The 72,089-nt window shown below is 42.5% G+C and overlaps 1 protein-coding gene across 1 annotated transcript; it reads right to left on the reverse strand.

Moving 5' to 3' along the window:
- Nucleotides 1–13,358: 13,358 nt before the first annotated feature.
- On the reverse strand, nt 13,359–50,479 carry LOC126281671 (myrosinase 1-like). The gene is made up of 11 exons (XM_049980822.1): nt 50,320–50,479; nt 50,042–50,172; nt 44,746–44,880; nt 34,814–34,936; nt 34,549–34,729; nt 32,245–32,339; nt 31,933–32,080; nt 27,879–27,994; nt 18,379–18,513; nt 18,184–18,290; nt 13,359–13,671 (listed from the first exon to the last, which is right to left on the reverse strand). Exons 1-11 carry the CDS (start codon nt 50,453–50,455, stop codon nt 13,545–13,547), a joined length of 1,434 nt encoding a protein of 477 aa, XP_049836779.1. The 5' UTR covers nt 50,456–50,479; the 3' UTR covers nt 13,359–13,544.
- Between the last annotated feature and the right edge of the window lie 21,610 nt (nt 50,480–72,089).

A 72,089-nucleotide genomic window follows, 5' to 3' on the forward strand; every position in this document is an offset into this window, starting at 1 on the left:
GCTCTCTTTACCTTGACAGTGCGTTGAGGAGCATGTTTATCATACAGTGCAATAATTTTGCTACATAATTGCCGAATTTTTCCGTCTAAAGTCGGTTCATTGCTTATATCATGCCAAGGGATGTCTGAGCAATCCTTTTGAAGAGCGTCATGGTTAACATTTTTTAAGTTTCTGTAGGTTACCAAGTGAGATTTTTCTTTGGTAGTATGCACTGAGTAATTTAAGAATATCACGTCATGAGCAGAGAGTCCCGGAGCGGATGTCTGATTGGCGCGGATTATTTTATCTGGTCGCTTTGTTGCTATTATATCTATGAGTGTGTGGCTGTGTGACGTGTGATGAGTTGGGTCCAGCGGTGTTAAACTCATATCATTGGAGTGGAACAGTCGCCTTAGTTTTTCGGCAGAGGGAGATTTTAACTGTAAGTCGATGTTTGTGTCGCCCATAATGATTATGTGTTCATACTGTGTCACGAGTGAGGACAGGGCAGACTGAAAGGAGGACATGGCACCGACGTTTGGAGGTTTATAGATTACTCCAATTAGCAGTTTCTGATTTGATGTATTTATTTCGAAAAATAAGAACTCTGCTTCTCCTTCGCCCTTTGCATCCGATGTGCATAGTACAGTAGGTGTCAGATCAGAGCGAACATAGGCACCCACACCACCCCCGCGTCGTGTTTCACGATCTGCCCTTAGGAGAGAGTAACCAGCGATTCGGATAGCGTCGGAAGAAATGTTTGGTTTCAACCAAGTTTCAGAGACGAGGATAATGTGGAACAGCGATTGGCAGAACAGGTCACAGAACTCGTCGAAGTGAGCCGTTAGCGACTGCGCGTTCGCGTGGGCAACAAAGAGCCCGCCGCCGGAACTGGTCCGTCCCATTGTGGCCGCCTGTAGGACCGAGCGCGCTCCGTTTACCTGCTGGCCGGAAGAGGGACAAAAGCTGGATTTTGTGGGGGAAAACATGTTTACAGGTGTCCAAGGTCGTGACTGACTCAAGCGTCTGTGAACTAAAGGTGAAAAACACGCTGGAAGTATCGGAGAAGGGAGCGAAAAGAAAGATGGAAAGTGGCAGTAGTGGTTACGAAAAAGATAATAGTAGTAGTAGTGGTAGTGGCGAAGATGAAAATAACAGATATAGAAAGGCGGTTGTAAAGAGATTCCTGTTAATGGAGAATGTTAATTCCCATTTAACTGACAATATGAGTATACATGAGCACTTATGATAGACAAATAAAGAAACAATATTTTTGTGAAATAATTGACTGATTTTAAATAGAGTACTTATGGTACTTATAGAAATAACGGAGCTATATTTAAGCTAAAACATGAAAAGAAAGAATAAAAATTAACTTATATTAGACAGATTACAATATGAGACTTTGTGTCTCGCGAGATTTCGCTCAGTCTTTCAGTTCGAACATGTTCGTCACCGTTTTCCTCCCTCCTTCCGTCTTGACTACGATCCTGCCGTCCTGGGTCCATACGTTTTGAAGGCCGAACTGTGTGATCGCAGCGTTCAAAACTTTTAGTCTTTCGCGCGTCAGATCTTCCCTCAGGGTAACCCCACTCTTGGCGAGTTTTCTTTTCTGAGCAAACACTTCAGCTCTTTTCCGGTACGACACAAATTTAATTATTATAGGCCTGGGTTTCGTGGCGCCTGGTATCCTGCGCCCAACACGATGGCTTCTGTCAATATCGGCCACGTCGATCTGCACACCAAGTTTCTCACGCACGAGGCTAATGGCCAGGTCGTCGGTGTTTTCGCGATCGTTTTCAGCTACCCCGAACAAGCGCAAGCTGTTCCTTCGCTGATACTGCTCAATTTCATCGGTGGCAGCAGACAGTTTAGCTTCTAGCTCGGCGGCTTTTTTCTCTTGTGCGGCCAGGGACTTTCTAAGAGACTGGATTTCGGTGCTGTTGCGCCCGACAGACTCTTGTAGTTTGTCCATGACCGCGGCCGTCACGGAGTCCGTGATGGATTGGACGATTACGTCTAGCGTGTCTTTGCTGTGCAGCGCCGCACTCACCTGGGACCGGACGAGCTCCCCGATGTCGGGAAGCGGGGCCTCACCTGCCGCCGGAGACCGGGCGCCCGCGCTGCCTGCGCCCCTGTAGCCTCGCCTGCTGCCGCTTACTCGTGCTCTTCCCATTTTTCACTCACTTATCACTTATCACTTGTGTTAATCGACGGAGAACAATACACCACGGCAAGTAACACTTGTTTAGTCAGATGCACACGTTGTGGACTGTCGCACTTCTCTGTAACACCTTCAATGAGCGGAAAAACTCGCGAGCCGAAGAAACGCGCGTCTCTCAGTGGCCGCCATGTGCAAAATGATATTGATATATTATAGCTAAAATATGACAGCAAATACTCTCACTCATTGTCAAGGAGTGTAGCGTAAGTTGTTGCAAAAGTCACTGTCACAAAATTATTTTTTTTTTTTTTACAGTTCACCTTTCCTATCGCACTCTGTGCTCCTTACAACTACGACTAACTGTCACTGTGCATCCCAGCATTGACAGTGACTTGCGGATTTCTACTGTCATATATTCACTATCCTTTTAAATTATTCACTTTAACAGCCTAAATCTATTCCTTTCGCTGCAGTGGCTGGTGCGGTGCTGTAATCTCCGTAACTGGAGGAAATTCTTAACGACTTGGCTGGCAGAAGGGATGTCATTTATTGATATCTGCGTTTTTAATCACATCAAAGCTCACTCTCTACCTAATATGTTGCACATGTTAACCATTCAAATCAGGAACTGTAGACAGATTACATTTGCATAACTTCCAGCACACACATCCGCCGGCACCATAGAGCGGCCCGTGTCTGTGCAACCAAGAACAACATTTTACTTGCTAATTATCAACGACCGATGAGAGCCACTACTCATCCGACCGTCCGCCATGGCCTGCACTACCAGACTCTCTGCCACCCTCTTGACCTTCACCACTGCGTAGACAAGAGAGCCTCCGTGTGGCTCAAATGGTTGGTTCAAATGGCTCTGAGCCCTATGGGACTTAACTTCTGAGGTCATCAGTCCCCTAGAACTACTTAAACCTAACTAACCTAAGGACATCACACACACCCATGCCCGAGGCAGGATTCGAACCTACGACCGTAGCGGTCGCGCGGTTCCAGACTGTAGCGCCTAGAACCGCTCGGCCACCCGCCCGGCGTGTGGCTGTGGCTCGTTTCAGCCAATCATAGCCATGGAAACTTTGCGTTACTATATATTCTGGAGCACTGGTCAGCCAATGGGAAGCATCTGTCGTGGGTAATGTCATGACGCCTTGCTACGTCAACTCTGTGATACACTGTAGCTTCCATGGCATTTCAATGCACTATTGTCCCTCTACGCTGACTGTATGCTTTGTACAGCATTGCCACGACTTATGACGTGTTGCATAATTCTAATATGATTGTTGTTATTATAACGCAAAATTTTCCAGGAAGCTGTCATAGCAGCATTGCTACAGTAACATACAAAATTTTAGGAAGAGTTCGATTTTGGAGATTTTCCACAGGGAAGATAGAAGATTCCAAGAAAGGAGGGCAAAGAAAGAAGGTTTTAGAACTAAAAATTCAACAAAAACCTGACATACGAAAACAGATGAATGAAGATATCAAAAGCAATAGCAGGGACAATTCGTCATTACAAAATATGACTATACCCTGCACCGACAGAGGCTGGATACGGAATAATTAAAGGCTTTGTTTCGTCTGAGAGACGGAGTAAATTACTAACCACTAAGTTCATACAAATTGTAATAAAAATGAGTGGTTCCAAGTGTTCTTGTAGGTAAAAGGACTGTGAACAAACTGATCGATTAGTGTTCAAATGTATTCCATACAAGGAACAAAACACTATTTACACTTGAAAGTGAGTGGTTAATAATTAACTGACGCTGTTTTTACGGAACACTCAGTGCTTTTTATTTGAATGAAATTACGGACGTTGAATGGAGTAATGCAACCGTAGATGAAGTATTTAACCTTGTTTACGATTAATTTTGTTTACCTGCGGCAACTTATCGTCATCTGTTAGTTGTTACGATTCGTCGACACCATCTGGCTCACTTCGGCTCGAGGGACAGGAGGGGCATTCGGCCACCCTGCACCAGTGATATTACCATATAATGATTATCATACCAACCCTGTGAAGATAAGCGACAAGACCAGGAAAAAGATGGAGTGCTGGTTATTTGATTTTCGTTTTTGTAGGAGAACTAACAATGCCGTACTTTCTCCAATGAAGTCAATACAGTTTTTTGCATATATTCTCAGCAGATCACGTGTTTCTTCTAACGTTTGCTGTTTACCTGTTACCATTTCTTTATTTATTTGTTTCGCTGTTCCATCTATATGTCAGCTCCATCTGTTCACTAGTAGGTGATCATATCAGCTCACTTTTGCCGTTGTTAAATAAAATCAGTTGTCTGGCAGGTAGGAAGGGAACACTAAACCACGCATTTGCTCACTGATTAAGGAAAACCATCGAAGCACATGGTCCATCCTTTCCACGATTCCTTTCATCGACTACAGCTAATAATAACCCTGTTTGTCTTCTTCGGTCTGTGGCTCCCTCACTGATCCTGGAGCCTTGCCATCCGTAGACAGTGCTTTTACCTCCTGAGAATCCTATAATGGTACTCCTTCGGTTTTACTTTCATCATTAAATTCTTCTTCAGAATTTTTTATTTTTTTTTTTACCTCTATTATATTTCACGAAGTTCAGTTGACAGTAATTACTAGAAGTGAAATAGGTGAGCTTAAGCAGAGTTTCACGGGATCAATGGAACCTGTGAACTAATTTGTGGACAAACATTTATGTAACGTTTGAAACAACAGACATTGAAATGACACAATACATGTGTGACTTCATATGATCCAATTTGTTGCTGTTGTGGTCTTCATTCCGAAGACTGGTCTGATGCAGTTGTGCCAGCCACTCTATTTTTTTTTGCAAGACTCTTAATCTCTGAATAACTACTGCGACCTACACCCATTTGAACTTGCCTACTGTAATTATCTCTTGGCCTTCCTCTACAATTTTTGCCCCCAATCTTTCATCCAAAACTAAACTGTTACGCTCTTGAGATCACAGTGTTTTAAGCAAAGCTCAAAGTTTTTATTTCTTCTCCCTGAATATTAATCCCTTCGTAATTTTTTTCTTATGTTTACTTTACTACTAGCCCAGTATTCTGATTGGAGAACATCGGGCATACGCAAAAACTCTCTTTCACTCCCTTCTCAAGCACATCTTGCCTTTCGTGCCCCTCGAATCTAATAACTGATGTCTGGTTTCTATATAAATTGTGAATAGCTTTCCGCTCTCTTCGTTCCCTCCGACCTTCAGAAATTCAAAGAGTGTATTCAAGTAGTCAGTTCTCAAAATCTTTCTTAAAGACAGCAAATGCTTTAAACGTAGGTTTTTTTTCCTAATCTATCTTCTAAGAGCAGTAGTAGGTTGTTTCTGCATTTCTCCGTAATCTAAAGTGATCTTCCTCCTAGTCGGCTTACACCACTTCTTTTCCCTCTTCTATAAATAATTCGTGTAAGTTTTTTACAACTACGATTTGTTACACTGACAGTTCTAAAATAATCATACCTGGCAGCAAGTTCTTACTTTAGTATTGTAATTATTACATTATTCTAGAAATCTGAGGATATGTAGCCTGCTTCGTACATATTGCAACACCAGGTGGGTTAGTTTAATCATTGCTGGCTATTCCAAGAATATCAGTAATTCTGACGGAATGTCGGCTACGCCAGCGGTCTCGTTACCGTTTAAGTATTTCAGTGCTTTTCAAATTCAGCTTGCAGCATCATATCTCACATCTCATCTTCACCTTCGCCTTGTTCCCTTTGTATAATACTGCCTTCAAGATAATTTCCATTAAACAAACCCTGTATATACTGGTTCAACCTTTCAACTATCTCTTCATTCCGTAGTATACGTATTACATTTAAGCCATTCCTGTTTAGCAATTTTTCGCTTCCTGCCAATTTCATTTTTTGGGCGCTTATATTCTCTTCCGCGAGTGTCATTTACTGCTTTTCTGTCTTGTCTCCTTTCATCTACTACATTCAATCTCTTGTGTGGTATCCAAGAACTTTTGCCAATCCTTGTTTTTTTACGTTCTTGATTCTATGCTGTAATCACTATTTCATTTTCTCAATGTCACTGAAAGCTACTCAAAGCTACACACGTAAGATCTGTAGGAAATTAAAAATCCCAAGCATCACTACTAAGCCTAAGGATGTGTTTGATACGGATAATGAATGTGCCTGTTTCATGACGATACAATATTCTCGCCCATCTACTGAGATAAATTAATGTTGGCAGCCATTTGACTTGTAAGTGCCTTAGTTTTTCTGGTACCTGTTGAACGAGTACGACGAGCGACCAGCGGTGCCACTTGCAGATCAAGGACACGACAGGTTCGAGAAATTACCACCCTGAAGCCCATAGCTTTGGTGCAGATAGATTTCTGCCGACAGAAATGACGCCTGGGAGGCTACAGATCGCTGCTCGCCAAATACTGCCACAGCAAATCAAGGACAGAGTTAACTAGAGTAACACACTAATAATTAAATTTATCTTTGAGTTAATTTTAGTTAATAAGTAACACGCTATAGAGACACATCTGACTTAGGCGATCAAACCTGAATTTAACATAAGCAAATATTTAAAAGAAATGGCGAACGTAGACAGTGTCGGGGTTGATGCAGGCCTTGTGACTGGCTGCTGCTTCTTAAGAAGTGCTGACATAGAAGAACTTGCCGTCTACGCAGGATTCTCTCTACTTCCCCTAGAGTCGTGATAAGAGTATGGTGGGACCTTTTCATGTTAATTTGGTGGAGTGAAGAAGACGGAATGGTATAGCAGTGTTGCAATTCGTTACTGCCTGCTAAACTTGACACATTTGAGCTCTTATTAGAGTTGCGACATTTTCTGTGAACTGAATTAGTATGAGTCACGTGTTAAAACCAGGAGCATATCAGATGTACTGTTGTTAGCAACGATTCACTAATGTCTTCCTAAAGGCGTTGATAATGTAGAAGCAGTGATCATCAATGTACGCAATCAAGTTTATTATTCGATTGCGACCCAGTAATAAACGAATTTCAATGTAGGTGTCATATTTCCGCTGGTTGCCCCTACACATCTACATCTACACGACTACTCTGCAATTCACATTTAAGTGCTTGGCAGAGGGTTCATCGAATCACAATCATACTATCTCTCTACTATTCCACGCCCGAACAGCGAGCGGGAAAAACGAGCACCTAAACCTTTCTGTTCGAGCTCTGATTTCTCTTATTTTATTTTGATGATCATTCCTACCTATGTAGGTTGGGCTCAACAAAATATTTTCGCATTCGGAAGAGAAAGTTGGTGACTGAAATTTCGTAAAAAGGTCTCGCCGCGACGAAAAACGTCTATGCTGCAATGACTTCCATCCCAACTCGTGTATCATATCTGCCACACTCTCTCCCCTATAACGTGGTAATACAAAACGAGCTGCCCTTTTTTGCACCCTTTCGATGTCCTCCGTCAATCCCACCTGGTAAGGACCCCACACCACGCAGCAATATTCTAACAGAGGACGAACGAGTGTAGTGTAAGCTGTCTCTTTAGTGGACTTGTTGCATCTTCTAAGTGTCCTGCCAATGAAACGCAACCTTTGGCTCGCCTTCCCGACAATATTATCTATGTGGTCCTTCCAACTGAAATTGTTCGTAATTTTAACACCCAGGTACTTAGTTGAATTGACAGCCTTGAGAATTGTACTATTTATCGAGTAATCGAATTCCAACGGATTTCTTTTGGAACTCATGTGGATCATCTCACACTTTTCGTTATTTAGCGTCAACTGCCATCTGACACACCATAGAGCAATCTTTTCTAAATCGCTTTGCAACCGATACTGGTCTTCGGATGACCTTACTAGACGGTAAATTACAGCATCATCTGCGAACAATCTAAGAGAACTGCTCAGATTGTCACCCAGGTCATTTATATAGATCAGGAACAGCAGAGGTCCCAGGACGCTTCCCTGGGGAACACATGATATCATTTCAGTTTTACTCGATGATTTGCCATCTATTACTACGGACTGTGACCTTCCTGACAGGAAATCACGAATCCAGTCGCACAACTGAAACGATACCCCATAGCTCCGCAGCTTGATTAGAAGTCGCTTGTGAGGAACGGTGTCAAAAGCTTTCCGGAAATCTAGAAATACGGAATCAACTTCAGACCCCCTGTCGATAGCGGCCATTACTTCGTGCGAATAAAGAGCTAACTGCGTTGCACAAGACCGATGTTTTCTGAAGCCATGCTGATTACGTGTCAATAGATCGTTCCCTTCGAGGTGATTCATAATGTTTGAGTACAGTATATGCTCCAAAACCCTACTGCAAACCGACGTCAGTGATATAGGTCTGTAGTTAAATGAATTACTCCTACTACCCTTCTTGAACACTGGTGCGTCCTGTGCAATTTTCCAATCTGTAGGTACAGATCTATCGGTGAGCGAGCGGTTGTATATGAGTGCTGAGTAGGGAGCTATAGTATCAGCGTAATGTGAAAGGAACCTAATCGGTATACAATCTGGACCTGAAGACTTGCCCGTATCAAGCGATTTGAGTTGCTTCGCAACCCCTAAGGTATCTACTTCTAAGAAACTCATGCTAGCAGATGTTCGTGTTTAAAATTCTGGAATATTCCATTCGTCTTCCCTGGTGAAGGAATTTTGGAAAACTGCGTTCAATAACTCCGCTTTAGCGGCAAAGTCGTCGATAACAGTACCATCGGCACTGCGCAGCGAAGGTATTGACTGCGTCTTGCCGCTTGTGTACTTTACATACGACCAGAATTTATTCTGATTTTCTACCAAATTTCGAGACAATGTTTCGTTGTGGAACTTATTAAAGGCATCTCGCATCGAAGTACGTGCCAAATTTCGCGCGTCTGTAAATTTTAGCCCATCTTCGGGATTTCGCGTTCTTCTGAACTTCGCATGCTTTTTCCGTTGCCTCTGCAACAGCGTTCGGACCTTTTTTGTGTACCACGGGGGATCCGTTCCATCTCTTACCAATTTATGAGGTATGAATATCTCAATTGCTGTTGCTACTATATCTTTGAATTTGAGCCACATCTCGTCTACATTCGCATAGTCAGTTCGGAAGGAATGGAAATTGTCTTTTAGGAAGGCTTCTAGTGACACTTTATCCGCTTTTTTAAATAAAATTATTTTGCGTTTGTTTCTGATGGATTTGGAAGAAATGGTATTGAGCCTAGCTACAACGACCTTGTGATCACTAATCCCTGTATCAGTCACGATGCTCTCTATCAGCTCTGGATTGTTTGTGGCTAAGAGGTCAAGTGTGTTCTCGCAACCATTTACAATTCGCGTAGGTTCGTGGACTAACTGCTCGAAATAATTTTCGGAGAAAGCATTTAGGACAATCTCGGAAGACGTTTTCTGCCTACCACCGGTTTTGAACAAGTATTTTTGCCAACATACCGAGGGTAGGTTGAAGTCCCCACCAACTATAACCGTATGAGTGGAGTATTTATTTGTTACGAGACTCAAACTTTCTCTGAACTGTTCCGCAACTGTATCATCGGAGTCTGGGGGTCGGTAGAAGGAGCCAATTATTAACTTAATTCGGCTGTTAAGTATAACCTCCAGCCATACCAATTCGCACGGAGTATCCACTTTGACTTCACTACAAGATAAACCACTACTGACAGACACAAACACTCCACCACCAATTCTGCCTAAACTATCTTTCCTGAACACCGTCTGAGACTTCGTAAAAATTTCTGCAGAACTTATTTGAGGCTTTAGCCAGCTTTCTGTACCTATAACGATATCAGCTTCTGTGCTTTCTATTAGCTCTTGAAGCTCAGGGACGTTTCCAGCGCAACTACAACAATTTACAACTATATTTCCGACTGTTCCTTGATCCAAGCACGTCCTGTAATTGCCAAGCACTCTTTGACATTGCAGCCCATCCCGCACTTTCCTGAGGCCTTTTAACCTAAAAAACCGCCCAGTCCACGCCACACAGCCTCCGCTACCCGTGTAGCCGCCAGCTGAGTGTAGTGAACTCCTGACCTATTCAGCGGAACCCGAAACCCCACCACCCTATGGCGCAAGTCAAGGAATCTGCAGCCAATACGGTCGCAAAACCGTCTGAGACTCTGATTCAGACCCTCCACCCGGCTCTGGGCGTTGCTCACAGGGGTCATCCTAGATACTTGGTCCAATCACATTGTCACCACCGCCTATGTTCGAGAACGATGAGTACTCAGAGACGGCTGGTGGCAGACCTGTCACTGGAGAGTATACAAAGCGCATCGTGGCCGGCTAGTGTGGCCGAGCGGTTCTAGGCGCTACAGTCGGAACCGCGCGATGGCTACGGTCGCAGGTTCGATTCCTGCCTCACGGGTGGATGTGTGTGACGTCCATAGCTTAGTTAGGCTTAAGTAGTTCTAAGTTCTGGGGGACTGATGACCTCAGAAGTTAAGTGCCATAGTGCTCAAAGCCATTTGAACCAAAGCGCATAGGGGACACTCGGAGAAAAGTTCAGTCCATGTCGTGATGTGGAAACAGAGCGATTTATTTGATTTCGGTCCAAGGTTGGAATAATTTCCGAAACAGCTATATTTGCAAACTGTGAGTGGCAAAATGGTGCTAAGCAAAACCATCGCCGAGGCAACTGTACTGAACTACGACCATAAGTGACAGGAGACAACGACGGAGAGAACAACGGAGATGTGTACGGGTGACTAGACGTGTAACTGTTGGGCAGGTGACCGCCGGATGAACCAAGGGGCCACCAACAGCGTCTCGTCAACTACTTTTCAGTGACCATTTCAGCATTTGGGTCTCCGTTGCAGGCACCTGGTTCATGCACCCATACTGAAGGCTGTTCATCGACGACGAAGTTGGAAATTTCAAGCCGGTACCGCAACTGGACGTTTACTAAGTGGTGACGGGTGACAGATGAATCACATTTTATGCTCCATTGGCGTGAAAATCTGAAAGCAACAATCGTCGGAAGAGTCAATGCCGGAAGAGACAGCGTTAAGGCGCGGAGGATGTGTTCGTGGCATTTCCTTCGGTGATCTCGTCATTCTGAAAGCCAAAAGGGATCGATAAAAGTATGTGTCTGTCCATGGTTACCATGCCCATCCCTAGATGCAGTTCGTTTTTCTTCGGCATAGCCGGCCGGGGTGGCCGTGCGGTTCTAGGCGCCGCAGTCTGGAACCGAACGGCCGCTCCGTCGCAGGTTCGAATTCTGTCTCGGGCATGGATGTGTGTGATGCCCTTAGGTTAGTTAGGTTTAATTAGTTCTAAGTTCTAGGCGACTGATGACCTCAGAAGTTAAGTCGCATAGTGCTCAGAGCCATTTGAACCATCTTCGGCATAATGGCACCTACCAGCAGGACAGAATGAGATTTTCACTCTGCAGCGGAGTGTGCGCTGATATGAAACTTCCTGGCAGATTAAGGTAGGAGACGAGGTATTGCCAGAAGTAAAGCTGTGAGTACCGGCCGTGATTAGTGCCTCGGTAGCTCAGATGGTAGAGCACTTGCCCGCGAAAGGCGAAGGTCCCGAGTTCGAGTCTCGGTCGGGCACACAGTTTTAATCTGCCAGGAAGTTTCATATCAGCGCACACTCCCCAGCAGAGTGAAAATCTCATTCTGGAAACATCCCCCAGGCTGTGCTAAGCCATTTCTCCGCAATATCCTTTCTTTCAGGAGTGCTAGTTCTGCAAGGTTCGCAGAAGAGCTTCTGTAAAGTTTGGAAGGTAGGAGACGAGGTACTGGCAGAAGTAAAGCTGTGAGTACCGCGCCTGAGTTGTGCTTCGATAGCTCAGATGGTAGAGCACTTGCCAGCGTAGGCAAAGGTCCTGAGTTCGAGTCTCGGTCGGGCACACATTTTTAATCTCCCAGGAAGTTTTATATATATATATATATATTCTCTGGATGGTCTTCCGAGAACGTAGCTATGTTTGCTACCCGCTTCTTGGGCAGCGATTGTTCTTTACTACGTTCTACTGGAGACGGGATTTGTGGCTCCCTGACCGAGAAGGATGATGAACTACATGGCGAGACACCTGTTTCATTATCACTTGTTAAGCACATATCGTGAACTCCTGATGCACATTGTCCACACGGTGGAGCGTATACGACACCACACATTGCACTGACACACCTTTCAGAAACACGAAAATATCATCTGCCACTTCCTAATCACTCTTCGTAATTCCTTTCTGACGAAAAGTCAATTTCAAGAATGTCATTGAAGATATAGTGAAATATTTGCTTTGTTTATCGTTGCAATTGCTCTGGTTTTTATCAACACCTCTATTACTGCAGAACTGTTGTGTATTACCCGTTGACTAATTTCAAACATGCTCCGTAGCCTCGTTCTATGCTCACCATTGGATATGTCCACATTAGCAGCTAGTATATGTCGTTCTATTTTCTCGGCATCTTTGACGTTGGTGATTACTAATGACGTCTCCTCTGGGTAGTACAGTCCTCCTGTATGAACGACTCTGCGGTAGTGACAAAGTCTGGCTTTGATAGACAGCGATTTCTTGTTGTACATATTTTTAAACACAGAGCGATAAGAGGTTGCATAACGACCAAGATCAACGCGAAGTAGACTTAATGCAGTTCTTCTCCACGAGTTTTATTTTCTACTCTTTCGTTTTTAGTGTTTCAAATAAGTCAAACTAAGTATTTCAAATGTTTAACTTGTTTTATATCGCCGTACGTGGTTGCAATAAATGCAGAATTTGGCCTCTGGGACTCTACGTACTGTGTATTTTTGAAAGGGATTTACATTTTAGTCCTGACGGCGGTCTTATGCAGATTTTCTGACTGGCTTCAAGAGTCTCAATAATTGTTGCTATGTCGTCAGCAAGAGCAAGGCACTTTGCGTTGATTCATTTACCTTTCGTTCCCGTATTTATTCCATGTACCTCTGTATCCCGACTTCTGAGGGTCTCATCGAGTACTAGGTTGAACAGCAGGGGCGACAGTATATCATCATATTTGTACAATTTTTCCATTTACTTTAGTCTTTAAAAGGAAATGTCCTGCATTTTTGTATACAATTCGACTTTTGTGTAAACCTTCCTGCAGACTAGAATATGTGTGTTCGATATTCTTTACGTGACCAGTCTTACGACCGCAATGTTATTGACTCCCAGTTTCTCACTTCTTTCAGCAAGTGAGTCTGTGAGACTATTATAATGCAGCTTTCGCATGCTCTTTCTACTCAATCCTATAACTTCTGAAATAAAGAGGAACAAGTGATCAAAGGACAAAGTTTATATTTGGAAATTTGTTTACATAGGAAATATGTTGACTTATTTACATTCAGTAGTTGCTGGCAATACATCTTTTACTTTATTTCACAGCACTGTGCTTTGTAACTGATTTAATAAAACATTGAGTTGACATCCTGATTTATGTCTTGTGTGGTGAGTGCGGAACCTCCTACAGGTTGTACTGGCTGGGCAGCTGCTTGGTGCGGAAGACTTCTGCCATGAAGCCAACTGATTCCTTGGGTGTCCTCGTCCTGTTTGGACTGCTAGTATCCACCTCGTACAGTCCGAATGTAACCCTGCATAGAGAAATAATGAAAGTGTTCATTCACTCAAATGTCACTATACGGCGATGCATATATCAAAATATGGGACAATCACTTACGTGGGAAAAGACAGTGACTAAATTACCCTCAGAGTATCAGCTGCTACAGCTGGCTATGTTGTACTGTACAAGACATTAACTAAGAATCTTGTTCCGTTCAGTGTCACACTCGGTTTTGCGTTTCCGTATTCCCCACATTCACAAACTAAGTAGGACCGCCTAATAATGAGTGCTCTCAATTAATTTTAGTTTTGTTTTGGGTTTCAAATGTCTCACCTTAAAAATACTGGTAGCTTGTTGAAGACATCTGAAGTTATATATGAAACTGATGGCTTAGTTGCTTGAATTGAAGGTTAAGCCGGCCGGAGTGAGCGTGCGCTTCAAGGCGCCACAGTCTGGAGCCGAGCGACCGCTACGGTCGCAGTTTCGAATCCTGCCCCGGGAATTGATGTGTGTGATGTCCTTAGATTAGTTAGGTTTTGTTAGTTCTAAGATCTAGGCGACTGATGACTTCAGAAGTTAAGTCGCGTAGTGCTCAGAGCCATTTTCTTCAGATTAATCTTATACAATTATTTCTAACTACTGATGTTACCGCAAACATATAATGCGACAGGGATATTGAGTTAGTCCAACAGCCTAGACGCCCCTTCCCATGATGTGGTGGAGACTGTAACTCATAAAGAATTGAGTTGCTGGCTGAAAGTCCTTAGCAGCGCAGATTAAAGCGGCTATCTCTGTGTACAGCTGCACTACCATCTATAAATCGTCGGGTAACAAGGTGCACTTTTCTTTCACAATCAACACGAAATAAAACAAAGGGAAGAATAGGGAAACAGTTCGTGCTCACAACAAAAAAGAAATCAGAGACGGCATTTATATAAAGGAATTCTAATTTCAATTACATTGACTTTGGGTTAAGAGGATACACATTCCGCAACAACATAATTCAATGTCAACTTAACCTGCGGTGTAGTATCCTCTACACAACGTCACACAGTAGCAGTATTGTGTCCATATGGATGAACTGGAATGAGTTTCCACCATAGTCGATATTAATCTTTACCATCAACATAAGAACATTCAAAAATGTCAAATATTTGTAATTAATATGATATATCATTTGAACAACAAACAGTTTATTATCTACGTTAAATCACGGTAGAATTCTTCAGGAATACTGTGTGGAAGCAGGACGTCCGAAACAGTAACAACAAATAAAAAGCTGTGTGTATTATGGTTCTGTAAGATTGGCGGTTAACATCATGAAATATCTCACTATACATGTGTACCCGTGTACGGTATATTTTAAACGAATAGTTAACTCTAGGACGCTGCATGCAAATGACAAATTGTGAATACCCTGATAAAAAGACGACTCTTCTGGATTTTGTTTTTTATATGTGTCATTCTGAAGTCCTTTCCCCTTGAAATATAACGTCTCTGTAATATTTTGCACGTCTGACACTCCTAATTCAGGTAGCGATGCGTCGCTATAGCACACCGCTGGATGTTACAGCCTCTGATGGATGTAAAATCGCTGTAATCACTTAGCTGCTGGACACACCGCCATACCTACTAATCAGGCAGGCGTATCGAGAAACATTTTACCCAGAGTTTAGTGGCCTGCTTCAGCAACTGAAGGAAACGAAACTCATTGACCCAGAAGCGAGGTACTGACGTAGATCGTTGGTTCTAATAAAACGACGACAGTCACGGTAATAACCTCTTAGCTAAAGTGCGAGCAACAATTAAGATATATTTGTATTCCTCTAACATGTCTCCTGAAACTGGGATATTTAGTTATGCGAAAAAAATGTTGTTTCGTACACCGTAGATCTGGGTTGGCGTGTATCGATAACTATGAGTGTTTTTGTGAGGTGAAAGGTAGTGTTGTAGCATATGATATGATTATTAGCATGACATGGTCCAACGCTTGTCTGGAAGCATTGCTCTGCTTATACACATGTTATTGTTCACTAATTTTAAATATTACAAGTCGAATCCCGTATGTGTAATACTTCCCCTGCGTTAAGGTGCAGTTTTCTGGGTCGAACGAGCTTCTAAGGAAGTGAAAAAGGAAGTTAGAACCTCAAGGGGACAGAAAATTCAGTTCCTGAGCCCGGTTATTTCTTGCTGAACAGTAAGAGCGGTAGAGAAGACACGACTACCTCGCAGAATTAGGAGATCACAACTGTTGAAAAGACGGGAGATGACATGAATGCTGCTCATGGATCAACGAAGACAGATCTTGTACTACAGATGGCGTAATGATGACATAGAGCATCATGACACCACTGATAGAAACTATTTTCATCAAAAGTAATCTGTCGTAGTGAAATGTAGATGCAGAATGCACAAAAACAGTCCAGAAACGCACGTGTTTGGAGGAAGTGATACCTTAACTGCAGCAGTATTACAAAGTAAGAAGTAATGTTATTCAGTGCATATATAGTGTCCCACCTTCAGTAGTCTATGTGTAGGTTGAAGATAAACGGCATATATATATGAAAAGAAAAAAAGGAAGATAAGCATTTAACTTACGTTGATGACGGAAAAAAGCTCCGACTGTGGAAGTTTCAGAAGGAAACCCCGTGTCCTTCTAAATGAAACAATGTTGGTACTCCACTTACACAGCTGTGACATTTCGTACGTTAGCAGACCTGTGGAAAGTGGTAACCCGAAGAAATGGGGAATGGTTCTAGCAACGATACGTGCTTCAAATGAGGAGATTCATTGACATAATCAACTTCGACATGGGGTGTATTGTTGGGGTCCGGCTACTGCGAACGAGCAGCTGGCCGCCTGTTCGCGTGGTACTGCCGTAATCGTCCATAGAAAGTGGCTGAATGAGAGTGAAACCACGAGGTGGCGACAAGGTGTTGGAAGGCCAAGTCTCTAGAGCGTAGAGAAAAATTCTGCTCTGTAAACCATGAACTAAGGCAGCCTGTAATGGATTACAGTGCTTGTGCATGCAGAAGTGTATTTAAGCACACTCTACAGCACACTCTTCCGAACAACAGTCTCTGCAAATGACCTCATTATCGTTCCATGTTGAACAATTCATCGTTATTTACGATTTGAGTGGGTACAGAATCATCGATACTGGATCCTAGCTCAGTATGAACGTGTGGTCTGGTCAGATGAATGTCTCTTCTTATTACACCGTCATACCTGGGAACGGCTACTCAATACATCCACAACACTGCATACGCCGACCAGTGTGCGCGGTATTATACTATGGGAGGCTTTCATATAGACTGCCACGGAACCTGTGGTGGCAACCGAAGGCACCGTGACGGCTGTGGACTACCTAAACGTATTTGAAGGCCATCTGTATCTTCTGACGTCTGATGTCTTTTCTGACGACGATGGTATATTCCCTAAAAGATAACTGCCTGTGGTTCAAATGGCTCTGAGCACTATGGGACTTAACATCTATGGTCATCAGTCCCCTAGAACTTAGAACTACTTAAACCTAACTAACCTAAGGACAGCACACAACACCCAGCCATCACGAGGCAGAGAAAATCCCTGACCCGACCTGGAATCGAACCCGGGAACCCGGGCGTGGGAAACGAGAACGCTACCGCACGACCACGAGATGCGGGCTAACTGTCTGTGATACATGGACAGAATCGTGCTGTAGTGGTTTTATAAGAGTGACTGTGAAATGACCTTAGCGTCATGGACAACAAATTCGCCTTATGGGAACCCAGTGGAATACATCTGGAACGCTGTGGTCGGTCAACTCCGCGCCCGAAAACCACAGACCCGTAAGTTACGGGAATTGCGTGTCGTGTGTGCGTGTGTGTGTGTAAACGTCTGGCTCTACATACCTCCATTGAAGCAGCGGTATCGCTACCCATTGGGAAAAAAGTGCTAATAAAGTGTCTGAGCAATTAGGTGTAATACGTGAACCGCAGTCTCTCAGTTATCTAGTTTGTTTCCACAAACGTTGCTAGAGAAATATGCTGCCGAGACCGATGCAAGATTGAATAAACGCCTTTCGGATAGGTTACCCCATTGTCAAAATTAAACAGTTATACCAGCAACATTTCGGCCTGTCTGCAGTGGCCCTCTTCAGGGCCTTTAACTGGTTACCGGAGGAGGATAGCTGTATAGATTGTCGAAACGTCGGTTTTGTAGTTATTGTAACTCTTCCTAACACCGAAACTATTTTATTTATACTACTAGAGATATTCGATTCACTTTGTAGCGACGTAAAAGTGAATGTACCAGCACATGGCACTTTACCACAGCGTTGTAGAGTAGGTATCACCCCTCTCCTTTTTCTCTCTTCTCTGCGTCATAAATTTTTTTATCATCTTCTACAATCTAAGTGAAGCCTTTCAGATAATATGGTAGAATAATCATTTCGGCACTACTTTGTACTAAGCTCACAGAATGGCGCAGTGATTTGTTGATTAGTACGTATTGTTTATCTGTATTATTTCATCTGTCACGTAAAAATACGACAATTACTCACGTGAATCCATTGTTCCATTCCAGGGTGTCCATGAGACTCCACGCCGTATATCCTATAACCGGAACACCATCAGTGTATATCGCCTCTAAGACGGCTCCGAGGTATTCCTACAAGTAATACGGCACATTTCAGATAATGAAATGAGTTCCGGAAGATAAAAAAGGTTACTATACTTGTGTGGAAATTACTACTTACAGTATAGTACTCGATGCGGTCAGTGTCGTTGCGTCCTCCGAGATTCAAGTAACCGTTCTCTGTTATAATGATCGGATATCCTGGATATTGATTGGCAACCCAGTTAAGTTGATTCCGAAGTCCCCAAGCATGATGCTGAAAATTAAGATACTTGTTATAGAAGTTATTCTTATTTGCTCCTGTTTGCACAATACGGATGCCCAGCTGTTTTAGTTCCATAATAGTTACAATGTGGTGTCCTTGTTGTTCACATCCTTTTGTTCTAATACTCGTTCGCATAGAAAAACATCTAAATCGGCTCATAATTTAAAATGGAAGTAGTTTTTTTGCAGGTCCTTAAAGGTAGTAACACAGAATACTAATTCCAACACGTTTCTTCTCTCGGTAACTCTTAGGTCTATAGCGAACACTAATGTATGTGTGTAGGGAAATTTCTCAGAACAAAAAGTCAGCGTTAGTTCCATACTAAGATAAATTTGGGAGAAGTGCCACCAGCATAGTACAATGCCCACTGATAGGAACCTTACGCCACCACCTCTCTTCCTCTTAGTAACTGCTTCTTCCACCAGTATTCGAACCGGTTACCTCTGATGTGAGTGCTACTACGCAGGCGTGCGTTGGCAACCCCGGAACCTGAGTGGGATTCTCTGACTATCAAGTCGACACTACTAACGGTCGTTCTGAATAACTTGTTTTTTAAGTTTCACTTATTTCCAGTGCCATTCCGTACCTTCCTGTGTTCGATCACATGACGAATAATATTACGCATGAGATGTGTACAGAATGAAGTCATAATTGTTAACAGTCCTTTGGTATAAGCTGTAAAATAATGTTGGCATTAAATTACATTTTGTTGTGTACAAATAAGCTCTTCGTGCGGTGTATTTCATGTGTAGTGACAAATATTTTAAGTATAATGTTTATTTTCAAGTTCGTAATTTAGTGTATAACACATTTTCTTTACGATTTTACAGACATTTACGAGCCATTTAGCAAAGATAATTAATATTACACTGCAGACACTGAAGATATTAATAACAAGTAAAGTATATTCTCTTTTTTAAAACGTACCTACTCAAGTGCTTCGATGTAGTGTATAGCTTCTACTAATTCCTCAGTTATTTGTTTTTCAAACATTATACTGATTTATAAACAGTTCTTTATATTGGCCAGCGTTACATTCTATTACACATATACAGGGTGTTTCAAAAATGACCGGTTTATTTGAAACGGCAATAAAAACTAAACCAGCAGCGATAGAAATACACCGTTTGTTGCAATATGCTTGGGACAACAGTACATTTTCAGGCTGACAAACTTTCGAAATTACAGTAGTTACAATTTTCAACAACAGATGGCGCTGCAAGTGATGCGAAAGATATAGAAGGCAACGCAGTCTGTGTGTGCGCCATTCTGTTCGTCGTCTTTCTGCTGTAAGTGTGTGCTGTTCGCAACGTGCAAGTGTGCTTTGAACAACATGGTTTATTCCTTAGAACAGAGGATTTTTCTGGTGTTGGAATTCCACCACCTAGAACACAGTGTTGTTGCAACAAGACGAAGTTTTCAACAGAGGTTTAATGTAACCAAAGGATCGAAAAGCGATACAATAAACGATCTGTTTGAAAAATTTCAACGGATTGGGAACGTGACAGATGAATGTGCTGGAAAGGTAGGGCGACCGCGTACGGCAACCACAGAGGGCAACGCGCAGCTAGTGCAGCAGGTGATCCAACAGCGGTCTCGGGTTTCCGTTCGCCGTGTGCAGCTGCAGTCCAAATAACGCCAACGTCGACGTATCTTCTCATGCGCCAGAGTTTACACCTCTATCCATACAAAATTCAAACGCGGCAAACCCTCAGCGCCGCTACCATTGCTGCACGAGAGACATTCGTTAACGATATAGTGCACAGGATTGATGACGGCGATAAGCATGTGGGCAGCATTTGGTTTACTGACGAAGCTTATTTTTACCTGGACGACTTCGTCAATAAACAGAACTGGCGCATATGGGGAACCGAAAAGCCCCATGTTGCAGTCCCATTGTCCCTGTATCGTCAAAAAGTACTGGTCTGGGCCGCCATATCTTCCAAAGGAATCATTGGCCCATTTTTCAGATCTGAAACGATTACTGCATCACGCTATCTGGACATTCTTCGTGAATTTGTAGCGGTACAAACTGCCTTAGACGACACTACGAACACATCGCGGTTTATGCAAGATGGTGCCCGGCCACATCGCACGGCCGACGTCTTCAATTTCCTGAATGAATATTTCGATGATCACACGAAACATACAGTAGGCGGCGTGGATTGGCCTCCCTATTCGCCAGACATGAACCCCTGTGACTTCTTTCTGTGGGGACACTTGAAAGACCAGGTGTACCGCCAGAATCCAGAAACAATTGAACAGCTGAAGCAGTACATCTCATCTGCATGTGAAGCCATTCCGCCAGACACGTTGTCAAAGGTTTCGGGTAATTTCATTCAGAGACTACGCCATATTATTGCTACGCATGGTGGATATGTGGAAAATATCGTACTAATAAAACTATCGGCAGCATCAGGGCTTTCAGTCGTCAGCGTCCATGATGACAGAATCAAATAGGAGTTTAAATGCCATGACAGGCGGCCGGAATTGTATACACCTAAGTGCTTCGCCGTAGGCCTGACGCGCGACGTTGCTTGGTTGCTAGCGGTGTAAACACACAACACGCCACTATCCACTCACTGGTAGTTTCTCGGACACAGCAGTTTGCATGAACGACTGCCTTGAATTTCCTCATTTAATATCGAAACAAAAGAAGACAGACGAATGAGGATTGAAGTTTTACGTCCTGATTACAAAGTAAGTAAATTGGAGATGGAGCTTTGATCAGATTTATTACTACTGGAGGGGAAGGAAGCGGCCAAGGCCATGTGAAAGAAACACTCCAGAGCTTGCATGGATGATCGCACAAATCCGATGACTGGATGCCTGACCTAGGAACTGAACCAAGGTCTCTTGAATGTGAGTTCAAGGCCTTAGCCATGACATCATCTCGGGTTTACAGACCTGATTTTGGTATAGGCACTGCCATTTTATAGCTAAGTCGATGCACACTAAACAGGGACTGAAAAGAGAGGGGTGTTACCCAATATTACCTGTAATTTTCGTGGGTAAAATTTTAGTACAATTCGGAAAGCGAAAGTGTATATTGCTTATGCGCTATTACGGCAGACATCAGACGCTTCCCTCTACTGTTCGCTTTCTTTGTCGCTTCTATACAAAACTGCACACATGAAGCACTATCGCTGGCATATTTTGTTTCGAGACTTTTACACAAAACTGCACAGAGAAAGCAAAAACGCCGATATGTTTAGTTTGAGGGCGCAGATTTAATGAGCTGTGGAAAAGTCTGAAATATAATGGGAAATGTTTAAGTGACTGCAATGACTAAGGTTGTCGTGATTCTGTGTTAATTTTCTCAAAAATTCCTAGCTCTGGTGAATAATCGCTAACAATGGAGACGTAAAAGTTTTCAAAAACTGGGAGTCACTTGTACAATTCAAATTCAAGTTAATAGTTTGCCAGTGTGCCAAAACGCATCTAACGATGACTCAGAATTTTTGTGACAACGTGAGGAAACTCACTGAAGAAGGGATATGTTAATGTAGAGCCCAAAATACCGCGGCGTCGGTGAAAGCTCGGTCACGCCACGCCACGGAGTGTGTGTCTGGACAGTACCATTTAAATTCCTACTTCCTACTTCCAACCACGTCGGTAGCATAAAACCACCCACGGCACTGTTGCGTTAGTTACATGTGTAAATCGACCTTTTATCAGTGACTGTGTGTTGTGTCGTAGGGTTGTGTCTGCTGTTAGCTACTACTACCCCGCCGGCCACGGTGGCTGAGCGGTTCTAGGCGCTCAGTCCGGAATCGCGTGACTGCTACGGTCGCAGGTTCGAATCCTGCCTCGGGCATGGATGTGTGTGATGTCCTTAGGTTAGTTAGGTTTAAGTAGTTCTAAGTTCTAGGGGAGTGATGACCCTAGATGTTAAGTCCCATAGTGCTCAGAGCCAGCCTACTACCCCACGTCAATACAGATGCCTAATTTCGGTCGGAACGAAGTAGTGAAGTGACGAAAGAACTGCCACATCAGATTCGGTGAGTAGTGAAATTGTCAGTGTCGAGTTAAAGTAGTAGCGAAAAAAGAAGAAGACTAAAACATATTTTCGTAAATATAGCTCCGATTTTTCAAAACTCGGGACTGTGAATTCTGGTACTGAGATACAGCCTGCATCTCAGTGGAAGATTCGTTACGAAACGCTATGAAACGTACGTATCATACTATCAAAACTTGTAACGCATCTATCAACTAAACATCCTTAATGTACAGGGAAGTCTCCCAATGTCTTTTAAGTCATCATTAGGAATTTTTCTACAATTAAATGCAGCGCTTAAAACTTTTCAAAGTGGAGCGTACTAACAACAGCCTCTCTTAACTTCAAATAAGGGGTAAGCTTCACTCTGTGCTAGAAGAACTTAGCACACCTGCAGGAAAAGTTATAAATATGCTTTGTTTGATGAAGAATGTAGCCAAAGAAATAAATGAAATGCCTATGGAAATAACTGATGATATGTCTCAAAATGTGAAAGAACCCCTTATTACTGGCTTGAAAGAAAGCGAATATTTTTCGCTGCTTCTTGTCGGGAGATAAAGTTTTCCTGGTCAGGGTAATTTTGGTCGACATTGAGTCGAATGCTGAAGCACAACAGTTGTTTCGGCTATCTTTTCCGACAAAAACGTTTGGTGAAGGGCTTTTCAAATCGGTTGACAAACCTGTGGAAGAAACTGAAGTAGATTAGAAAGAGAGTAGGTTTGACAACTGACGGGATTGTGTGAGGTAGCATTTATACTAGCTTAGTCGACAAATTTAGCATCGAGAGGCTATTGAACATAAAGGTTTTGACGAATGTCTCGTAAAGATCTTGGCAATGTAGTAGAAATCGTCAACTTTATTTAACAAAGTTTACTGGCTGGCGAGACGTGAACTATTGTCAGGACTTTATTTACTGGTGGAGATTGTGATCGATGAAAACCGTTTTAGGCGGACTGCATATCTGTCGGTGTCCTCGACATTCTTGAGGGCAACGACTTTCATAAGCTTATTGTGCAACACAAACTAGAAGCAATAATAGGGAAGCTTCAGCTATGTGCTTAAAATGTGGAACAAGATCCTTGGACGTATTTCCAGTCTTATATGACTTTCTGGGAACCAACGAAAAGAAAATCAATAAAACAACAGCTGCAACCATACTAGGTCAGCTAAAATCTTTGAATTCCAGCCTCAAGTAATTTAAAATTATATGTTTTCTTGAATATTATGCAAATATTTTTAGTAGGTCTAATTGTAAACATGAAATTCCCTTAAACAGAAATATCATTGATAACAGTTAATTTCCCAAATACTACATTTTGTATAACTAATACTAATGAACTTTAGTTATTTGTCGTATACCATATTTACATATATTCTTGTTCATTCGTATGAGTGTGAAATCCCTTAACTATACTTACTAGAGCAGTATTTAAGCCTTTTCATTTTTATTTTCGGAACTACTTCCCTAAAAACGAGGGCGGAATACAATGCATCAGAAATCTCTTTGAAAAATGGTACCAACAAAAAATTGAAAATGTCATCAAGTAATGAAGACTGGTTAATTAAAATAACACGTGTCAATTCTGTAAAATCCATTTCTGAAACAACACCATTCGTCTCGTTCTGGATAAGTGCTCGGCAATAGTAGGAAGCAATTGCCAAAACTGTGCTGAGACAATGACTGGCTTTTCACCAACCTGTTTATGTGAATGATACTTCTCAGCTTCATTTTTTGGAAAAAATCGGTACAAAAATCGACTAAATGTGGAAGATGATTTGAGGCTAAAATTAAAGGTACTGAGTAAGAACAAACAATATAAGAAACCTTATTGGTTTGTTTTAACGTTGACCACTCGACTTTGAGTTTATATATTGTAGTGACAGTTAAGTGAAGACAACAAAAACATTGCCTTTATAAAAGACAAATATTTTTCAATGCTTTTGGGGGATGTACAGTATCATTTAATAATTATGCCTATTGACATCGTGAATATGATTTATATACGAGGAGTGACCTAAATACGCAATGAATAATTTTATTACTAACAAAATTAATAATTTTAAATTGAATTTCATTAAATCTTCTTCAACGTTGAATATGGAAGCATTTCTTGAAGACTTATTTTAGAAGGGCGTTCAGCTGCTCTGTCGTCACCCTCTCAATGTCTGCGTCGGTGTCAAAACTTTTTTTTAAGCTCGTTTTTAGGTTTGGGGAGAGCCAGAAGTCGCATGGTGATAAATGTGGCGGATGTGGACTGACAGAAACACGTTTTTTGTCCAAAAGCTCGGGAATCAAACGTGAGATGTGGCATGGCACACTGTCGTGATGAAGAAGGAAGCTATTAGGCAATCTTTCTGGTCTTTTCCTTCTTATATCGATTCCCAAACTTTGCAGCACGCGTCTACAGTTGTCCCCCGTGGAACCAACGCTCAGACAACTATGCCCTCAATATCGAAAGAAAAAAAGAGGATGACTTTGAGATTATATATTAACTGCCGTGCCTTTTTAGAGTGAGAAGATACACTATTTTCGTCTCAGGGTCTTACTCAAGGACCAAAATTTAAAATCCAATTACAATTTCGACATGAAGGCCCGATATGAATAAAGACGAACCTGAATTCCATGCAGACGGACACACGACTTCCCTTGTGTTCATCATTCAAAAGTATGGGAACATAATTTGCACTCACTCACTTCACATATAAGTTATCGGTTAAAATGCTTTTCACGGACCTGAATGAATTGCTATGACTTTCAGTAAGCGCCAGAATATTTATTCGCCCGTTGAAATGGACAATTTTTGCCACTTTTTGCACATTGTCTTGTTGTTGTGGTTATAGGACGTCCTGAATGTTGCTCGCTCGATTCTTTTCCGCTTTTAAATCGCTCATATCGCTTGCAAACAATCTTCAGCGTTAGAGTATTATCGTCGTACGCCAACTAAACAACTAAAACATTTCATGAGTGTCTTTGGCATTTCTTTGCAATTTAATGTTAAGGTATTGTTCAAAATCCAAGATGCGTAATGGACACCGTAAACATATCACATTTCTAACGTCTCTAGACGCGGATTGACGACTCAGAACATGTTCCACTTTGACGCTGCTTGTCTCAACGGACCAGGCTTTCGGACAAATTACACCAAATGGTTCACTGTATTGTTTGACCACACCGTATCTATATATGTCGCTTCTATATTTGTATACTTGTATATTCGGTTACTGGGCCTCTAAGTTTTTTTTTATAGAGTAGGTGGTCTGCAAAGCTAAAACGTTTAGAAACTACTGAACTATTCATTGACACCATTTGTGATCCTTCTTTTGATTTTTTAGTTCAGCAAATTATGTTTGCAAGCTATACATGTTCTTACCATCTTTTGTTATTGTAACAAAAGTCCAACCAAGACGTTCATTACAATCGCAAAACACGGTATTGGTTACTCAATTTGTATAGCTGGGACTGTGGAAAAAGAGACTGGAAAACAAAGAAGACAACTTATAAATATATATTTAATCATTAAATTCAAGGATAACTTTATTATTAAGTTTGTGAGCTTGTGAAATGCACTTACTGTGCACTGATAAAGTGCACAGAACTAATTAGGCTTGTTATCTATCTTTGAGGTAATAATAATAATAATTATTATTATCATTATTATTAACTTTTCAAAAAATTATAAATAACTGCAGGCTTAAATTATTAGAGGGATTCACAAAATACTAAAAATGTAGGAATAAATAAATTAAAGGAGATTGTGATCCTATGTCGCATACTATGCACTGTTTCTTACAAACTATTTGAAAAGAGATTGTACATGAAAAACAGTTATGACAATCTGCTATGGACATTGAGTATACTTTCAATGGAGATTGTAAATTTTTTTATTAATGAGAACGAAATTACAATCTTTCATCACGATTATTAGCTTCCGGTATTAAGAGATGTTTCGTTCCAGTTTGTAACCCATGCCTTTCTATGCTGAAGAGCCAAAGAAACTGGTAGACATGCGTGATATCGTGGAGGGCCCCAGCGAGCACGTGGAAGTGCCGCAAAACGACGTGCCATGGACTCGACTAATGCCTGAAGTAGTGCTGGAGGGAACTGACACGACGAATCCAGCAGGTCTGTCCATGAATCCATAAGAGTACGAGCGGGTCGAGGTCTCTTCCGAACAGCACGATGCAAGACATCCAATATATATTCAATAATATTCGTGTCTGGTGAGTTTAGTAGCCAGGGTAAGTGCTTAAACTGAGAAGAGTGTTCCTCGAACCACTCTGTGGTAATTCTGGACGTGTGGTGTCGCATTGTCCTCCCGGAGTTGCCCAAGTCCGTCGGAATGCACAATGGCCATGAACGGATGCATGGGGTCAGACAGAATTCTTACGTACGTGTCACCTGTCAGAGTCGTAACTTGACGTGTCAAGGGTTCCACATCATTTCAACGGCACACGCCCAACACCATCACAGACTCTTCACAAGCTTGAACAGTCCGCTGCTGACACACCCGGTCAATGGAATCATGAGGTTGTCTCCATACCCTTACACGTCCATCCGCACGATACAATCTGAAACGAGACTCGTCCGACCAGGTGACATGATTTCAGTCATCAACAGTCCAATGTTGGTGTTGACTGGCGTTGTGTCGTCCCGTCATAAAGGATACACAAGTGAGCCTTCGGCTCCGAAAGACACTATCGATGACGTTTCATTGAAGTGGTTCGCACGATGACACTTGTTGATAGGCCAGTCTTGAAACCTGCAGTACTTAGGGAAAGGGTTGCACTTCTATCACGTTGGACGATTCTCTTCAGTCGCCGCTGGTCCCGTTCTTGCAGAATCTTTCTCCCGTCTCAGCTATGTCTGAGATATTATGTTTTACCGGATTCCTGATATTTACGGTACACTCGTGAAATCGTCGTACGGGAAAATGCTCACTTAATCGCGGTCTCGGAGATGCTATGTCCAGTCGCTCGTGCGCCGGCTGTAATATCACGTTCAAACTCACTTATAATCTGATAATCCGTCATTTTAGCAGAAATAATCGATCTAACTACTGCATCAGACACTTTTTGTCTTAGGTAGGCATTGTCGACCACAGCGCTGTATTCTGAATCTTTACATATCTCTGTATTTTAATATGCATGCATGTTACAGTTTCTTTGGCTCTGCAGTGTATGACGACCTACAGTGTTTCAATGGAGAAGCCTAATCCCTTAACTGGATGGAGCCATGGAGCACATGTGCTATCACCATTTTCTTGTCTTAGTAATCGCCAATCTGTGAACACTCTGATGTCGTCAAATGTCTTTCCACTAACACAATGCTACCCCTGTACAAGGAGTACTTTCAGCTTACCTCAGGAGCCGATGAAATTACGGCGGTGTCCCGCTTTTTCGAAGGGTTGTGGCCTGTGAGGCCTGGTGTCACGAAAGTCGTGTTGTAGTGATTCATCCCAAAGAAGTCTGCCGTACCTGTAACAAGGATTATTTCCCCTGACTTCAAGTAACTGATAAACCGAAATAAAACGCTAGCGTTTCGAACAAATGTAGAAGGTTTTGTTTCAGACTCTCTCAAGTAAGGGATGCTGCTATTATGTAGTGCCAATGCTATAAAAACTGAATACGTATAATGATTTACGTGAATGTGTATCAGGAAGCAGATACATAAAGAAGTAAGCAATGCCGATTTGAATCTTTCATTCAGTCCCTCATATCGACTCGGACAGTGCAAATTGTAGTCACAGCGCGCTAAAGGCTGCTGTGGAGTACGAAAGCCTTGTCCAGTTCACAGTTTTACCCTGTCGCGAAAAAAATGGTATAATAATTGTTTTGTATCATCAACAAATATTTCATTAGCAACTATTTGTCACCAGCAATAAGCAGTTAATTAAAAAATGGACAGCGAATACTTACAGCCATTTGTATTTCGTATGTTTGTAAAAGATTCTATGATCCAAATATTGAAAACCATCAGCTTCCTGTGTTACAGGATACGCTTGGTAAACGCCTGCATAAAATGGTACAGAACACATCTATTGCAAGAAACAGTTGTTATGTGTTACAAAAATATAGAATATTGTGACGTGCATAGCGGACCTGTAGTTGTTCAGCGTTTCCTGGAATATTTTGGAATCGTATCTGTGGTGGGCGTACTGTAAGACCTTCGGCACACACACCGTCAGATTATTTGACTTGTCGCTCTAACGAAGTAGGCGAGTGTCAGCAATATGTCTCGTGGTCTTATCATGGTGTGTTTATCTTCTGCCGTTAGTTCAGACGATAGAAATGCCACTTGCACTCTTAGAGTATCAGATTGACGGTTACTAACTTTAAACAGAACTTGATTAATTTTCACACACATTTATTAAAATAATAACATAAAATTACTTAACTTGATTCTGGATGCTATTTACAATTGACAGTCTGAAGTTCCTTTGGTCTTGGTACTTTAATCTTATCCTCACATATCTCTGGTACTTGACAAAGTGTCTATACATTTCTCTTCATGGCTATGTACAGGAATATGGTAATCTTGTTAGGCGCACACTGAAACTTGACTGTCGACTGGTACAGACTAATGCAGACTGGTACAGACACTAATCGGAGGTCTGTACACTCGTTATACTACCTTGCGCGTTCAGGTATCACTGCGCGAGTGTGATCCGCGAGGAGGGAAGGTTCTACGTTAGCAGCAATCTCATTGGCTGCGTTACATATCAATACGCGGATCGGCGGAAGCAGAATTTGGTCCGTCTCTAAGACAGCGCCATCTCGTAGTGCGGAGACGGACGAGCGGTGCGCCTGCGCTGTTGGGCTTGGCCGGGCGCGCTCTAGTAGGAAAGTTGTGTACGCGCTGACTACGCGGAACTATGTACACAACAATATCACTTTTGTTTCTCGAGAGACACTGCTACTGCTTGTGAATCTACGCCGCCAACTAACATCGCGCGTAAGGATTACGAAGATAAGATACCTGAAATTAACTCTCATACCGATGCGTCTTGACAGTCAGTTTTCCCTCGCTCTATTTGCGAGTGGAACAGGAGGAGAAATGGCAAGCAGTGGTACGGGGTACCCCCAGTACGCACAGTACGGTGAGTCACGGAGTATCTATGTAGATGTAGACGTTGATTTGAAGGCAGAAGGTATCCATAAAGTAGCGTTCTACTACTGCATTGGTTAACCTTTGTGAAGGCCTTCCACTATGTTCGAACGCACTAATTGTTTAATTATTTTCCGTTCTTCATTATGCAAGATGGAAAGCTGTTGTGGTGATGTGAGGAAACAAATAGAGTAGGCTTTGTTTTGTGCAAATCTATTCGATTTCAAATGTTACCATTTGTCGAAAACAATCACTTACAGTACCACCATCACTGAATTTCCCTGCCGCTACTCAGGTACTAATGCGAGTGCCACATCATATTCTGGAACCCAGCAGCCCCCGCAAAACTTTGGGTTACCCAATGTGCTTTTAAAATTTTTTGTTCAGCGTGCACCCATGATGATTATGATACATACGTACATGGAGAGTGCATAACGGGGGATATGGAACGAAGTTCAAGTGGGGTATGTTAGACGAAAAAATCTACTTGTGGAGGGGTCTCACAGACATTCAGTGTACTGACGAGTGACTACACAGGTTCAATGTAAATCATTCTCAACATTTATGGAATGTTCTAGTGTGATGCTTTTTAGCTGATGGTACCTGAGTGCTGCGATTATAGGGCATATCATCTCTAGAGAAATAAGTTCCATCTGAGGTACGTACAAAGGCGACAAAGAGAGAATCACTCACACCCAGCTGCATAGTTCATTGACGCTACAGGACGAGAAGATCGAAGTCCCTAGTAGAAAAACATGATGCTTTCTGTAATTGATACGGATGTAGCTGCTGCTCCCACATTATTTGTCACAGAGTGGGTAATTCCAGGGAAACGAGTCATTTATAGTATTGACTCCGTATGCCCCAATCCTCTAAAACATTTACTGTTTCCTTAGAGACGAGAATCCTTACAGATTATCTTTGTCTTACACTCTTGGTTGCGTAGGCAGACGTAACACGGAATGGTTCAAATGATGTGGTGTAATATTTTTGTCACACGCAGGGGGTGGTCATAAAGTTGTAATATTCATCTCGACAATAATCAAGTTGCGGCAATATTTTCGAGTTTGCTTTAAGATGTGGGTCTGTACCCCAGGTACACACTGTAATCACCGTAACACAGTACAATAGCACGCCGCCGCAGAAGGCAAAACGAAATTTGGCAGCCCACTGATAGAACGGAGCGTAGTGCGATTTCAAGGAAAACAATACTGGAACAATCTGTGCCGATCTGAGTGAATTTTACAGCAATTATTCAACAGCATAGAGTACAGGGAAACATAAAATGTATCTTGCGTTTGTACTTCAAGCAACATGTATTCGTTTTTTTCTATAAGTACCGAGATATCAGAGACCTACCTGAAACATACGCTCGTTAGTATTTGTGTATCAATTAGAATCTAAAGTGAAAGGATTTGCGTATATTAATCTTATGCTCGCAGAACGTCAGTGATTGTCAGTTATTTCGAAACTACTTCATTTGCTATCATATTCAGAATTTTCTTTATGGCCTAAGCCCAGTTTTAACACTTACGTCTTCTTCAGACAGTCTATCCTTATAATCCCCACGTGAAGTTAATGGCACATTTAAGGATTCTGTATTTCGTAAACGACCGGCAATCTCAGAAAGCAGCTGACATAGAGGTCCACTTTCAGTACAGGGAGTGGTTAAACAAGCTAGAGTCCCTCCCCCCCCCCCCCCCCCCTCCGCCAACATGAAGCTAACTGCAAATACAGTGAAATAATTTAGACAAGTATTGTAGGAGATGTGGTTAACATTCCAATAAGAATGACGGTGTCGGCAGTATATTGCCTTTACAATCAACACTCGTGTAGCATCCAAAACTGTGCTTGACAGATAGCTGAATTACAAAGGAAGAAGTTTCAAAAATCTGTGTCTTGAGCCTTACTTGACATTCCAGAAGCAGTCAAGAATGCTTCCTCACATGCAGCGTCACAGTGTGAAACAAACTAAACTAAATGATCTTTAAATGGAAGTTTTCCTGGTAAACCGGTTTTTATTTCTTCCAAATGTGTGATTTAGCAAGATCACTGTTTTGCTCTGTATGTTGGCAACGAAACGTGTTGATGATTGCAAAGAATTTCTAGTGGGACGCAACGTCCATTGTCTATGACTTTCACGTAGCGACAAGATTCAGTAGCAAAGTATCGCTAGAATTAACGGACCTAAGATGGAAAAACATATTTACTATTTACATTGCAATCATGTGTGACAGAAGTAGGAATCGTTGTGTGCCCACTTGTTGAACCCTAGTCGTCTCCTACTGCTGTGCATTTGGTTACTCACCCCTGATGTACTCGATCTCTTCTTGTGTGAAGGTTGGTAGCCTTGATCGGGGCCGTCCCTCAGCCTTGCTGTTGGCATCCACTCGCTGTCGAACCACAGCTGGATAATCCCCATCCTGACTGTAAATAGGATGGCCGAACATACCCATCTGCAATACAGAATTACACATCAGTTTTCTTACAATCGTCAATGTCCTACATACACACTTTTTAAGTCACGTGAATACTATCTCTAACAACCTCTAACAAACTAACACTGCACTTGAAAGTTACACGGGATCCAACTGGTTGACGACATAGCTACAGTACCCACCACAAACTGTCGTGCTCTTTCAGCTGCCTCTGCATCCTCTGTCGAGTTAGTCTCTGGTTCAGGCCAATCCATATTAAGCGTAATTCCCACGCTTCCTGCGAAGTATGTCAAAGCAAACACGTGAGTATAAATTAGATTATGTTACATAGAGCAGTGTGTGAAGTCATTAAAGTGGTGCACATAGTAATACTGATGGACCAGAAACTGTAATTTCAACTTATCCAAAGTTCTCCGACATAAAACAGACTTTTATCCACATTTTTATTTTGTGTACTTCGTCACTTAGTTACCAAAACTTTAGTGGTGTCTTAGTTTAATGGTATGTGTGCGATGTAAGCCAGGGGAAAGTCCTCCATAGCCTATTGTTAGCCCCAGCGGCCTATGAACATGTGGTGGCCGGATGACGGAGTATTCAAGCACAAGCGTAGACCAAGTGTGTAGCAAGTAACGTTATTCTACCGACCAGGGGACACTTTTCGATTACTGCGGGACCCACACGCAATCCTAATTACATTGTCGTTAGGTTAGGATGGGAACCCATCGGTGTCTGTTGATGCAAAGACTAATTTTCAACAATGTACACTAATCCTTGTGCCCTGACACAGTCGTAATTGCATCAGCGTTGCACTCTTTCATAAGATCTGCGGCATATCCCCGTCTATGGTAATGTGCAGAACTGTTAAATGTCTGACGTCAACGTTCCGTAATGAAGCATGGACTTAGAAAACCTTGTCACGTACTTAGTAATTCGACGACCTTCAGACATTGTCCGTGAAAACTGCGCAAAAACAGCAGTTTCCGAGATTATTATTCCCATGAGACAGGCCATAACAAACAGCTCTTTCTCAGACCCACTTGTCAGTGGACTTCACCACTTGTAGGCAGTGACGATGCTTGACTGATTCCCATGTCATCCCTACCTCGCTTACAAGTCTGGTCAAAAGAATCCGAAGATTAAAATAGGTGGTATTCACCCTTTGCGTTTATGACAGCTTGAACTCTCCTCTCTGAGGACACCTTCGATGAGGTATTTGGATGACAGCTCATACTTCCCCTGGAGCTGAATGAGAGTATATAGTGATGTTGGATAATGGTTCTGGAGCGAATTCGATGTTCTCTTAGCAAAGATATTCCTTTGGGTTCAGGTGTGGCTTCAGACAACGCAGAACATTTCAGGACTGTTATTGTCCACAATCCACAGATGTTGCCTTATGACGGGTTGCAATGTCATGCTGATACAGTCATCGTCTTCTAACCATGCTTTTAGTGTACGGAGTACACAATGTTGTAAAATGTATTTATGTGCCATTTACTGCTCGCTTATACTCAATGTGGGTACCCTACAACAAGCTCAAAATTCATCCCCATCATCCATCAGTATACATTACTGGCTCTGCAAATCAAAAATGGCTCTGAGCACTATGGGACTTAACATCTGTGGTCATCAGTCCCCTAGAACTTAGAACTACTTAAACCTAACTAACCTAAGGACATCACACACATCCATGCCCGAGGCAGGATTCGAACCTGCGACCGTAGCAGTCGCGCGGTTCCGGACTGAGCGCCAAGAACTGCTAGACCACTGCGGCCGGCTCTGCAAATCATGGCAGGTAATGTTCTCCAGGTATTTTGTAAACACAAACTTTTCTACCCGGTTGCACTGTTTATCATTAATAAACATTTGTTTACAATCATCCTCCACCCAGTGACGTCACTCTTTACACCACTTAAAAAGGGGCTTAGCGCTGGCTACGGAAATGCATGATTTACGAGAGGCTGCTCTACTATTGTACCCATTTTTAACTTTTTATGCACAGGTACTGTGCGATTTGGGCTCCTGGAAGCACTTTGGAACTCATGACTGATTTATTCCGCTGATTTCATTAAATTTTTTCAACCACCATCCTCCGATCTTGACGACCCCCGCCCATCCGTACAAGATCTCTTGGTTTAGCAGTCGTTGTTCCTTCGTGCCTTGGACAGCCTGAGAAGGATTGAAATGTTCCTAACATATTTAGTACCCAGGTGATATCGAATGACAGCTCCACATTAGAAGTCACTGAGCTCTACTGATAGATTCACTCTGCTGTTACTGCTTCTCTACTGACCACACAGTATTTCTCGTTTCCTTTTACACTGGCACTTCCGCCTCTCATATATATGATTGTATGTATGTACGTCCATTGTCACATCATTTACCGCAACACCATCAAGCAGCACTTAATTGGGCAGTGGTAATGATTTGACTCTTTATTGTATTTGTCACTATCGAAAGGGACATGCATGTTGTCATGAGGCACTGACCGTTCTGTGTGGCTCTGTACTGCTCATCGTAGAGGTGCCAGACCCGCGCGTGAGCTTTGATGACGGTGTGTGTGGCCAGGTAGTCGCCGATGCCCGGTGCTCGCAGACCTGGTGCGGTCCACGGCACCACGTAGCCATGCACGAACTGATTGGGCTCGTTGAATGTGATCCACCATTTCACCTGTGGAACCATAGATTGTCAATTATTCTGCCAGGTAAAGTAAAACTGATATGAGACTGCAGGTACACTGAAACTTTTACTTACCCTATCTCCGAAGTTTTCGAAGAGTATCCTGGCGTATTCTACGAAGTAGTCGGCCAGCAACTCGTTGGGCCAGCCTCCGATGTACTGCAGTGCTTGAGGGAGGTCCCAGTGGTACATCGTTACCTGCAGGCGGCATACAGTAGTGTCAAACTTTATAAAACTGCGTATTTTCATCGCTTTCTCGCTCGCTTTTATGAAACCAAACGAAGAACACATTTGGCGACACAGTCTCTGGATGGCCGTTGAATTCGTGCGCAATGGCCGTACTGCCTAAATTCAGTACTAATTAACTCGGAAACGGTGCAACATATCGACTTTTTTTTATTATTATTTCTTGGCACAATCTGCCTCTCATTATCCTTGCAAGCTTTTCAGTCTGTTTCCGTATATGCGGAGTGAGCAAGAATTGCACCAACAAAATTTCGGTGGTTGTTCAGGGTTATTATGTGAGCAGTTTCGTATAAGATACCCATGGCCTCCATTGGTACGTTATGAGGGGTGAACATTAATAGAACCGACAAACAGCAGGTACGTATTTCAGACTGGAAATGGAGGAAAAACGTCCTATGAACGTATATCCCGAAATGCACCGTTCCCATGGCATATGGCTCTGATGAATGAAAGTTCTTCTGCCCACTTGCTATGTGTTACTTGTATGTTGCAGGAAAGTTCCTCTGACCACGAGGCGTAATCCCCTTGCGTGTAGCAGGCGGTGTCATTAACGCAGCGTACTTAAGCAGCAGAATGGTCCAGTATTCACGTCGGGTCGACAGGTAGCACGGCTATACCAAAACAAGTACCCTCGCAGTCACCAACCATATCACACAATGTTCATCTGTCTGAAGAGACCCACGATCAGACAAGCGTCCAGGAAGGACTTGAAATATTGTGTAACGTCGTCGGTCTCAGTGAGCGTACATGTTTTTGTACAGCCGTGCTGCCTCTCGACTGTTTCCATCCGCTTGGCCGTACCCAGACACCATGTCGGCTTGTTCCCTACATGAATACCGGTCCATTATGCTGCTTAGGTACGCTGCGTTAATCATACCGCCTGCAACACACATGTAACACACGCCTCGTAGCTAGAGGAACTTTCACTCGTCACCGACATCTGCCATTTCAGATGACCATTTCCGGACACATTTCATAAGACTTTTTTTCCTCCGTTTCCAGAAATATCTATGATTTGTCATCCCTTTTACTTTCATTTATGGAAAAATGTCCTCACAACGGTGAAACAATCTGTAATAGCGCACACTAATTCAATGAGGCAACAGCCTTGAAACAGATGCAAAGTATCGTAATCAGGTTGCATTGAAAGGTAAATATCTCTACATGGCGTCGTAGAGGCACTCTTCCGTTGCATTCAGTGAACCCTTATACGAACTACATTTTGGGAAACTCACGAACAGTAAACCCATAGGTACTGCTGTGTATCAGTTCTAGCAAACACCTAATGCAACCGAAAAAAATGAGTCACATGTGGGCCATAATAAATGCTATCTTAAGGTAAAAGAGTGACTTGTGTTTTACCATTGCCAACAAGTCGAAAACATGTATCGCCAGTGAATGGATCAAGTGTTTTCTATTAAGACATACAGTGTATGACGTCGCCATTAGCAGTGTTACAGAGATACATTGAATGCAGTTCCGGCACAAACCAGTCAGAAGAGAAAAAAACGATACAAAGATAAAAGACGGAAAGGAGCCAAACGAATTGCTATTAGTCTGTAACGAGTTAGCTTAGGCCACCGGTCCCTTAACCGGAAATACTCAGGAAATATCGCTGAACAGCTCCCGAAATGTTGTCGGTGGATTTTTTGTTCACCCTCCATTTACTAGTTTTAAGAATCGTCAGCGGTGAAATATCTATATGCAGAGGACAAGATTGAAATGAGAAAGGACTTGGAAAAAATCCGATATATCCTTTTCAGTTGAAACAGTAATCGATTAAGGGGGATGACGGGAAACAAAATCTGGATCGCCATTTGGAGAATTCAACAATCGTCTTCCAAACCCATATACTTGATCGTAACCACGGTGCCGTTTCCAGTGGCGAGAGTCTTAGTATTGTTAACTATATTGCAAGAACTATAAGCCTGATGGTGAGAAAAGAGGTCAATAGCAGTTGTGCTATAGTAGCAAGTAAATTTCTCTAATAGTAGAGTATAAAAGCAGTAACAATTAATTAATATGAGATAATTAATTAATATGAGATTCTAAAGCCTTTTGCAGTTGTACATGTAATAGGCCAATTGTGCAGGAGTAAACAAGTAAACATAAATTCACGGTTTTTATTCAAGGTTTTTTATTTACAACAAATGCGGTAGTTATTTTTCGTATAATTTACTAACTCATTGTAAGATAAAACAGTATCACGTGGAAATTAGATCGTATGCCTCACGGCAAGTGCCAACAGTATGGTGTGTGTGATACTTTCATGTCATGTATCATCGATCACTGTTTCAGATAAGGTTATTTAGAAGCAGAAGTGTTTGTGTAATGAAGTGCTTGTGTTGTTGAAGGCAGTCAGCGAAAATGGTGGGTCAAATTCATCTCCATCACGCGGCCTAGTCTTCTTACAAAGCGCCGTGGAGCAGACCGCTTAACGTTTCGATTTAACCGATGAATATTCTCGGCAGTGTAACATATTCCTTATTACTCTGAGTAAAGAAAATTGAACAAAAGGAATCATTACCTCGTCCGTTCAAGAACAACTGTACGCCAACACTACATCTTCTCTTCCGGTCAACTGTAGGCGACAGTAGTTTCCTACAACGGCTAAGGTGGATATAAAATGATTTACAAAAAGTTTTATTTCTTCTCGCGAATAGCAGCTTGCTCTAAATGTAGAAAAATGTTAATGTACCTCCTACTATCGTGTCAGACTGGTACCCGGCATAGTGCAGCAGATTGCAGTGGAAGGGACTCCTCAGGGCATTGGAAGTCCCCTGGAGAAATACTGGAACATGTTGCCTCTATAGCCGTCTATAATTGCTAGAGTATTGCCGAAGCAGGATGTTTTGCATGAATTGACCTCTCGTTTATGTCCCATAAATGTTGAATGTGGTTCAATGTCGGGCGCTGTGAGTGGCCAAACCATTCGCCTCAAAGGTTCAGAATGTTCTTCAAACCTATCGCGAATGACTGTGGCCCGGTGACATGGCGCACTGTCGTTCATAAAAATTCCAGGATTGTTTGGGAACATGAAGTCCATGAATGCTGAAAATGGTCTCCAGGTAGCGGCATATTCAGAGAACCCAGTCTGTTAAACGCAAACGCGGCCTATACCATTATGGAAGCACCACCAGTTTGCAAAGTGTCCTGATGACAACTAGGGTCCGAGACTTCGGGATCTGCGTCGCATTCTCACCCTATCATCAGGTCTTACCAACTGAAATCGGGACTGATCTGACCAGGCCACGATTTTAAAGTTGCCTAGGATCCAGCCAATAGAGTCACCAGCCTAGGAGATGTACCGCAGGTGATGTCGAGTTGGTAGGGAAGGCACTCACGTGGCTCGTCTGCTGCAAGAGTCCCATTGATTTCTGCTGTTATTTCATGCAGTCTTGCTTGTCTCTTAGGACTGACAGCTCTACGCAAACGCTGCTGCTCTCGGTCGTTACGTGAAGGCCATCGGCCACTGCGTTGTCCGTGGTGAGAGGTAACGCCTAGAAGTTGGTATTCTGGGATCGCGAAATACTGAATTTCCTAAAGATTTGCGGTTGTGGATGACACATGGGTCTAGCACCAAAGTCTCTTACTTCCCATCCTATGGCCATAATCGAACCTATGACCGTAGCGGTCGCGGGGTTTCAGAATGTAGCACCTAGAACGGCTCGGCCATCCTTGCCGGCGCATATCTATAGCTCTCGGGAATTCCAAAAGGGAATGGTTAAAGATCTAAATATCATGTCTAGTCCAATAAACAGTTTTAGTGTTAAGAAGACATAAATGGCGGTATTGCCAAATCTTTTTCTGGTAAAAAAATTTTAGGTTGCCTTGGTAGAGCTGTAGTTGTGAAATGTCTTATGTGACCACGCCCACCTCCGAAGGTATAAGAGTTGTACCAGTCTACCTTGGTATTATTACAGGAAAGTCCACAAGCTTTTACGGTCATTTATGGGGAGTAATTCAGGCAATGTGAAATTTATACATGAAGCCATTTTTGTAGATAAGAACTAGACCCTCTACATTCTACGAAGGTATGGAAACCCCATCCCGACGTAAATACTTCAAAGAGATTTTTGTTCAGAGCTTCTTAGAAAGCGGTCATACAGATATTAATATCCAATGTACCGTTATCCTTTGCGCTAACATCACGAGGAAAAAGTTCACAACGGAGCTCCCCGGACCGCAGCTCGTGCTCGTGCGGTAGCGTTCTCGCTTCCAACGCCCGGGTTCCCGGGTTCGATTCCCGACGGGGTCAACGATTTTCTATGCCTCGTGATGACTGGGTGTTGTGTGATGTCCTTAGGTTAGTTAGGTTTAAGTAGTTCTCGGGGACTGAGGACCATAGATGTTAAGTCCCATAGTGCTCAGAGCAATTTCAACCCATTTTGGGAGATCGCCGAAGTCCATTTAACTTCAGTTGACATGTAGAACGTGCAATATATTACTTGCACGAGCTTCACCAAGGAAGTCCTTAAATTGTGTAAGTGTAGGCCAGATATAGGTACTAACCAGCAGTCCCACCAAGGTAGTTAGCAAAATCATTATGGTTTGAGTGGGGCAGTGCACAAATGGTTTAATTCATACTTAACTGGAAGAATGCAGAAAGTTGAAATAAGTGGTTCGTGTAATGTTAAAACAGCTGATTCCTCAAACTGGGGTGCTATCAAGCACGGGGTCCCACAGGGTTCGGTCTTAGGTCCTTTACTGTTCTTGATATACATTAATGACTTACCATTCCACATTGATGAAGATGCAAAGTTAGTTCTTTTTGCTGATGATACAAGTATAGTAATAACATCCAAAAACCAAGAACTAAGTGATGTAATTGTAAATGATGTTTTTCACAAAATTATTAAGTGGTTCTCAGCAAACGGACTCTCTTTAAATTTTGATAAAACACAGTATATACAGTTCCGTACAGTAAATGGCAAAACTCCAGTAATAAATATAGAATTTGAACAGAAGTCTGTAGCTAAGGTAGAATTTTCAAAATTTTTAGGTGTGTCCATTGATGAGAGGTTAAACTGGAAGCAACACATTGATGGTCTGCTGAAACGTCTGAGTTCAGCTACGTATGCTATTAGGGTTATTGCAAATTTTGGTGATAAGAATCTCAGTAAATTAGCTTACTATGCCTACTTTCATTCACTGCTTTCGTATGGCATCATATTCTGGGGTAATTCATCGTTGAGTAGAAAAGTATTCATTGCACAAAAACGTGTAATCAGAATAATTGCTGGAGCCCACCCACGGTCATCCTGCAGACATCTATTTAAGGATCTAGGGATCCTCACAGTAACCTCACAGTATATATATTCCCTTATGAAATTTGTTGATAATAATCCAACCCAATTCAAAAGTAATAGCAGTGTGCATACCTATAACACCAGGAGAAAGGATGATCTTCACTATGCAGGGTTAAATCTGACTTTGGCACAGAAAGGGGTAAATTATGCTGCCACAAAAGTCTTTGGGCACCTACCAAACAGCATCAAAAGCCTGACAGATAGCCAACTAACATTTAAAAATAAATTAAAAGAATTTCTAGATGACAACTCCTTCTACTCATTGGCTGAATTTTTAGATATAAAGTAAGTAAAAAAAAAAAAAAAAAAAAAAAAAAAAAAAAAAAAAAAAAACTTAATCATTAGTGTCATGCAATATTTTGTGTAATGTAATTTCTTGTACAGACATCTTTTATTAACCTGACACGTTCCACATCATTACGAAGTGTCGTATTCATGATCTATGGAACAAGTATTAATCTAATCTAATCTAATCTAGTATGTTTGACATTACTGCCATTGGTAGTCTTTATTAGGAGCATAGCTGGGAGGCGTTTCGTACATCCATATATACATTTCCGTTGGTTCCCCTAAAAACGCTCATGCGGAAGCTGAAAGAATTGCTTTTTTAAGATCAAGGACGCTGTTCGTTTTTAAACTTGTTCGCTATGACCAAGCGCTCTCTTCTCATTGTCATGCTTCCACATAGGTCCCATTACATATATTTCCAGCAGTTTAGTGTTTAGAACTACAGAGAAATCCTACTTCACCCTTTCTCTACGTATTTACCGTAATTTCAAAGCTGTACAATGCTTGAAAATGTTGTTGTACCACTAACTGCAATTACTTTATGAAGCCACATTCGATGCAGTGAAGAACAAAATGATCATTCCTGACTATTACGAATACCTTGCACGTGAGTACTCCACAAAAACATAATTTACATGCTAATCAACTCGGAAGTGGCGCAACATAGTGCATTTTTCCTTTTCCTTAACAAGCCGTCTGGTAGAATTTTGCACAGAGCATAACTTAATCATAGCAAACACTTGGTTCAAGAATCATGAAAGAAGGTTGTTCTCATGGGAGAATCCTGGCGATACTAGGAGGTATCAGATAGATTATATAATGGTAAGACAGAGACTTAGGAACCAGGTTTTAAATTGTAAGTCATTTCCAGGGGCAAATCTGGACTCTGACCACAATCTATTGGTTATGAACAGTAGACTAAAACTGAAGAAACTGCAAAAAGGTGCGAATTTAAGGAGATGGGACCTGGGTAAACTGAAAGAACCAGAGGTTGTACAGAGTTTCAGGGAGAGCATAAGAGACCAATTAACAGGAATGGGAGAAAGAAATACAGTAGAAGAAGAATGGGTAGCTCTGAGGGATGAAGTAGTGAAGGCAGCAGAGGATCAAGTAGGTAAAAAGACGAGGGCTAGTAGAAATCCTTGGGGAACAGAAGATATTATGAATTTAATTGATGAAAGGAGAAAATATAAAAAGGCAGTAAATGAATCAGGCAAAAAGAAATACAAACGTCTAAAAATGAGATCGACAGGAAGTGCAAAATGGCTAAGCAGGGATGGCTAGAGGACAAATGTAAGGATGTAGAGGCTTATCGGACTAGGGGTAAGATACATACTGCCTATAGGAAAATTAAAGGGACCTTTGGAGAAAAGAGAGCCACTTGTATGAGTATCAAGAGCTCAGATGGAAACCCAGTTCTAAGAAAAGAAGGGAAAGCAGAAAGATTGAAGTAGTATATAGCGGGTCTATACAAGGGCTATGTACTTGAGGACAATATTATGGAAATGGAAGAGGATGTAGATGAAGATGAAATGGGCGATACGATACTGTGTGAAGAGTTTGACAGAGCACTGAAAGACCTGTGTCGAAACAAGGCCCCGGGATTAGACAACATTCCATTAGACTATTGACGGCCTTGGGAGAGCCAGTCCTGACAAAAGTCTACCATCCGGTGAGCAAGAGGTGTGAGACAGGCGAAATATCATCAGACTTCAAGAAGAATATAATAATTCCAATCCCAAAAAAAGCAGGTGTTGACAGATGTGAAAATTACCGAACTATCAGTTTAATAAGTCACAGCTGCAAAATACTAATGCGAATTCTTTACAGACAAATGGAAAAACTAGTAGAAGCTGACCTCGGGGGCGCTCAGTTTGGATTTCGTAGAAACGTTGGGACACGTGAGGCAATACTGACCCTACGACTTATCTTAGAAGGTAGATTAAGGAAAGGCTAACCTATGTTTCTAGCATTCGTTAGAGAAAGCTTTTGACAACGTTGACTGGAATACTCTTTTTCAAATTTTGATGGTGACAGGCGTCAAATGCAGGGAGCGAGAGGCTATTTACAATTTGTATAGAAACCAGATGGCAGTTATAAGAGTCGAATGGCATCAAAGATAAGCAGTGGTCAGGTAGGGAGTGAGACAGGGTTGTAGCCTATCCCCAGTGTTATTCAATCTGCATATTGAGCAAGCAGTAAACGAAACAAAAGAAAAGTTCGGAGTAGGTATTAAAATCCATGGAGAAGAAATAAAAACACAGAGGTTCGCTGACGACATTGTATTTCTGCCAGAGACAGCAAAGGACTTGGAAGAGCAGTTGAACGGAATGGACAGTGTCTTGAAAGTAGGATACAAGATGAACATCAACAAAAGCAAATCGAGGATAATTAAGTGTCGTCGAATTAAATAGGGTGATGGTGAGGGAATTTGATTAGGAAATGAGACACTTAAAGTAGTAAAGGAGTTTTGCTATTTGGGGAGCAAACTAACTGATGATGGTCGAAGTAGAGAGGATACAAAATGTAGACTAGCAATGGCAAGGAAAGCGTTTCTGAAGAAGAGAAATTTGTGACATTGAGTACAGATTTAAGTGTCAGGAACTCGTTTCTGAAAGTATGTGTATGGAATGGAAGTGAAACATGGACGATAAATAGTTTGGACACGAAGAGAACAGAAGCTTTCGAAATGTGGTGCTACAGAACAATGCTGAAGATTAGAAGTGTCGATCACATAACTAATTAGGAGGTATTGAATAGAATTGTGGAGAGAGGAGTTTGTGGCACAACTTGACAAGAAGAAGGGACCGGTTGGTAGGACATGTTCTGAGGCATCAAGGGATCACCCGTTTAGTATTGGAGTTCAGCGTGGGGGGTAAACATCGTGGACGGAGACCAAGAGATGAATACACTAAGCAGATTCAGAAGAATGTATGTTGCAGTAAGTACTGGAAGATGAGGAAGCTTGCACAGGATAGATTAGCATGGAGAGCTGCATCAAACAAGTCTTAGGACTGAAGACCACAACAACAGCAAAGCCTCCCACGCGATTTCTGTTTGTATGTTCAGACTAATCACTGACGCTACCGAGGGGATTTTAATGCAGCTTCTACTAATACACAGAATGATTCACGAGGACGTTTTTTTCCTATAATTTATCACTTCTACGCCAGACAAGTTATCCAGTCGTAGGTACTTAATGAAACCCATGCGAAACAGAGGGGATCACCAATTGTGTATAATATTTTTGTTCCTTATACATTGGTATGAATATTTATCACCACATTCATCAAGCTACACTTTAAAAGAATGTAATAAATTTGGCAATTTTTCTCAAATTTTTGAAGAGCAAATACTGGCAAACTGTTCATGGCCGTTGTTTCCCCTCTGGAATAGTCTTGAGTCTAATCCAGCCAACTGCAATGTTCAGCAGGATTCGTTGGTCACAGTGCTACAACTCAGTACCATTCCACTGTACGAAGGTACGTATCTTAAAGGAAATTAACTTCGTCATGCACTCTCACTAACGCAACGGACCACCTAGAAACAGATTTCTTCCATGGTTGCTAACGACAGTAGAACTCTCACTGACGCAATGGACCATCTAGAATTCGCTTCTCTGATAGTTGCTAATGATAGTTGCTTTCTAGTCACCAGCATGGCCTGTTGACTTAGATAGAAAATGACATACGGCTGTGTGCCTGAATCTCTTGTTATGTCCTTTCTGCTCTCCTTGGACACTACGCCCGACATACTGTGAAAGACACGCATGATTGACTCGTTTCTCGGAGTATGATTTTAAGCAGTTACTGTTAATTTTGACCATGACCAGTACATAGTTGTGAGGTGCGCTGTTCAGTACATATAGCCTAAGTGCTTCAACTGTTTCTATAAAAATTATAGTTTATCAATCATTTTATGACCATTTACGTTGTGAGCTAGCCATCCAAACAGGTAAAGCAGGTTCAGCCACGTTACGCTTGGGAACAATTAGCATGTTGTTCCGCCTTAACTTTGGCATAGCTTTAAATACCCAATGCTGTTTCCTTCTTTCGCATTGGGATCAATTGTAATTACACTACATTCCTGTTATTAGTGTTTCTAAAGGGAAGAGAGGTTTACTGTAAGAGAAAGAGTATGCGAATACTACCATTCTCTACTTACCAGAGGCTGAATTCCGTTGGCTAGCAGTTCGTTGATAAGGTTGTTGTAGTAGTCGATACCAGCCTGGTTGATGACGTCGAGGTCCCCGTTAGGCAACACCCGTGGCCAGGATATGGAAAATCGATACACGTCCGCCTGAACAACAACGAAGTATTAATGGTTGCAACGAAATGTCTGTGGACTGACAGCTAATATTTCATTATTAAATCATGTATTAACGCTGAATCCGTTGAATAAAACATAACCGAAACTGTAAACATGCAGATAACACATTATAATAGAAGAACAAACAATGTGCCTGAGGATGGTGACAAATGAATAATATTTTTGAGCTTTGTGAATAAACAAATATGATTGAGAAAATTTAACATTAAACCTCATTGCCTTTTAGTAATCCAAGAGAATGTTTAATGAAATGACCCTGAAAGTTATTTACCATCCTGAAAATCTATTAGAATCATGAACAGAGATTTAGAAATACGTAGTGATAGAAACGAAGAATGCGATAGGGAAGCTTGTGTAACACATAACAATGCTACCTCATAATTTCTACATGGATGATTGGATTCGATAGTGGAGACCGAAAATTAAGGACTAAACATACCGCTTACGTAGTACTATATTACTATAAACACTCATTTCTCTGTACAAACTGACGACGAATTTTTACAAAGAACCGGCAGTTACATAACCGAAACTGATTTAATGAAATGTAGTCACTGGAAACAGACTTTCAAAAACGTATATGCATTGAATTTATTAAAGTATAATATCTCTAACGTAAATTTGCAGTTGGGTTTTGGAACATATACTGTATTCGAAAATTATGAAGTACCTCGAAGAAAACGATTTATTAACACCTGGTCAGCACGGTTTCAGAGAATATCGTTCTTCTGAAACACAACTAGCTCTTTATACTCATTAAGTAGTAAGTACTATCGACAGGGGATGTCAAATTGTTTCCATATTTTTGGGTTTCCAGAAGGCTTTTGACACCGTTCCTCACAAGCGCGTTCTAACCACACTGCGTGCCTACGGAGTATCGCCTCAATTGTGCGACTGATTTTCTGTCAGAAAGATAACAATTCCTAGTAATAGACTGAAAGTCATCGAATAAAACAGAAGTAACATCCGGCATTCCCCAAGGAAGATTTATAGGCCCAGTATTGCTTCTGATCTATATTAACGGCATACAATCTGAGTAGCCGTCTTAGATTGTTTGCAGATGATGCTGTCATATACCGTCCTGTAAAGTCATCAGATGATCAAAACAACTTTAAAAATGATTTAGATAAGATATCTGTATGGTGTGAGAAGTGGCAATTGACCCTGAATAAGAAAAAGTGTGAAGTTATTCACATGAAAACTAAAAGAAATCAGCTAAATTTCGATTACGCGATAAGCCACACAAATCTCAAGGCTGTAAATTCAACTAAATACTTAGGGATTACAATTACAAATAACCTAATTTGGAACGATCACATAGATAATACTGTGGGTAGAGCAAACCAAAGACTGGACTGCGATTCATTTGCAGAAAGTGCAACAGGTCTACTAAAGTGACTGCTTACACCATGCTTGACCGCCCTATTCTGGAGTATTGGTGTGCGGTGTGCGATCCGCATCAGGTGGGACTGACGGGTGATGTCGAAAAAGTACAAAGAAGGGCAGCTCGTTTTGTCTTATCACTAAATAGGGGAGAGAGTTCCATAGAAATGATAGGTGAATTGGAGTGGCAATCATTAAAACAAAGGCGCTTTTCGTTGCGAAGGGATCTTCCCATGAAGTTTCAGTCACCAGTTTTCTCCTCCGATTGCCAAAACGTTCTGTTGGCAGCCACCTACATAAAGAAAAATGATCATGACGATGAAATAAGAGAAATCAGGGCTCGCACTGAAAAAGTTAAATGCTCGTTTTTCTCGCGTGCCGTTCGACAGTAGAATGGTAGAAAGACAGCACTTCAGCAGAATAATCACGAAGATTTGTATGTACATACCTCCCCGTATGAACGTCTAGTTGGAATTCGTTTCAAATCGAAGTATAATTTTTTTCAGTTTCTGCCGCTAGAGCTCCTGCGGCGCACAAAATTCACAATGAAAGTACATAGGCGCTGTCGTCAATAAGGAACGCGTAGACTGCGCATGACCTTCCGATTTCCGCAGTAACGCAATAATACCAAAGTACTCGAGAAGCACACATCGCACACGTACACTCATGAGCCAGAACATTATGACCATCGACCTACTAGCGGTAAAGGGCCGAACAGGTGATAGCAGCTTCACCTGACGGTGAATGACTGCTTATCAGACACACACTCGAATCACGTACTATCACAGAGTGTGAGGTCCGCATGCAGAATGGCCCGCATCTCGTGGTCGTGCGGTAGCGTTCTCGCTTCCCGCGCCCGGGTTCCCGGGTTCGATTCCCGCCGGGGTCAGGGATTTTCTCTGCCTCGTGATGGCTGGGTGTTGTGTGTTATCCTTAGGTTAGTTAGGTTTAAGAAGTTCTAAGTTCTAGGGGACTGATGACCATAGATGTTAAGTCCCATACGGCTCAGAGCCATTTGAACCATTTGAACGTATGCAGAATGGAGAAAGGCGAGTGAACTGAGTTTCATCGAGTGCAGATTGTGATGTCCCGGAGGCTCGGCACGAGCATTTCGGAATCTGCACGACTTGTCGAGTGCTCGAGGAATTCTGTGGTGAGGGTCTTCAACACATGGCGAAACAAACGTGAAACAACGTCGAGACGTCATGGGGTTTGGCAGCCACCTTTAAATAGAGGTGTCCGATGTCGTAGGCTAGGCAGACTTGTAAAACTGTATAGGCGGAGAATTGTGGCGGAACTAACATCAGACTTTAATGCGTGGCCGAGTGTAAGTGTGCTTGAACAGATCCCTGAACAGACAGTGCACCGAACACTAACAATGGGCCTCCGCAGTCGACGAATCATGGATGAGCGAATGTTAACTCCACGACATCGGCAACTACGACTGAAATGGGCAAGTGATCATCAGCACTGGACTTTGGGGCAGTGGCAGAACGTTGCATCGTTTGATGAATCCCGATACTTTCTTCATCACGCCGATGGGAAGGCGCGAATCCGTTATTTTGCAGGTCAACAGTTTCTTGAAACCTGTACTGCAGAACTCAGACAAGCTGGCGGCGGCTCCATTATGCTCTGGAGAACATTCATGTTGGCACCTATGGGTCCAATGGAGCTCGTGCAAGTCACCATGACGACCAAGACATATGGTACACTGGTTGCAAACCACATATGCCCCTTCATGGAGTTCATATTTCTAAACGGCAGTGGCATTTTTCAACAAGATAATGGGACATGTCACAAGGCCAGGAGCGAGATGCAGTGATTCGAGGAACACAGTGGCGAGTTCCAGTGGATGTGCTGGCCCTCCAGCTCGCCAGGTGCCAACTACCTCCAGTGACCTACCAAGGTCCCACTGCTTACATGCCACAGCGCGTCGCTGCTGTTTTCCGTGTCAGAGGTGGATCTACAAGCTATTAGATAGATGGGCACAATTTTCTGGATGATTAGTGTGTGTTTACCACTGTATATCACGACACCACGTGCATACCTATGAGAGTTTCGGAAGAAAGGGAATGTGGCACACTAGTTACAGCGCTAGCCTGTATATGTGACGAGCGGGGTTCGGATTCACTTTTCATCCTAATTTTCCATAGTTTGCCTCAGACGATAATTGCAAGTTTAAAATTCCTTACGCGTCGTATACGTTTAGTATTTTATTTCCATGAATATTGACGTCGTAATGTATTGCGAATACATAGCAAGAAGCATCCTCTATTGTATGATTATATGATAGCAGAACAAACACTGTTAGCAGTAACTTCTGTAAAATATCTGGGAGTATGCGTAAGCAACGATTTGAAGTGGAATGATCAGACAAAATTAATTGTTGCTAAGGCGGGTGCCAGATTGAGATTCATTGGGAGAGTCGTTAGAAAATGTATTCCATCAGCAAAGGAGGTGGCTTACAAAACACTCGTTCGATCTATACATGAGTATTACTCATCTGTGTGGGATCCGTGCCATGTCGGGTTGACAGAGGAGATAAAGAAGATCCAAAGAAGAGCGGCGCGTTTCGTCACAAGGTTATTTGGTAAGCGTGATAGCGTTGCGGTGATGTTTAGCAAACTCAAGTAGCAGGCTCTGCAAGCAAGGCGTTCTGCATCGCGGTGTAGCAAGCCGTCCAATTTTCGAGAGCGTGTGTTTCTGAATGAGGTATCGAATATATTGCTTCCCTCTACTTATAGCTCCCGAGGGGATCACGAATGTAAGCCGGCCGCAGTGGCAGTGCGGTTCTAGGCGCTGCACTTTGGAACCGCGTAACCGCTACGGTCGCCGGTTCGAATCCTGCCTCGGGCATGGATGTGCGTGATGTCCTTAGGATAGTTAGGTGTAAGTAGTTCTACGTTCTAGGGGACCTCAGAAGTTGGGTCCCATAGTGTCCCATAGTGCTCAGAGCCATTTGAACCATTTTATCACGCATGTAAAATCAGAGAGATTCGAGTGCGCACGTAGACTTTCCGGCAGTCGTTCTTCCAGCGAACCATACGCGACTAGAACAGGAAAGGGTGGTAATGACAAAAAAAAATTGGTTCAAATGATTCTGAGCACTATGGGACTTAACACCGTAGGTCATCAGTCCCATAGAACTTAGAACTACTTAAACCTAACTAACCTAAGGACATCACACACATCCATGCCCATGGCAGGATTCGAACTTGCAACTGTAGCAGTCCCACGGTTCCCGACTGCACCGCCTAGAACCGCACGACCACCGCGGCCGGTGAGGTAATGACAGTGCCACGTAAAGTGCCCTACTCCACACACCGTCGTGTGGCTTGTGGAGTATAAATGAAGCTGTAGAGGTAGATGTAGATGACAATCTTCCTTACATTGGTTTTTGTTTTAAGGAAATTCTTTTATTTTAGTTCTACTTTGTCTGCTACAGTGAAAATGCGGTAACTACTTCTCGAATGAACCTAGTATTTTATTTGTTTAGACTAACTGCTTGTTGTCTTCCCCTGGTTTTAATAATTTTGTAGGTATTTCAGGTTCACCATTAAGTTAGCCCATAGCTGTTTACACAAAGCAAATTATATCAGAAAATGACCAAGTGCACCTTTTTTAAAAGCGTAGCTTCCATGATATACTGGGTACAGAGTTCATAATGGGTAAGTATGTCACCAGTTTTTTTTTTTTAATCGCTGCAAAAGGAGAAGTTAGCATGCTTTCCAATGGAAATTGTACTTACGTTGAGCGCCTTCAGCATCTGAACATCTTCCTTGTACTTATGGTAAGAATCGCAGGCAACGTCCCCGTTCTGTTCTACAACGACTAGCGGACGGTTGTGGAATAAGTGGTCCTGGATGCTCTCTCCCTTGCCTGTAAATGCGCGCAAGAACTTCACAATAAATAACACACCTATTAATTATTGTCATGGAAATATGTTATTGCCTTGGTCTTGGATAAGAACCATAAGCAGTATATTGAACTTTGCCTGATGAATACAGTTCACACTTTTGAACCCACCATCTTCGTTCCATCCTCCTTCGATCTGATATGCGGATGTTGCCGCTCCAAACATGAAGTCATCCGGGAATCGATTAGAGGCTGTCTGTGCGGAAACAACGGCTAACACGGCCGTAAAGGTGATCAGCAACGTCATCGTTGGAAATCTCCAGTGGCTTTGAATGAGCAGCTGCAGGGTGTGCGTATAAATAGTGTAATTGGGATAAAATGTCAGAGGTTGTTTGTATATCTGAAAATAGATAATATCAGACAATTTTCTTTTATCGTTCGTTAATCAGCGTATTTCTTTAGGGTTTGCCTGTGTTCTTAGCGATATTATCGGAGTGGTACTGAAGTAACATGTTGAGCTGTGGATCACATAGCGATATCAGCAGAGGCTTTCTTATCAGGTCCACTTATTTAACTCTTGTGGGAATCATGCAGGAATCAGATCATTAGCAACGCTGATTCTGGGAAACAGGAAGTTTGCCAACCATTACCTGGAAATAAATGACTGATAGCTTAGCTAAATAATAATTCCACCTTAAAGAGGCAACAACTGGCTGTACACTTCAAAAAAATTCTACAACTCAACAAAATTCTATAAACAGATAGCTTCCTAAACGATAAAGGGTCGTTATATTTCATAAATTGGGTACCTGTTCAGTAATATTTTAATTCCAACACCTTCCCCCAAACAAATTTTAATCCACACATTCTATATAAGTGGATGTATGAGGGGTAGTCAAATGAAAACCAATCACCAACCACAAGAGTGAGATGGAATGCACTCAAAAGCTATCACTGTACATGTTAAGACATTGAGTCCACTGGGAGACTAAACGATCAATCCCTGTTTAATAGGAAGCGTTTGGCCGCAGATGTATTCCCCTCAACCAGTATTTCTCTTCCTCGTTCACATTACAACGACATCCAAGCGATAACACTGTGAAATAACCGGTCTGCATGGCTGTTACTGCAGTGTTTCCAAACCAAACCGCTGAAGCGTAGCCGTCGCCCAGTTGACAGCATGGGGTGGGCGTAATGATGCAACAGGATGTATTCCTGGGCGTTTGGACTTCAAGGCGTGTCATAGTTTCTGCAAGGTGTCTTCACAGTATTGCACATTCATTGTGATTTCACGCTCGTCTAGATAGCCCTTACATTCCATAACGTCTGTCCTCACACTACCACCTGAATGAAGGCCGCCCTTCAGTAGTTTGACTGGGAATCACTGCAGCATCCTTCACCATGCAATGTTCACATCTTTGGAAACGAGAAGAAGGATATACGTGACCGTCGGTTTTAGATGGAAATATGCAAGAGTGGGTGCGGATGTAGAACTGTCAGCAGACAAACATCTTATAGGAATCCGGAATTGATGGCCTCTTCTCCCAGTGGGATGAATGTCGTAAGACGTGTAGTGATTACTTTTGAATGGAATCATCCCAAGGGCACGTTGTGATGGGTGTTCGATTTTCATTTGACTGCCTATCGTACGTACTTGTAAGTGTGTATGCGTTTATGTTTGTATGTTCCACGTCTCTTCCTAACTGTCAGGCACCAACTACTGCAGAGTAATAAATAGATATCGATCATGTTTCAGGAGATGTGACTTCATAAACAATGAAATGCTTAAAGAAGTGTTGCGTCATGCATGACGTTTACATTTATTATTCATTTAGCACTAGTTCTATTCGGAAAACATTTTACAGACAGTATCTGCATATGCCGTTAAATGCACCAGCAAAATTATATCGGGGTGGTTCACGGGAAGACTTTATAATCTCCCTGACATACGAAAAAACTTGTGCATTGAGCGTGGCCTTTAAATTTATTACTTATTTTCTACTAACTCTGTTCAGAACATATCTTGCAGACAGTATTCACATATTCCGTGCCTACACAAATACATCATTATATGACACATAGTTGAAAAGATATAACGTCATAAATGCTGAAATGAGTGAAAAAAAGCCGCATCGTGGATGAAATTTTAATCCATTTATTCTTTATTGCTAAGACATTGAGCGATGGTACCAGAAGTCTAATGCTGCTGTGTACATGACTTTCTAATTAGCAGCCCATACAAGCAAACCTATTTTGTCTTTACCTGTGGTAAAGCTTTGCCGTGGGTAAATGCGGCTCTGTTTAAAAAGATGAGCTCGGTGTAGTCATAGGGTCAAGCCTCAGACGTCTGCCTTCATCCCCCAAGCTAATTCGTTGCAAATAGTAACCTGGTAGCTGTGACACTGCAGTCAAGTACTTTATGTATCGGATAGCATTGCGAGTTAATGTAATTCACAGAAATACAAAACGGAAGATTACTGAATACCTTGATAACAAGGGTTCTTTTCTAACGTTTGTAATCGATGTAGACGAAATGGAATTACGTTGAATAATGTTTATTCATGACAGCACATATCAAATAAACGGGAAGTGCTCCTACGATATTTAGTTAAAATGTAGACAGGAAAAACGCTTATAAAATGCAGGGAAGTTATATTTAGAGCGTTACGTGAATGGTAGCACAATCACCTAACTGAATTGTCATCAAAGATACGTGAAAAGTAAATCAGTTTCTCAATCACATTAGACGAAATACTGACCTGCTCAAAACAGTCCAGAGTTCGGTATGATGATTCACGAAATACAAAGAAGAGTAACTCATACCCTGTCTATCCTCATTTGTGTAACACAAGCGGGAAAATTTAGAATCCTACACTGGCGGACCTTCAAACACTCGAAAAATCAGTAACATCAGAAGTTAAAGCATGGTAGTGGCCACTCACTGTCAAGAGTCAATCACCTACATGATCAAATACCACTCATTACTACAGGCATGTCTACTCCTTCAGCACACAGCGTAAAAGTGTGGAATGAATCCCTTGAGTACTTCACTGGAAAAAGCCCCAGCCTCCACTTGACTCCGATAGTGTTCCAATACTGCTTGATTTTCCATTGGCTGAAGTCCCATTCCACCAAAAATACACTGTACGTAACTTCTGCATACATGATTTGACCCAAATGGACCACTTACTAGGCTGAACTAATGTATTACAAGAATATTTAAAGAAAGAAATGTTATAAACATTCCATCACACTCAGACTATTCACAATAAATATTAATTTAGGTTTGTTCGTAAATAGATAAACAGTTTTCTTGAGTAAGTGTGCTCACAATAAATGGCAGCAAAGTGTCGTTAAGTATTGTTTAAACAATTATTTAGACCTGCTTTTCGGATGAGTCTTTTGGCACTCTTTTAGAAAAGTGTTTTCAGGTAACACATGTGACTGACTGCGCCCACAATTACCATTATTTTGCTTTATCAGTTGTAACTAATATTTAGTAAAGTTGCTGGAAAAATAGTAAAGGAAATACACGAGTATACGAGGTATGAAGTATCAATGCTTATTCATTTGATGCGTAATTGTAGAGGATATGATGTTCTAACAACATTTGCAGAATGAAATATATAAGAAACATAATAAGTCAAGAAATCAAATAGATACAGATCTGTAACTTTTGAGAGATGATAAAAATAGGGCAATGCTATTATCTGAAATATCGTATACTGGAAAAGGATGAAGCTTTTGAAGGTTGTGAATTCAGAGATTAATTGTGATACTGTTTATTCGTTGTGAAATATTAACTTCCATAATTTTGAATATACTGAAAATATTGTTGTTGCATTGGATGTGAGTTATTTTTTCTGAGGTCACCAATGTATTTGGATTTCCATTAATACTTGACGGTGAATTATTATCGAATTTCAAAGAGCTCCAACTTAGCCACCTTAAGATTGTGCGATGCTCCGCCATTTCTTGGAGTATTGTCTGTCCTCTTGAACGGCCTAAAGTCGTCAAAATTCCCCACAGTGGGATTTTACCCATATCCGGCTCTTTGCTCGACTCTTCACCTGGTTGAACAATGCAGGCTAGCCCAGCCGCAGAACTTTGGCTTAGGTGGCGACGCCTCGCCCTGAGGCCCAGGCCCACACAAACAACCTCACCCTACCCCCTGCCAGGTCTGGGCAGCCACATCACTTTCCTACATGCTCATAACGCTACAGCTGTTACGGCTGAGTGAGCATAAGGAAGTCCCCGACATCTGAAATCTCTTTTGGTAGCTTTCGACTGTGAAGTGCAAACGGCTGTAGGTGAACACAGTAGCCATGTATAAAAACTACGAAAATGCGTTGCCGCAGAGATGTTTACAAAATCGCACTGTGTATGTGCGAAGCTGTTGCTGCCAGTGTACGGAAACTGTCAATGACACTGTACTTATACATTTGAGCAATGTGTGTATTTCTATGTACAACTGTTCTATAATTTGAAAGGTATACATGGTAAAGAATTTTTTCGGTATTTCACTACAAACGCAGTTAATTTTTTGTTTTCATTTCTAATAGAAAATTGGCAAAATGAATACCCAGACAATGTTGGTTTTGACAGCCAATATTATAGTTAGGACCTTCACAATAACAAAATTGTTGGATAATGGCAGAAGCTGCAGAAATACACCAGAATTTGTACCACGGCGAGGACTTGAAGCCAGTCGTCATGCGCACTAGGCAGATGTGTTAGCCATTACACCACTGTAGCAGTACAGTTAGAGCAGCTGCACAGAGGACCCTAATCCAGTGCTCTCCCTAACACAAACTTCAGTTCATGCTTCATCCTTTTTTCCTCTTCTTAAATCGTCACGTTTGCTGAGGCTCTTCGGTACTGGGTAGCCCCCAGATTTTTACATAATGGGTAAATCCTGCCTCGGCAATACTAACCATGTAATACAGTGAAAATAGGCTGAAGGCGTGAATCGAAATTATTGTTGTGGAGGTCATTGGACCAACGCAGTCTGTGCGGTTCTGTTATCTACACTGCGACGGTAGTGAAATGGGTAACACATCTGTTAGAAAGCAGGGGACTTGGGTTAAGTCCCGGCCGCAGGACACATTTTAATTCATTTCCTTAGATTCTGAAATTATCGTACATAAAGCTGAGATTCGTATATGGCAAGGAAAACGTAATTATGTAAGATCTATAGTATTGCTGGATTTACGTATTTACTCCATTCATACACATGGGAGTTTAATTTAGTTTTGGGATACTTAGAAGGCAATGCGTGACATTTCGCATCGTATGGCCATTCTGTAAAATTACCTCTACTGTACGTAGCCTTCACGCAGTAAGTACTAAAGTTGTTGCAAGACTGGTAGGCACAGACAAGAAACTCCTTTTGTACGTGGCATTTTGCAGGCTGTTTCAGAATGGTACAGGAAAACCTTAAGATATAAAGTCGCTAAAGAAACTGAGAACACCGTCAGCAAATTTCATCCAAGGACACTACAGAGCATCCTAAATATAGCGAATACCATTTTCATCTCCTATCTCTGACATCCTAGTCTTCTTTCTCACGAGATATTTCTAAGTTGTAGACTGTTAATAACATGGCAGGATACGTAAAATGTGGGACATTGTTTACCTAATAACAGACGTCATGAAATGAGTGCATTAGTGGTTAGTTTATAGGTATTGAGCACTTACTGTATTTCTTTTATTTACTTGAACATTAAATGGCATATCAATTAGCGTTCAACTAAATACAGTGCGTCCCGAACACATAGGGTAAAAATTACGCTAACAGCAGAGAATCGCAAAGGTTATGAGATACAGAAGCAATGGTAGGAAATAAATACTGCAATTCCAGCGGTTTGAGCTTTTGAATGAGCAACGCAAATGAAGCAGCTGTTTGTGCATCGACATTTTAGTGGCTTCTATGAAGAACAATACCTGGTAACCACCGGTGGATATCTTCCTCAAGTACTAAGTGGCCTCGTTGGTAAATGTATCGTCAGTATAAACTGAGGATGAACAGACTGGTAAGATGTCTGTGTCGTTGTAAAAAAGACTACAGTGGAATGCATGTTTTAAGACAGGTAGTCGTCGTTTTGAGCAGTTGATTTGGGCTTAAGTTACTGCTGTAGAAGGTACGTTGATTACTTCGACAATAGCTAAATATTCATGACATGTAGCTCTTCATCACAGAGTACTGAGTTTAGAATCCCCCAGCATCTGTCATGGAAGACATGCTTTGTATTAGAATGATATTTTCAGAAATGTATTCGCAGCTACTTACCTCTGTGCATACCTTTAAAAACCTCTAAGTGTTTAAGTATCATTTTGCAAAATCCTATAACAAATTCATCTCCATACAATATTTGCCCTTCAGATGCCACAGGATTTCCATTACCACTTGTAGTATTTTACAACGTGGTTTAAGTTTGTATGACTGTCTAGTCAATCGTTACAAATTTTACTTCTGTGACCATTATGCTGATAGTAACAAACTATTACCACATTTGCTTAATGACGTCATAATTATGGCACCGTTCAGCACGAATCTTATACCTGTTTATACCGCCCACAGAGTTTGTTGTATTCCTGTGCATATCCATCAGGCCCACAGGAATAAACTTCATTCCTGAAGAAAACTTTAGATCTTGTTACACACCCATCGTAAAACGATTTTCTGTTTTCTATTAAAGTACTTGTGTGGTACTTCTATGAGTAAGATCTTTACATATTTCCGGGAAAGTTCCGTGTAGATACTTCATATGGAGATATCATAATAGCATTTTTCCAACATGATAGCTGACGTCCGTTTACAACTGTTAATGCGTTAATAGTTCTTTGATTTCGGATTTCATTAATACTGAGTGTGTCCCAGAAAAGTTGTGAAAAGGGTGAGAATAGTAACCCGTGTCCGAATCGTCATCTAATGACGCTAGAGGTCGTCGAAGTTACAGGCGTCGGCGCCTACCACTAGCTCATCCCTACGGCGGCAAACGTGACTTCGTACTCTGACGGCCCGTATGTGAAACGTCTGGCAATGTTATTCCTTATCCAGTATTAGCAAGTGACTGCCACTATCGCCAAGGGAGAAAATGTAGCCAGCTTTTGCGTAGACAGTCCTTGTTTCCTAGGGATGTCATGCTGTGTTGCCTTGGTGGATAATGATTTCGGACAAGGGTTCCCATTTGCAACTTATTTTTCTCTTTAATGCCGGCCTGAGTGGCCGGGCGGTTCTAGGCGCTTCAGTCTGGAACCCCGCGACCGCTACGGTTGCAGGTTCGAATTGTGCCTCGGGCATGGATGTGTGTGATGTCCTTAGGATAGTTAGGTTTAAATAGTTCTAAGTTCTAGGAGACTGATGACCTCAGATGTTAAGTCCCATAGTGCTCAGAGCCATTTCAACCATTTTTTTTCTCTTTCATACCGAAGTAATTGGAGATTTAAGAGGATTCTAGGAGGGATATAAACTGCAGGTGGAAAAACATGTCCAAAACCGTCACCCATCGTGGCAACAGACCATCGAATTTTTAGAAGGTAACACGTCTCTAAACAGTAGCTAGCTCCATATTCTCCACCAGTGATTGTGGCACTCACTGAGTAACAATCACATTGCGAGACTTTCTTCCTACTGTCCGTCAGCGTACAAAGTCACGCATGCTGTCGAAGGATTGGCTTAGTGGCGGTCGTTGGAGATTGTAGCTTGCCTAGCGTCTAGCGTCGTTGAATGATGTTTCCAATCCGTTAGTGGTCAAAAGTGGGTCAACTACAAAACGACGAACATTGGTCACCCAAAACATTATAACCACCTCCTGAATAACATCTTAGTACACCATTGGGGCGGCCGGTGTGGCCGCGCGTCTAGGCGCTTCAGTCTGGAGCGGCGTGACCGCTACGGTACTAGGTTCGAATCCTGCCTCGGGCATGGATGAGAGTGACGTCCTTAGGTCAGTTAGGTTTGAGTAGTTCTACATTCTAGGGGACTGATGACCTCATAGTGCTCAGAGCCACACCTTTGGACCATAATAAAGCACCAGTTGTACATCGCGTGGATTCGTCAAGTTTATGACAGGTTTCTGAAAAAATGTGTGGAACCAGACGTCAAAGCACAGGTCGCACAATTCCAGCAAAGTATGGGCTGGCTGTTTGTGGGACAGATGCCGCCTGATAGCGACGCAGATATATCTACTGGTTTGAGATCAGGCGATTTTTTTAAATTGAGACACCAATGAGACTTCTCTGTTACGCTCCTCTGACCTCAGTAGCAACAGTCTGCTCTTGTAAGAGGGACTGTTATCCTCCTGGAAGATGCCGTCATCGATGGGTAACACATCAAGAATGAAGGGATGTATTATGTCAGTAACGCTGTTCACGTAATACACTCCCGCCATTATGACTTCGATTACTACCATAGGTCACATGTAAGGCTAGACGAACTTTCCTCATCGCATAAGACTGCTCCCATCGTTAGTCGTTTGTCTGGGTGACCATGACCGTCGATGTAGACGAGCAAGAAACTTGATTCACCTGGCGAGAGACTTGTTTCTACTGATAAGATGTCAAATCTCTATTATCCTGTGCAATAGTAGTTGATGACGTCCCTGAACTAATATGGAAGACGTAAGGATCGTGTGTAGTGAAGCCTTACGTTTAACAGTGTGGATTAAGCGGTGTGCTCCGAAACACTTGTGTTTCCACCAGCACTGTACTCTGTGGTCAGATCTGCCACAGATACCTGCGTATCCTGTACCACAAAGTGGGGAAATCTCCGGCTTCCACTTTGTGTGATGAACCTACCCGTAGTTTCTCCATATTTCAACGACTTTCCGTAGATGTTCAAGACAGTAGGAGGCCAACAACCAACTGGCTTCGCTATTCCTCATATGTTCTCCCAAAGCGTAGGGCTATAACTATCTATCGTCTATTAACGTCGCTTATGTCAGTGTATTGTTGCCTCGTACCGTCGACATTCAGCTGTGGTCATACTATACTATTTTTGGTGTCTGTTCTTTCAAACATGACCGAAAGAACAGACGGGATACGTATAATTAATTATGGTAATGACTTCCAATGATCCCTTCATTGCAGATATATACCAAACCCTAATTCGTAAGTGAATTGGGGAGATGCCGCGAATAATGAAGCTAATGAACAGGGTCACTACGTCAGTGGCGTGGGTAATAATTTGAAAATTTCGGTCTGAAGGGAGGCGCGCTAATATTGTCAGTGCGGTTATGGTGATCGCTGTGTCCGAATGGCGTGGTGGTCAGCGCACTTGCCTAGTCTCCGCGGTCACCGTCAATGCCTCACCGGACTCACCTTATGTGACGGCACTTTTCGCTATACAGCATATGCAGACCATCCGGTTCTCGTGCTCCGCAATCGCGACGATTTAACCAGCGTACTTGATTCGATTACCACATACGGTGTGCCTTCCAGCAGCTGCCTCGACGTCACCAAATCGATCGCCATGGCCATGGGAGAGGGGTTGACCGCAGCTTGTTTCGACCCCGTACAGCTCAGTGGCACCATCAAATATCTCGGAACACAGTTTCAGGGCCACATACGGCGCGGTGAGGCGGTTGAGTGCCGCCACTTATTACAATAAATTCGGGTCCTGATATCCAGCCTTCGTCTGCGGACCGTTGACATTCTCCTTATGGACACACTTCCTCAATGTTAACTCGCATCGCACCTTCCACACATAGCGCGCGTCCTTCCAATACCATTACTGATGGCTCGACGTATGTTACCGTCATTCGGAGCCTACGTCAGTAGAGGCATGCTCTTCAAAGTCAGTTATGAGACGCCGACCCTTTCAGCCAGAAAGGGGAGGTCTTGGCCTTGTCCATGTCCATGAAAGAGCGATAGCCCTGTTTGTCAGATCGCACATCAAGCTCTGGCACCCCTACTCGGAAAGTTTGACAGGTTTGCTACTGGAGTCCTTAGCTCGGTCCTCCCGCATGCCCCCACTGACGACGCAAGACATACCCCCACCCTTCCACTACTAAGGGGAAGTTTTACATTGAACACTGTTACATCCGTATCGCAGATCCAGCAACGAAAGAGGGGTCGGCGCGGGATATATATCGTGTCCTACAGCAGAGGTGCCCACCAAACATCGTGGAGACCAAAAACTCTTAGTTTAATTGCAAGGTGGTGTGGCGGACGATATACGCGGTTATACTGGATACTGGCGTCCGACCCACATGGTACATTACAGTCATCGGTAAACAGATCACGTGATCACCCCTCCACAAGATAAATGTGGCGGACTCGACTCTGTGTGTAGATTGCGGTATAGCGGACACGGACGAGCACCGTCTCACATGTGGCGTGGCAGAAGACGTGTGACTCTTGGTGCAGCAAATTTTGTCGTATTTTCTATACTGACTCCGGAACACATCACACCTCGTTTCCTACTATTTCCGGATGAACAGTATTTCCCGCGCACCAAAACCAATGTACTCAGGTGGGTCCGTGGGAACGCGGTACAGTACTTATTTCACGATGGACCTAAAGATGTATTACACTTCTGTAACTACCTACAACAACGTCATTGCAAAATTGTACGGAACACAAAATATGGGCAATATTTTTCTAATTATTGAGGGAGTGCCCTACGCGAACCTCCAGGCAGCTGGATGATTAGCCGCTAGGAAAATATCCCCATTGACTGAGCTGATACGAACACGTCCGCTTATCGGTGGAATAACGTACGACATGCGTGAAGACGTACCTCGATGATGAAGCGTAAGGAAAGTAGCGACACACTTTTTTGCATCGTGTACGAAGCACATTTTTCGTGTCCCCACATATATAACCGCGGTGTAGGTGTAGGAAAGTACCGAAATGTTTATGTTGTTTACTCAGAGCACGGTGCGGTGCTAGGTACATTTATTTTCGTTGTAGTATAAAGTGAATACAAATTTCAAATATATTAAAACAAAGAAAAAAATAAATAATTCTACCAGTTGATTTCCTCTCACCATCCCTGACACCTTGACTGGCGATCGGGACATTGTGGCCAGGCCTGAGGTTACAACCCCTGCCCATTCTGCCCCCCCTCCCCTCCCCCCCCCCCCCCTCGCTTCCATGCCACACCTCTGAAAAGAAGTAATCAGAAGACCTGAGTTCGAGACGAAGTCTGGCAAAAATTATCTCCTTGCCCCATCGATATAAATCAATGGTCATTGTCAGCTAGTGTATTTCATTCCTTTGTGTCTTGTGGCCATATTGTTTGGTGTATCGTCGTTTATTGATTTGTACCGCAATGGTTTCTTCTAATACAATAAACTTTGCATGTCTGTTCTACTCTATTGTTCGACTATTTGACACCGATTGCAAAAAGAACACTTCAGGTCTGTAGTCTTCTCACTGTGTGACAGTCTACTAATATCAGCTGACCAATAGCCTATCTGCTTTCCTCAAAGCAAGGAATAAATCTAGGGCGACGTGGAAAAACTCTGATGAACGTCAGAATTGAAATACAAGTGGGGATAAATGTCGTAGTAACCATTTTGATAAATGGTATAATAAATGACGCACCTCCACAAAGTAATTCGAGTCACTGGTGAATCAAGTATCTGGTAGCCGCATTTTGCGTGGAGACGGCAGCGTCACACTGGGTAGGAGGGTAAGGAGCGTCCAGGGGCCATCACCATTCAACGAACATTAGAGTTAAATTCTAGAATACGCCTGTCTTTGATGTGTGTATGTAGCAGACTGACGTAATGATTTTAGTTATGCTCGGCCAGCTTATTTCAATGAACGCCTTGTTAAAATTGTCTGAAATATTTAAAGGATAGCCAGGACTTAACGAGGCGCAGTGCCTGTAATGTTTATTTGCCATGTAACACGTACTTGGTTAGGTGAGGATCAGAATTATTTAGGATCCAGTCAGAAGCACATAGTTTAGTCGACTATCAGCTGTTCATTTGATAGACTTTTCTCCTGCCTCAGTACCACATGTTTACTAACGCGCTCAGAAACGGGAGTATGGAACAGACAGCAGTCGGACCCTCGTCCCAGCAAATCGCACCAAGCAACGGAACAGCCACAATTATAGTACTAATAGCTGCGGACAGCAGGAAGAAATATTACACAAAAGTCTGTTCACTGTACTGCATACTGAGGGACAGGGTCTTAACTATCGTGTGTTATTTATTATCTACAACTTCCATCGTTTTTCATGTAGAGAGTTAACACTGTAAGGAGGCTATTACATTTCCTGCAACACTTGGAAGTTTTCCCCATTAATACACTCCTGGAAATGGAAAAAAGAACACATTGACACCGGTGTGTCAGACCCACCATACTTGCTCCGGACACTGCGAGAGGGCTGTACAAGCAATAATCACACGCACGGCACAGCGGACACACCAGGAACAGCGGTGTTGGCCGTCGAATGGCGCTAGCTGCGCAGCATTTGTGCACCGCCGCCATCAGTGTCAGCCAGTTTGCCGTGGCATACGGAGCTCCATCGCAGTCTTTAACACTGGTAGCATGCCGCGACAGCGTGGACATGAACCGTATGTGCAGCTGACGGACTTTGAGCGACGGCGTATAGTGGGAATGCTGGAGGCCAGGTGGACGTACCGCCGAATTGCTCAACACGTGGGGCGTGAGGTCTCCACAGTACATCGATGTTGTCGCCAGTGCTCGGCGGAAGGTGCACATGCCCATCGACCTGGTACCGGACCGCAGCGACGCACGGATGCACGCCAAGAACGTAGGATCCTACACAGTGCCGTAGGGGACCGCACCGCCACTTCCCAACAAATTAGGGATACTGTTGCTCCTGGGGTATCGGCGAGGACCATTCGCAACCGTCTCCATGAAGCTGGGCTACGGTCCCGTACACCGTTAGGCCGTCTTCCACTCACGCCCCAACATCGTGCAGCCCGCCTCCAGTGGTGTCGCGACAGGCGTGAATGGAGGGACGAATGGAGACGTGTCGTCTTCAGCGATGAGAGTCGCTTCTGCCTTGGTGCCAATGATGGTCGTATGCGTGTTTGGCGCCGTGCAGATGAGCGCCACAATCAGGAGTGCATACAACCGAGGCACACAGGGCCAACACCCGGCATCTTGGTGTGGGGAGCGATCTCCTACACTGGCCGTACAACTCTGGTGATCGTCGAGGGGACACTGAATAGTGCACGGTACATCCAAACCGTCATCGAATCCATAGTTCTACCGTTCCTAGACTGGGAAGGGAACTTGCTGTTCCAACAGGACAATGCACGTCCGCATGTATCCCGTGCCACCCAATGTGCTCTAGAAGGCGTAAGTCAACTACCCTGGCCATCAAGATCTCCGGATCTATCCCCCATTGAGCATGTTTGAGACTGGATGAAGCGTCGTCTCACGCGGTCTGCACGTCCAGCACGAACGCTGGTCCAACTGAGGCGCCAGGTGGAAATGGCATGGCAAGCCGTTCCACAGGACTACATCCAGCATTTCTTCGATCGTCTCCATGGGAGAATAGCACCCTGCATTGCTGCGAAAGGTGGATATACACTGTACTAGTGCCGACTTTGTGCATGCTCTGTTGCCTGTGTCTATGTGCCTGTGGTTCTGTCAGTGTGATCATGTGATGTATCTGACCCCAGGAATGTGTCAATAAAGTTTCCCCTTACTGGGACAATGAATTCACGGTGTTCTTATTTCAATTTCCAGCAGTGTAGATAATTCGACCGTGATAAGACGTTCTGACATATTCCCTCTGAAAAATTATTCGCGGGGCACACGTGTGGCGCAAGACATTTCGCTAGTACCTACAAGTTTATGTAACGCGCATTCATCACCGAGCGATAACCAGGGCAAGCGAAGTACTTTGTCCAGAGAATTTCTCTCATCCTCTTTGTCTGTGTAATTACAGTAACTTGCCACAGCAGAGAACAAAGTCTATACTTGATCTAGACAAGACCCTATGCAACACATTTAGCAGAAGAGACTTTCTTTATAATATGTACCTTGCCTATAGCGGGCGAGGGGGGGGGCGCCTTCAAAAGGCACTAAAAATCACACAATACACACCAAAGTCAATAGTAACAAATACGCTCAAGATGCAGCAAGCACATCCATCAATGTCGAAATGTGAAAATCGAGAATCGATGAAAAGATTGGCTGGGGGTGGGTGGTAGGCGAGATAAATCATTATTAATTCAGAAAGCGTTGTGACGTATCAACGCTTGGTGCTCGGATTGGCAGTTGACACTCGATATAAACAAGGGTTTCATACTGTGCGTAAACAGTTAGAAAAAAATGGTTCAAATGGCTCTGAGCACTATGGGACTCAACTGCTGTGGTCATTAGTCCCCTAGAACTTAGAACTACTTAAACCTAACTAACCTAAGGACATCACACACATCCATGCCCGAGGCAGGATTCGAACCTGCTACTGTAGCAGTCGCACGGTTCCGGACTGCGCGCCTAGAACCGCGAGTAAACAGTTAGAAAGCCCCATTATTGTATGATTATAAAATCAATGAGTACTGGCGATTTAAAGTGTAACTACCATACAAAATAAGTCGTAGGTTAGAAATTGTTCCGGTGTCACGACAATGTATCAGAAAAGTGAGCGTACAAAGTGGTTGAGGTTTCTTCTTACGTAGCCCTTCCAGTGGTCGTACCATAATGGACATCTTCTCCCCGTAGTGGCGTCTAATCATAACGTGTAGGCTTTCAAGGCCTACGTCTCCATTGGTTAAAAGCTTAGAGACCGTGATCGATGTGACAAACGTCTTATTCCTGACGTTTCGTTGCCAGCTGTAGGCAATATCTTATGAAGTGAGTCGACTACTGGCTGTAGGCCATTGGCTGCCGTTTATACACAGCGCATAGAGGGCTCCATCATACGTCACGTCAGGCTGACTATAAGTCTGTCTCTGACTAACGCCATTATTCTCGATTGAAGGTAATCGACTGTCACATCATTGGTGCAAACTCGACCGTCATACCTTATCTAACTTTAATCCTTCCTAATAGTATTACTGTGTGTTCCTGAATCCCAATTTTTTGGATGTATCAATAATTTAACAGGCAGATGGGAATCTAGGGCATAAAGTGTACAGAAAATATACACACAACGACCGTTACCTCCATAACAATTCGATCCATCATCGCAAGCAGAAGAGATGCATCATTAGAACATTAGTCGACAGAGCTAATAAGATCTGTGAGCTAGTTTATTTGCAAGATGAACTAAATCATTAGAGAACAGCTTTTAAGGAAAATGGATACGCTGACAACGTGATAGGTGGAGTAGTCCATCCCAGAAGGAAAGCGCCTGAGAACATTCATCAGCAATAACTGTTAGCTGGTAGAGTTTTTCTTCCATTTATTCGCAATATTACGGACCGTATTGGGAAAGCTGTGGCCAAGAATCAAGTTGAAGCAATCTTTAGACCCACCAAGTAGATCAACGTGGTGGAAGATCGGCGAAAGACCCTCGACACCCCTTAGCAGCTCCTAGGGTGTTTAAAATTCCGTGTACGTATGGGAAGTTTTATACTGGAACGACTAGAAGACGCGTCAATACTCGCTTAACCGAACACAAAAGGAAGTGTCGACTGGGACGTACCGACAAATCATATGTAGCGGAACATGTTTTTAAAAATGGTGCTTATGAAATAAAATTTAGTGAGACGAGCGTGTTAGCCAGGACATCTCATTATTATGCACGCATGTATAGCGAAGGTACAGAGATTCAGAAACATACAATAATTTTAATAGTAAAAAGAGGAAGGCTTGAAGTTGGATAGCACTTGGCGGTGGACTTTGCACCAATGATGTGACAATCGATTGCACTATTCGAAAATGGTCCTGTTTCTGTGTGTGCTTCTAAACCAGTTTAATAACGTTCATGGCAAACTCAGGGACGTTATAGAGAAATACGGGTATGCTGCCCCATCCAGTAGTGATGAAACGTGACAATTTCTTGCTCAACAGCAGGTGGGAAGAATCTTACCCCATTGCGGTATGCCCCGCCACAACCATGTCATTAACACAACCCTCAATTGCATATTAACTCGCACGGCGACAGCCGACCACTTCCTCGGCATTATACCTTCACGCTTCCCAGAGGTAGGTCCATCGAGTTTATAACAATGGTTTTAGCTGTAAGTTGTGCCAATCTTAGCGAGTGTGTATTACACGTAACCGTGTGTGTTACAAGTACCCGTCTCTGTCATATTTTCGAGCACAGTTGAACTTTTAAGTTCCTGTGTTTAAACTGATTAAGCCTGGTGACCAAGATAAAGAATGAGTACCATATTTCTGATGTGTTACATCTTACGGGAAACTAATTCAGTGGTGGAAACGTAAAGGATATGTGGCGTTGTCCGCTGTGTCCATGGCGTGGAGAGAACCCAAGGACCACACCAATGATTGTTATTTCTGTATAACAAAAATTCTGGGTTTTGCAATCATAAAAATGAAGAGGCAAATTGTTTGCCCAGATGCGCCTTCACCAAGAACGCCAGTGCAGCATTCTGACAGCCTTCCAGTTGCTTAAAGAGCTCCTGGGCAATTCGAAGTGACAGTGAAGGAAGTAGTACCGAAGAAATCACTACACAAGTGAGTCATCGCCACATTTGTTAACACGAGCACATTTAAATGCGTTGAAAACAGGTCTCTATGGTTTGTATTTACGAACAAGTAGCTGCCACCATCCCGCCCAGACGATGAGTGTGCTTCTAACTTTGACCCACAGAGCGCATACTAATTCTGACGAAAGCAGCCTGCAAAATGAACTTCCCCACTTACAAAGAGTGTTTGAAGACAAAGGGTACTCCCCACAGCAAATACAGAAGGCACTGAAAATGAAAATGAAAGAGGCCACAACGAAAGCAGAAGAAGACGAAGAAAACTTTAAATCGATGGCTTTCCTGCCATATGTGGGTAGCCTCTCATCAAAAACAGAACGGATTCTCAGCAGACACATAGTAAAAGTGATTTTTCGTCCTCCACCCAAGACAGCGGCACTCGTGGGCACCGTCAAAGATGATTTGCTGCTCCGAAAATCGGTAGTTTACAAAATTCCATGTGAATGTGGCCTTTCTTACATTGGACAAACAGCTCGTACTGTCCAAGAAAGATGTGCAGAACACTGGAGGTACACACGACTTTTACTACCTAACAAGACAGCAGTGGCAGAACACTGTATTGACACTGGTTACAGTATGTTGTATGACAACATCGAAAGTTTGGCCACTACATTATCTTTATGAGACTCGGTAGGCAAGGAGGCAATTGAAATCCGCTTGACGTCGAATTTAATTAATAGAGATAGTGGTTTCAACCTTGATAAATCATGGAATCCGGCACTTACTGTAATAAACTCACAAAGACGCCGTCTCAGTGCAGCTTACATTGATATATCGACGTGCCAACACAGGTCGACTGCGGACTCATAGATGTAACACACGCATTGTACACGTCTTTGCCGCCGACCAACGTCTCTGGCGCATTTTCATCTGTGGCCGCATGCGCAATTGCGCGATAACGAGTGTAAAGGGACGAAGCGAGCACTGGGGAGGCAGCCTTCCGGCTCACTCTGAAGATGGCTGAACATTATACTGCCGAAATATTAGAAGAAGAAGAAGGAGAATTCTTGTGGCTGTCCAGCCGTAACTTAATGGAACAGTCTTTGCGTCGTCAAAACCTGAAGACTACATCCTTGTTCTACACCTGTTCAATCCGAGCATTTTGTTCTTCGTCGTCCACTCTTGTTATTCCCTCTTGGCTCTTGCACATTCTGTATATTACCCGCCTCTGCCTGTGACTTATCCCTACTTTTCTCAGAGTTTCGAACACCTTGCAGCATTTTACATTCTCGAACACCTTTTGCAGGTCGACAAAGCCTATGTGGATGTCTTGATTTTTCTTTAGTCTTGCTTACATTATCAACCGCAACTTCAGAATTGCCTCTCTGGTAACTTTATCTTTGCTAAAGCCAAACTAATCATCATATAACACATCCTCAATTTCCTTTTCCATTCTTCTGTGCATTATTATTCTTGTCAGCAAGTTGAATGCGTGAGCTGTTAAGCTGATTGTGTGATAATTGTCGTACTTGTTAGCTCTTTCAGTCTTCGGGAATTGCGTGGATGATGTCCTTTCGAAAATCAGATGGTGTATCGGAGCCTTATACATTCTACAACCAATATGAATAGTCGTTTCTTTGCCAGTTTCCCCAATTATTTTATAAATTCTAATGGAATGTTATCTATCCATTCTGCCTTACTTTGTTTTAAGTTTTCCAAAACTATTGTAATTATGATTCTAATGGTGGATCCCCTATCAGTTCTACATCGACTTCTGTCTCTTCTTCTATCACTTCTATCGCGTCGTCCCTTCGAAGGGTCCTTCTGCACAACTGTTCCACCAATAGGCTTCCTCCTCCGCATTTGACAGTGGAATTGTCACTGCAGACTTAACGTTACCACTCTTGCTTTTAATTTCACGGGAGATTATTTTCACCTTTCCACATGCTGAGTCAGTCATTCTGACAACTATATATTTTTCAAATTCTTCACATTTTCCATATAGCCATTTCGCCTTAGCTTCCTTGCACCTCCTATATATTTAATTCCTAAGTGACTTGAATTTCTCTATTTCTGTTCTGCTCTGAACATTTCTGTACTTCCTTCTTTCATCTTTTTTTTTGAGATTATGATATAACTTCCCTGTCGTTTATTCCAGCTTAGCTTGATAATGGTCATTAGACCGAAACTAGCAGCGAATTGCGCAAAGGATAGCCAAAGGTTTCACCATGAATTTTATCAATTATTTGTTGGGTGAATATCGCAAACATACTTATGATCAGCTGAAGTATTTCTTGTGTTTCCAATGATTTCTTCGCACTCACTTCTTTGAATCTTTATTTTTGTTTCCAACTTCCGTGATTTCCCTTTCAGAGAGTCGATTCGTCTTAATCTGAACTGCCTACTGATCGATTCCTCACCGCATTTCAATAGCCTCAGAGAACTCCGAGCGTATCTCTTTATTCGGTAGTATGTCTGTATCCCACATGTTTTCACGCTGATTTTTCCTGACTAGTCTCTTAAACTTCAGCCTACTCTTCATAGTTACTGCGAAGAGTAGGCTGAAGTGATCTGAATCTACGTCTGCTCTTTGGCATGTCTTAGAATCCAGTATCATTATTTGAAATCTTTGCCTGACTATTATGTAATCTAACTGAAAGAGACCTGCATCTCTTGGCATTTTCCAAGAATACTTCTTCCTCCTGTGATCCTTCACAACAGTATTCGCTATTACTAGGTGAAATTTATTGCAGAACTCAATTAGTGTTTCCCCTCTCTCATTCCTAGTACAAAATCCATATTCTACCTTAATCCTTTCTTCTACATTGAAGTCAAATTCCTCAAACGTACTGCTGTTTGTGTAAATATGCCGACAACCCGTGGATCACAAGTGAAGTCCACGAATCCTAGTCGTGAACAAATATACTCAACATCTCAAATTCAAAAGGAAATGGGATAAATGTTCCGTGACGTTACATAGCGTTTGATCCCATAACTAAGATAAAGGGATAAGTATAAGAAATTTCTACACATCGGTGTCTGTTGCAGCCCTAACTAACCTTTAGACGGTAGCGAAGTGTCATCGTATTTAATGTGAATTTGGAACTGCGATGCAATCTTACGTTGTTAAATGGCGTTAGGCAAGTATGATTCCAGTCTGTTTGTAATTACTATAAACTGTCGCATGAGGTGGTAATGTACACATACTCTCAGTACACAAATCTACAAGCGATCCTCCAAAACAGCAAACTCCACATGTCGGTTTGTAGTGACTTTCTCGTAAAGCAGGTTCGCAATAAAGAACGAAAATTCCTACTCCCTTACTCCCTAAAGTGAATAACGTCCTCTTCAATACCTCCATTTTCTTCTTGGATTGACTTGACATTAACCAGATGGGTCTGCTAACCAATGCCTAATTTCTACCTAGTTTTTAAATCGTTGAAATAAAATCACATAGCTGCCATCTACACAGACTGCCGACACAGTAATGCGGAAGTTTTGGTAGAAATTGTCGCCTTCCCCTTGAGTTTTTCTAACGAAATATCTAATCGTGGTAAACGTCTGGCAGCGCAAAAGAAAAGCTGTGTTACTGAACCAGATTTCTTCATGAATTAGTAAACCACTCCTCGTCTTTCTGCCAACAGTATCAGTCTGTTGCAAACTCATAAGTGAGCTGCTTCACTTTTGCACCCTCCAGCAAGAGCACAACCATGGAAAAACGTTTTTGAGAAAGAGTACGTGGCTGCCTGTCCTGGCCACAACAGTCTCCGCACCATCGTCATGTGATCGCCTGATGCCAGCCGGCATAGATGATCACGATGAATCGCACATAGAGACTGTGATCTACAATGGAAGTGCCTGCGCTCACATTGCCTAGCATAAGATTATTTAACAACGTAATTTGGATTCCAGCATGAAATGTATTCGATAAACTCTCTGTACACCACGCAGTAGCAATAACGTTTGACCTCATGCAGTATACGACATGGGGAATACCAGGTATATAGTCTACAACTGTGGAAAAAATTTATACACAAAATAAGAGATTGCTGCATTAGTTCGAGACGATTAAGTTTGGTGTACTGTCACACAAGTTGTTGTAAGTGTAGTTGTCAAATGTCGCCGTTTATTTGAGAATTTAGCAGTGTTCTTTGACACTTGAATGTTACATATTTGAAAGTTTTATGTCGTGCTTTTTTATGAGTGAGAAACTGGAGCTTGAGAAGAAAAAATGTTTTACGTTTTAAAAACTGAGGGTGGAGTGAGGTGAAGGTAAAGAAACTGTTGGTCAAATGCATTGGGACTTAGCGTGGATTGAGCGGTGACGAATTAAAAAGTGCGTATGTCTGGGACTCGAACCCGGCAACTGCTGTTCAGTGGGCAGTTGCAGAGCCATCAGGCAGTTGTGTGCACTGTCTCGACACGCCCCTCGTCCGACCCACGTTCCCACCTAGTGCCACCTATCTGCAGTCCATTTGGTATTCCCGCAGGATACCAAACCTAATTATGTATGCACACGAACGTGAAGAATTCATTACACATCTAGGCGGATTAATTATATGAATGCGTGCCCTCTGTTCCTTCTGATATGTCCAAAAGAACAGATCCACTCATTCATGTACAAAAATTTAACGTTTGTGGCATTTTAGTTCTCTCTGGATTTAATAGAAGTTTGAAAGCAGTGGAGGGAACTCGTACATTTGTGGCTTGTATGGTGTGGTTTCAATCGAAGAAACTACGTCAGAAAAAAGTCTTTCCCCTTCACATAGGATCGCTTTAACATGACTTACTCGCCACATTCAGGACGTCCAGCGACTGCATTTCTGCTTCATTGTTAGATGACACATCACAAATGAAATTTGGTCAGACTACTTAATTGAAATACCAAAAAATTTCCGACAGATTTAGCAGCTGTGTCACTCGAGGAAATAACCTATCACAGGGTTGCCAGACATAATCTACAACGTTGCCAGCAGATATTTTCTACAATGTTGCCAAGCCCGAATCGTCGTCTCAGCGCAATGGAATATGATTACACGGCTGATGTGTTTCTAGAACGACCAAGTAATTGAAGAGTTCAAAGACGCAATGGTAACAGCTACCAAAGTGACATATACTTGAAATACTGCACGTGAGCCAACAGATACACCATAAATTAAGAGCAGGGGAAATTAATTCTGTAGCGCTCCTCATTATGCCTGTCTTTATTTTATTTTTGTTTCATTCTGTAAATTATCAGAATAATCCGATGAGAATCTTCTAGGGAGCAATTGTTACAGCTGAAAGCTAGTGTGAGTGTAGATATGAAAACAAATAATAGTTATAATGAAGTCCTGAAAGGCAGCAGGCTCACAAATAAAAACAGATTAAAAAGAAATAACCTGAAGCGAC

This window comes from Schistocerca gregaria, chromosome 7 (genome assembly GCF_023897955.1).
Source record: "Schistocerca gregaria isolate iqSchGreg1 chromosome 7, iqSchGreg1.2, whole genome shotgun sequence".
In the NCBI taxonomy this organism is placed as follows: Eukaryota; Metazoa; Arthropoda; class Insecta; order Orthoptera; family Acrididae; genus Schistocerca; species Schistocerca gregaria.

Coding starts and splice junctions, on each gene's coding strand:
- LOC126281671 (XM_049980822.1), bottom strand. CDS start 50,455: ATGACGTTGCTGATCACCTTTACGGCCGTGTTAGCCGTTGTTTCCGCA. Junction 44,881..50,041: donor AGATGCTGAAGGCGCTCAAC/GTAAGTACAATT, acceptor GTTGTTGTTCAG/GCGGACGTGTATCGATTTTC. Junction 32,081..32,244: donor AAAGAGCACGACAGTTTGTG/GTGGGTACTGTA, acceptor TCTGTATTGCAG/ATGGGTATGTTCGGCCATCC.